We start from the raw sequence: 70761 nt of genomic DNA on the forward strand, positions 1-70761 counted from the left end.
AAGTAGATAGATGTTGAGAGATTCAGACAGATATAGGGATAGAGAAATAGAGTCAGAAATAGAAAGAGATAGAGATAGAAAAAAGAGTCAGAGAGAGAAAGATATAGGGGTAGATAAATATAGTCAGAGAGAGAAAGAGATAGGGATACATAAACAAAGAGAGCTTGATAGTAAGAGAGATAAGAGGGAGGGAAAGAGGAGAGAGAAAGGAGAGTGGGGGGATGGAGGAAGAGAGGAGAGCGAGAGAGGGGAGAAGGAGGAGAGGGAGAGAGGGGGAAGGAGGAGAGGGAGAGAGGGGGAGGAAGGAGAGAGAGAAAAGAAAGAGAGAGGGAGTGAGGGGAGGGTAGAGATCGGGGATTCGGACAGATCGTTGGAATGTTTGATCGGATCGGGCATTCGAACGAACGAATCCGAACATCGATCTGTCCAGTTCAGATCCGATCTGAACACGATCTGTGCGTCTTTCCGGATCGGATTGTTCGAACAAGATGGCTGCTCAGATCGAATGTTCGAATAAGATATGATTCGAATGCTCGAATCCGATGGCACCAGCGGCGGCCAACGCCGCCCAGCGCTGGGCAACAGCCGCCAGCGCCTGCCAGCGACCACCCATCGCCAGCCAACGACCGCCCAGCGGCCGCCCAACGGCCGCCTAGTGCCAGCCAGCAACCGCCCAACGGCCGCCAGCGTCCAACGTCAACCAGTGGCGCCCAGCAGTCGGCCAGTGGCCGCCAATGCAGGCCAGCGGCCGCCAACACAGGCCAATGGACGCCCAGCTCTGGCCAGTGGCAGCCAGTGCCGCCCAGCAGACGCCTAGTGCCAGCTAGTGGGCGCCAACTCCGGCCAGCGCCACCCAGCGTCGCCAGCGGCCCCCAGCCCTAGCTAGCGGATGCCAGCGCCGCCAGCGCCGCCAGGACTGACCGTTGACACCCAGCCCCGACCAGTGGACGCCAGCACCGCCAGCACCGCCTAGCACTGCCAGCGACGGCCAGCGGCCCCCAGCCCTCGTCAGCGACTGCCAGCGGGGGCCAGCCATTGATCCCCAGTGGCACTAGCGGCCGCCATCTACCGCTAGTGGCCGCCAGAGAGAAGGTCGTTGGTGTCGCTGCCCATTTCTTCGAAATTGTTCGAACTTGTTCGTACAAGGTCAAACAAATGGTAATCGAATACGAACAAACGAAATTGTTCATTCGAAACTTTCGATCGAACACGAACAAGGGGTCTGTTTGATCGAAAGATTCGAATTGGCATTTGTTCGTTCGAATCGGTTGATCAAGATTCAAACGATCTGATCCGTGATGCCTAGGGGAGGGAGGAGAGAGGAGAGAGAGAGAGAAGAGGGAGTGAGGGGAGGGAAGAGCGGGAAGAGAGAGAGGAGAGGGAGAGAGAGGGGAGGGAGAAGAGAGGAGAGAGAGAGAGAAGAGGGAGGGAGGGGAGGGAAGAGCGGGAAGAGAGAGAGGAGAGGGAGAGAGAGGGGAGGGAGAAGAGAGAGAGGAGAAGGAGAGAGGGGGGGAGGGAGAAGAGAGGGGGAGGAGAGAGGGGAGAGAGAGGGGAGGGAGAAGAGAGAAAGGAGAAGGAGAGAGGGGGGGGAGGGAGAAGAGAGAGGAGAGGGAGAGAGAGGGGGGAGGGAGGAGAGAGAGAGAAAGGGGAGAGGGAGGAGAGAGAGGAGAAGGAGAGAGGGAGAGGAAAGAAGAGAGAGAGAGGAGAGAGAGGGGAGAGGGAGGAGAGAGCGGAGTAGCATCGGGGATTTGATCGGATCGTTCGAATCTTGATCAACAAATTCGAATGAAGAAAAGCCGATTCGAACGATTTGTTCCAATCTTTTGATCGAACAGACCCTTTGTTCGTGTTCGATCAAAAGTTTCGAAGGAACAATTTGGTCCGTTGGTGTTCGATTGCCATTTGTTCGAACTTGTTCGAACAAGTTCGAACAATTTCGAACAATTTCGAGCAAATGGCCAGCGGCGCCAGCGACTCTCTGGCCGGCGCTAGCGGCCGCTAGATGATCATTTGCTGGTGGTGGGCGGCCGCTGGCAGGCGCTGGCGGCTGCTGGCCGGCGCTGGCGGCAGCTGGATGGTTGCTGGCTGGTGCTGGGCAGCCGCTGGCCGGCGCTCGCGGCAGCTGGATGGTCGCTGACTGGTGCTGGGCGGCCGCTGGCCGGCGCTAGGCGCAGCTGGGCGGCACTGGCCGCCGCTGGCAGCCGCTTGCGCCGACGGATTTGAACATTCGATTCGATTCGAACAACGTGTTCGAATTGGATCTTATTCAAACATTCGATCTGAACAGCCACATTGTTCAAACAATCCGACCCGAACAGATGCTCAGTTCGGGTTTGGATCAGATTCAAACGGGGCAGATTGGAGTTCGGGTTCGATCGTTTGAATGCCCGATCCGATCTAACATTCGAACGATCTGTTAGGAGAAGAGAGAGAGAGAGAGAAAGGGGAGAGAGAGGGGGAGGGAGGAGAGAGAAGAGAGAGACAGGGAAGAGAGAGGGGGGGAGGAGAGAGAGAGAGAGAGAGAGAGAGAGAGAGAGAGAGAGAGAAGGAGAAGAAGAAGAAGAGAGGGGGGGGAGAGAGGGAGGAGAGAAGAGAGGGAGAGAGAGGAGAGAGAGTTAGATAGAGAGAGATATATTCAGGAGAGAGAGAGAGAGATAGATAGATTGATACAGAGGAGAGAGATATAGATAGAGAGGAGAGTGATAGATAGAGAGGAGAGAGAGAGAGCATGATTATCCATAACCCCAAAGCCCCACAACCAAATTCCCCAAAATGGCTTCCCAAGACAGAGGAATCACATTTATCTCTTCTCCCAAAGTCCCAATCTTACAAAAATCCCAAAACATTTCCTCCCGCTAATCCTCCACTAATGCCCCACTAATCCCTTCATAACCATCACCCAAAACCATACTTAAAATCCCCTCAACCTTCCCCTTATATATATAACACAAAATCTCATCAAATTCCCAACTATCAACGACTCCAACGAGCCAAGCTCGCCAGATTTTCGAAGTTTCTTCCACCCGTCGAGCTCGCAAATCCGCCATGGGAGGAAGCTCCGCGTGCTCCATCCTCTCCGCAACGACTGCGGTCGCCACGACGAGCTCCGCGCCATTGCACAGTCGCCGGAACCTTCATCCATGCCGCTTCCGTCTCCCAATTCTCGCTCCTTGGAGGCTGCGGGCGAGGGTTTGTTGCCGGATTCTCAAGGAAGATCTTGGATTGGAGCGATCCTTGGAGGCGGAGGAACTCGTTACCGAGGTAGATGATGAATTTTCTGACGGCGATGAGCTCGGAATTGTTGGTGACGGTGGTGGAATTGCGTCGGAGAAGGAAGAGGTTGAGGACGATGATCGGTACCGGGTTCGGAATGGGAAGGAGGTTGGTTGATCGATCGGGTTACTTCTTTTAGCCTGTGATTGAAGCTTCCGATTATAAAACAATCTATTGCCGTCTCCGATTTATTTTCTGTTTGATTTGTGATATCCGTGTCTTCAAATGGATGATTTCGACCGTGCGAATAATTTGTTGCCCTTTTCGATGTTTGTTCTGTATCATGTATGCCATTGGCGTCTTCGCATGGATTACTGATACTATCGAAATTATCTATTGGCATTAGAGTCTTCATATGGATAACTGGAACTATCTACTCAAATCTAGGTATCAAAGAAATGGGCAATTTTTGAAAATAATCGTCTTAATTGAAACTTCATTGCGTACAGCTTAGGATCTCATATTCAGCTTTGGATCACTTTCCGAGTGATCGTCGACTCTCCTCATCGTGTGTTAATATTTTTGTAGAAAAATTCATGGCGTGGATGCTTTGAATTGAAACTTCATTTACGATTAGTTATTTTCTAGATTAGAATGCGAATTTTTCTTTGGATTCCATTGCGGAGGGCAGAGTCCAACTATAAACTTGTAGTCTAAGTCAAATTGGATCTTAATTTTCCTTTTTTTTTTCCCTTTCCTCCATTTTATCTCCAAGGATTATATTCATGGCGTAAAATTTGGATTTAAATCTAAAGGTGTTTGCTGAGAAAGCATACTTGGTGGGCGTCGAGTGTAAAAGTGGCGGGGAAAATTTGTTTAGCATTGAAGAGTCTCTCAAGGAGCTTACCCAGCTGGCAGATACTGCGGGACTTAGTGTCGTCGGCTCCACATATCAGAAGTACGTTGTTATTTTTTCTAGTGAATTGATTTTTTTCTACCTCCATATTTTCATATTTTACTTCCATATTTTCAAATTTTCCGTCGGGTTTACCTCCATATTTTCTACCTTCACTTGAAAGTAGATTTTCTGTTTCAAATATGTATTTATCTTCATCGAGGTGTTTGTAAAGGTTTAAGTTGAGTTATCTGACCAAAAGGCATGTCCTATTATTGGGAGTTCATCTACATGATATGTGAAGTATTAATTTCTGCGTAAATACCCTTTTATATTTGTATCATATTATTTGGTTTTCATTTTTCTTTTCATCTTTCATGGGCTAATTTTTATTTTTCCATGTCATTCAGGCTTTCAAATCCGAATCCGAGGACCTACATCGGATCAGGAAAGGTCACAGAAATCAGAAGTGCAATCCATGCTCTTGATGTGGAGACTGTAATATTTGATGATGAGCTTTCTCCAGGGTAGACTTTCTTTGGTACCTTTCATTTTTTATTTATTCAATCTTATTGAATTACTATTTATTGTCTGTCAGCTGACTATATGCGTTCAAGCTTGACTTCAATCCATCTAGCTCACTATTATTGTTTCTATATCCTTCATCTTTCCTGTTATTGGGCTGGGCCAAATAACACAGCTAATATATATTTTTCTGCATCGCCGCAGCAATGACAACGGCAAGTAATCATCGTAGTCACTTTTCATGACTAAAATGATGATGGAAAAATTGTCATCTTTGCAGCTGATGATGATGATGATGATGATTGTAATCCACTTTGCCTCCAGCTGCCTCCTCCCACCATCATTGGTCTGCCATGGACACTGTGCTCCTGGCCGCTGCAAGCTTCTCGTTACAGCTGCTTCCATTCTTACTGCTATGTGTCACTGTCTTCTTGGTGCGCCCTGCTGCCACAACAGCATTTCCGCAGTATCTGCTGCACGATGGCCTTACTGTGATTGCTACAACACAAATCATCAGCTTCATCATCATTATATTGCACCATCATGACGATGACTAAGTCATCATAGTGATCATCAGTTGCCCGCAATATTATGATGATGATTATGACGATGATGATGGTTTTTGTTTGGTACTGAGCAAGTCCTAGAACATTGAACCCCAGAATGTACAAATTATCTGGTTTTGAGTTAATTTTGATCTGTTTCACCTTTCTTTTTTTTTTTTTGAAAAGTGATTTAAGGTGGTCACCCCACAAAGCGGTAACCACTCGGAGTTACATGGGGAGATAGTTAAACTCTCCTCACCACCTGGCCAACCTCTCTTCTAACTGATTACCCCTCTAGCGAACCAGGATGCCATGAGGCCCTCGACCTCGTGGGCTAACCCGTCCTTGGACACCTTGCCCCCCCTAAATACTGCATCATTTCGGTGGAGCCATATCGTCCAGAGCACTGTCAACGCTCGACCTCCCTCTTCCCTTCTCCTAGGGCCCCCTTGCCTTATGAACTCCCAAAAAACCTCCTCTAACGTCACATTGGGTAGCCCAGATCAAACGGGCGACTGGGCACACAAAGAATAAATGGTTGCAGTCTTCGTCACCATTTGTGCATATAGTGCACGTCGCAGAGGTATTAGGATACATCCTCCAACGGAAGACGTGTGTCACTAGCCTCTTGCGTAGTAAGAGCCAACCAAAGATCTTAACCTTTAATGGAATCTTGAGGCGTCAAATGGCCCAACATGTCTTGATTGTTGATTGATCCTCTGTTCCTTAGCATAGCTTCATGTAGGCCTTCCGAACAGAAAAGGGAGTGTCTGTCCAAGTCCATCCATCTTGTTCGCCCTGTCTTGGCCAGCACTGAGACAAAGCTTGTTGCATGCCTAAGAAGTCTGCCATCCTATGATCTAAGAGAGCGCCTTCTACCGTTGGATTCCATATGTTGTCCCTACATTCTGCCATTGTGGCATCGGGGCATCTGGCCAGCGCATAGATCTGAGGAAATGCCTCCTTCAAAGGGACGTCCGAAGACCATGCGTCTCTCCAGAAGCAAAATAAAGAGACATCGCCAAGTTGGGCAGTGAAAAAGTCTTTAACTTGGGGGAAAATCTGTCTAAGGCCTTGTGTTAGGCCCCTAACTAGGCGGCATTCCCTGCCTAGAGGCCTGCGTGCCTATTGGGAGGACGTGTCCGCGTTTTAGGCTCATGAAATTAAAGGACTGAGTCATTATGGGTAGCGATGTCCAAACACCTGATCTTTCAGGCCATTGCCCCTGTACGTGGTGATACACTACAGACGGTGCACGTGCCTGTCCACACCCTAGGCGGGACAGATCAGGTACGGTCCGCGTGTGCTGGATGCGCGGGCTGATAGGTGTGTGCACGCGCGCCAAGTGCCAAGCGCCACGCGCGGGCGCCAACGCGACGCGCGTGCGCCAAGCGCCGCGCGGGAGCTTGAAGTGCTGCGCGCTAGTGCGGGACGCGCAAGCCGGGCGGCGTGCCGCGGGTGTGGCGTGTGGAGTTGTGCGAGGTGCCGCGCAGCGGCCGCGCGGGCAGCGTGCGCATTGCGTGTGTGGGGCGCGGGGCTAGAAGACATCCTGCCAAGAGACCAAGGCATGTAGCGCACTGAGAGCACCGAGACGACACAGGAGGGCGTAGTGCTCCTGCGGGTAGTGCCCAGCTTGGGAGCGTTGGATGCGGCGGCGTCGCGCAGACTGCGCGCGAGGGTGTTGACTTGGGTGCTGGTGGCGTGTGTGATCGTCAAGGCAGTGGTGGCGTGTGTGATCGCCACGCCCGTGGGCGCACGGCGCCCGGCTCGGCGCACTTGTGTAGGGGCTGAGCGGGCGCGCGCGCGCGAAGCGGCGGCCTCGAGGCGGTGTGGCGACACTACCCTAGCGCACGGCGCCTCGTCTTGTTCGTTGTATCAACCCTCGTCTTCCCCCATGTAATGGTCCCAACGATGATATACTCTTTTATGATATTAATGCAATGACCCTATTCCCTGACGGGGCTGCATCTCCACCATCTCCTCTAACCCCTTCTATGCAATCTTAAGCATTTGCAAAGACTTTCGCTGCAAGGCTGGCACACGCCAGATTCGAGCACTGAGGCCTAGCTTGGGATTTGACCGTGTGACACCCTGCCAGAGAGGCGACATTTCTCTGACTGGGGCTGCTTTCTCATACCAGTTTAAACTTCGACTATAGACGTCGCCCAAAATTTGGATGACTTGGTCTTCCCGAGTGTGCGTAAGTCGTGTCACCCACTTCGTTAGTAATGCTGTGTTCATGCGTTTTAGGTGGAGAACACCCAGCCCTCCTTGTTTGGTAGGTCTGCAGACAATATCCCATGCCACCATGACCAACCCTCGGCCCTCGTTAAGCTCAGCGCCTTTCCACAGAAAATGACGCATCGGGCCTTCGAGCCTCTGAGCGATTCCTACTGGCATCTTGAACTCCGAGTGGTAGAAGATGGGAATTGATGACAGGACCGACCTCACTTGCACTAGTCGACCTCCTCTAGACAGCAGCCTGGCTTGCGAACCTTCTAGTCATCTCTCGACCTTCTAGTCAGTGGTAGGCCCAAATATCTCATAGGTAGGCTTACAAGTGGTGTACCAAGTGCCTCTGTGCATTGTGACGCCTCCTCCTGAGAGAGGCCGCTACCCATAAAAGCTGATTTATCCCGATTGATCTATAAGCGAGAGAAGTCTGCAAATAGATCTAGTTAGGTGGACAAGTTTTTTGCCTCCTCCATCGAGCCTCCTATAAGAAAAATGGTGTCATCTGCATATTGCAGTAGCGGAATACCCTCAGGGTGGCTTTCTGGCTGATATCCCTTTAAGAGATCGTGGGAGCTTGCTAGGTTGGTGCAAGTGGCGAGTGCGTCTGCTGCTAGGACGAAAAGTAAGAGGGCAAGCGGGCAACATTACCTTACCCCCGTTTGCTGTTGTATACTCCCTCCTTCTGACCTCCCATTCACCAACACAGAATGAGTGTGAAGTTATGCATCTCTTTACCCATGTGATCCATTCGTTCGGGAAGCCTCGTCTCTTCATTGATGCCCAAAGAAAACGCCAATCTATTGAGTCGTATGCTTTGGCAAGGTCAATTTTCCACATGAACCCCATGGTCCCGTGCCTTTTCCATGAAGCTACTATCTCTTCCGCTGCGACTGCGCTATCCACTAGTAAGCGGCCCAGTATGAATGCTGATTGGAAGAGCCCGACAAGCTCTCCTATCACTACTCTCAGCCTGTTCGCCAAGACCTTTGGAATAATTAGGTAGATGTAGTTAGATAGCGAGATTGGTCTGTAATCTTCGATTTTATCTGCGCCGTGTATCTTTGAAAGGAGGACAAGGTATGCCTGGTTGATTCTCTCCATACTGTCCGTCCCTTGGCGAAATTCTTCAAGCGTGGCCATCACACTCGATCTCACCAAATCCCAAAAATCTTTGTAAAAGAAAGCAGGCAAACCATCTGGGCCTAGCGCTCCTTTGCCATTGAGTCCTTTAATTGCCTCCTTGACCTCCTCCTCTAAGAAAGGGCAGATAAAATCTACCTTGTGAGCCGGGTTCAACATTCGTGCACCCTTACCACACGCAACGGTTACGCCGTCCTTTTTTGTAGAACGAGCGGATGTGTTCGGTAGTGGCACAACCCACCAGTTCTAGTCCGACATGTTCCTGGCCTCCCACCTTCAGCTTTTGATTGTTGTTTATCTTTCTCCCGTTAGCAGCTAGATGGAATAATCTTGTGTTTGTATCCCCTGCCTTAAGCCAAAGTTGTCTAGACCTTTGTCTTTAGTCCATCTCCAGCTTCTTGTCTTCTTCGGCAACCACACCCCTACATTTTCTTCGCTCATGGGCTTCCTCTTCTTCCAGAAATCGAGAATCCTCCAGGTCATCCAAAACTTTGATCCTATACAAGGCTTCTTTTCTGGATTGCCTTTTGTTCTCGTGGATGCTCTTATAGACCTCCACAAGGTGGTGCCTCAGCCCATGAATTCTTGCTGCAAGTGTTTCCATTTTGGATCTGAGTTGGGTCTGTGCTGACCACTTTTCCGCTATCTCGTCTTTGAAGCCAGCCTCTTGTAGCCACGACTTGTCGAGCTTGAAATAGGGGGGCCTTCTGTTTGCAACCGATACAATGGGTGACGTAGGACAACTAAGGAAAAGGTGACTGAGGGGATGGATGGGTTGACGACAGGTATGGGTAATAGGCGGATTATAGGTAGGGATAAAACAGTCCACAGAAATTCACGATCGAATTCGGATTTAAAAACCGATGAAAATCTGGTGGTGCAGCTCCGACCCTTTACGAGGGCGGGAGTACTGTCTTCCCCCACCGCGACGATGCCTAAGCACCGAAATCAATACCCAAATTCACGTCGCAAGGGAATACTCGAGAAGAGGAGAGAAGAGATAGAATCTCAAACCAAATCTAAATCTGACGGCGGTGGAAACTTCTCGGGAAAACACTGAACGAGGAACACTTCGACACCAAAGAGTTCAGGCGTACCTCGGCACTGTAGTGCGTGAAGAGGTTGTGGGCAATTCTGATCGTGACGAAGCTGGGCGAATTCGGGCGTTGAGCGGCCCACTGGACGAGGACGAGGCTGGACGTTCCGGGCGCTGAACGGCCCTGGTTGAGTGCAGTTGTCGTGGGCGCAACGTCAAGCGTGGGCGAACACCCGCGCGCGCGAGGACAGGGGCAGCCGGAATGCGGCCTCGGGCGGCCCTGGCGAAGGCTGCCTGGGTGGCGCACGGTCGGTGTGCGGGCGCCGCGGGCGGCGCGCGGGCGGCCTGGGTGGCCCCTTGGCGGGCTACCTAGGCAGCCTTGGGCGAGAGAGAGAGGGTGAGAGGGAGAAAAATAGAGAGAGAGAATGGAGAGGAGACAGGAGGCCGACGTCGCGAGGCGGCGGCGGCGGTGGCAGCGGCGACGAAGGCTAGGGTTAAGAGGGACAGGGGAGGCTGGGCAGTCCTCCAAGAAGAGTTAATAAAACTCAATTCTTGAAATAATGACTGCCTAATGTTTCTTGAAAACAATGGCCTATATATAGGCCTTGGAGGAAAGAGAAAATGACGAGAAAATAATGACGTGCGTCGTGTCACGCCAAAGGGCAGTTGTGGATCTGCCTCTGGTGTCGTGTCATGACGCGCGTAGAGATGTGCATGGGTGGAGACGTGCTTGTCGACAGTTGCGGCATGTTGACTTCGGTTGAGTCTGGTTGACCGTGGTCCATAGCGGGCGTGTTGATTCCGGTTGACCGTGGTGACGCGTTCGATGCTGAAGTGTTGGCGTCCTCGCCATCAATGGGAGTGTGATCTAATAATGGCCTTGGGATAGATCTTACGTCTGCTAGTGGGAAACGTTCTGCCAGCTCCACTGAGCATAAAAATCGGTCTACTCTCGACATCCTGTTATGGCCCATTGAGCTTCTCCATGTATATGTGCAATCGGTCGGTCCCATTTCGTGGAGTAATGATTCCGAAATGAAAGCCCAAAATGTCTCTGAATCGACATCTCTCCCTCCTGCTCCGTTCGGTCAGTCCTGCGCTTCCAATGTCAAATTAAAGTCACCTCCTTTCAGTAAGGGGCACCCGTAGAAGGTGCCCACTAGATCGGCCAACTCTCTCCATAGGTCGTTTCTCCGTGAGGCACTGGTTGGACCGTAGGCCGAAGCTACGACCATTTCAAAATTGTCATTCATGTGTTTTAATTTGATGCCACAGCAAACTGACCGGTCCACGTGTCTATTTTTGAAAATATTCGCTCGTTCCATGCCACCACGACACCCCCTGACCTTCCTATGGCATTGACCACCAAAAAACCTTCAAGAAAGCCCCTCCCCAGTGTATTCCACTCCTTGTGATGGGGGACCATACTGCCTTAAGGACATTTTTTCTGTTTTTTTTGTTTGTTTGGTTCATCTTCCCTAACTAACTTTGGCCCCCGTCTTCCCTATAAGAGGAAGGTTGCCCCTTGTAAGAAACGAAGAGCCAATTGAAAGATTTGAGAAAATGTAGCCTTTTGAGTTATTAGGTATTTTTCATGTGTTTTTTTGAGAGATTTGATTTTAGTTTTGGAGTTGGAGAAATTTACGAAACTGCCCTCAAGAAAGGCTGTTAGGGCATCTCCGATTCCGTCGCCGGAGCTCCAGCGCCGACTTCGCCGGCGCCGCCATCTCCGCTGCCTCGGCCTCTAAGGGACCTCCTCGGCTGTCCTCCTCGATGTTTTTGGTGGCTTCGGTCGCAGTCGGCCCCTCCTCCAGTCACCACAGATCCTCCGCCACCGCGGAATTCCCTCGATGGCCTTTGGCCACCGTGGCCAATTCAAGTCCCCACGGTCGCTTCCTGCCGCCCAGCCGCCAGAGCCACTTCTGGCCACTTCTGGCTGCCTCAAGCTTCCCACTGGTCGGCCACAACCATTCCAGGGCCATCCCGGCCGCATTCCGACTGCCATGGGTCGCCTCGCTTGTGTCGGGTCGCCGCGGCCGCCTCGTCCGCACCCGGTCGCCTCGGTCGCCGCCGGCTGCCCGGTCGCCTCGGTCGCCGCCGGCTGCCCGTTCGCCTCCGGCTGGTCTGTCCGCCACAGGCAGGCCTTTGGCCACGTCGGGCCACTCCGGCCGCCCCGGGCTGCTCCGCCGGCCTCAGGTCACCGCGGCCACTTCAGGCGCCCCTGGCCGCGTGGTCCGCCTCCGGCCGAATCTGGCCGCCCTCTGGCCGTCTTCTGGCCGCCCACCGACCGTCTCGGCCCGCTTCGGCTGCGACAATCATCTCCGGCCACATCAGGCGCTGCCGGTGGCCTCCGGTATTAATCAGTGGTCTCTGGTAGGCTTTGGATGCCGTCCGGCCACGTTGGTCCCCACCGGCGGACCAGTCTGCCTCCGACCCTCCGACGGCCTCCGGCCCCTCCGACGATCTTTCGCCCCTCCGGCCTCCTCCGGCCAACTACGCCTGCTTTGGCCGCCCTCGGCCGCCCCGGCTGCCCTCGGCCGCCTCGGCCGCCTCGACATCCTCCGGCCGACCCGGGTCACCTCAGACCACCCTCAGCCGTTTCGACAGCTGTTGGTCACCACCACGGCCCTCGGCCGCTTCGGCCGCCTTCCGCCTCATCGGCCGCCTCGGTTGTCCTCGGCCACCTCGGCCATCTTCGACCGCCTCAGCTGCCCTCATCTGCCCTCGTCCACCCATGTCCTGCCCGCGATCAACAATGCCGCTGCCATTCTCCATACCGCGCTCACTTCCGAACCCCGTAACTGCGCCTACCTGCGCCATCGTAGCTGCCAGCGCCATATGCGCACCTAGAATCCGTCAGAGTAGTTTCAAGAAGAGTAGTCGCCGCACGACCCGTTGCCGCCACTTCACTGCCGCGAAGTACATGCCGCCGCAAGATGAATTGCCGCCGTCGTCGCCGCCAACGCTCACATCTATCCGTTCATAGCTAGCTACAGCCCTCTTAGATACAGCCTTCGTAGTTAGTTACAACCTTCTTAGCCCGCCGATAGAATGTAGAATCAGCCGCCTTATGCCGCTGCGCCGTTCCGTCGTCACATACCCGCCACTCCGATCTCCTAGAGAAGCTCCAGGGAAGACGATCGGGATGACATGCCGCTGCTAGTTTACCGCTGCGAAGTACATGCTGCAGTAGGATATACAGCCGCCGCTCCGCACCGCAGACGCCTATCTTTGTCGCTCGATAGCAGAACGAAGCCGGGCCCACTCCGCCAACACTGCCGAAGCGTCCGCCCCGTGCTGCCACTCCGCCGCTCTGCCCTCCACTCCTTGTGGTGTAAACACGAGCCACTCGATCCCAGCAGGTCGTGTTACATCACCTTGACTCACACTTTTCAAGCATGGTTTCTTGTAGGCATGCCACGGTGGCCCCCCATTCTCTCAGATACCTTCCACTACTCCGCGCCTATTTTCGTCGCGGAGTCCACGAACATTCCATGAGATACACTTCATGGAGAACGATCTTCACCCCCCTCACTGCCCTGTGCCATTTAGTCCGACCTTCAGTGCTACGGCTTTAGCCCTGTGGTTTATCACAGGGTCCTCCATCACTCTTTGTTCTCCAACAAGCTCTGTGGAGTCACCATTGGGAGGGTCCTCCGTGATTGTTTGATTGCCCACCGACTCTGCTGCAGCACAGTTGGGAGGGGCCTCCGTGGTCTTTTGGTCCACCGCCGGCTCTAAAGCGGTGTGGTTGGGAGAGTTCACCGCGTTTATTGATTCGTCAGCTGACTCTGCTGTTATCTGTTATTTGTTTCACCTTTTTAAAACTAAATCGATGGGTCTTTACAATTCTAAAGTCTAATCTGCAATCTTTCTATAATCTTCTGCTTGTCCCTTTCTAAAATCTAGGCAACTCCGCAACTTAGAGAAGGCCTTTGGTGGGGCTGTACGGGTTTGTGACCGGACTGCTCTTATCCTTGACATTTTTAACCAAAGGGCCGCTACTCACGAAGCATCACTGCAGGTAATTAACAGACCCCAAATTGTTTGTCCTCTCTCAGAAGTTCAACTTGGCGCAATAAGCAATAACGTTCAACTTGAGATTTTCCCTGTTGATATGCAATAGTTCAAGGTATGAAGGGCCAATAGCTTTTGTCAGGTTAAGAGCTTTTCGCTTAGGGTTTAGATTTTGTCTTAGGGTTCTTCTTTAGGGCTCAGTATTTACTATTTGCAGTTTAGGGTTCAGCACGTGTAATTCAGTCTTTATTAAATGGGGTTTAAAATTTTAGATTTTTGGTTTAAGAGTTAATGGTTAAAGGTTTTTGTATTCAGGGTTTAGGGTTCATGATTTTCATTAGCCGTCTGTGCCATTTGATCCTGTATAATTTTATTCTCTTTCCTTTTTGGTCATCAAAGGGCTGGCGAAGAATCTAGTGAATCAATATTTAACTTGAGCCTATATTTTTCACCGTTCTAAGATTTATTTTTATTTTTTATCATTTCCATTAGTCATCTTGCTGCCAGTAAAATACTTTTCTGTAAGCGATGGTTATTGTGTTGAGTCTGCTCATTCTTTAGGTATCTTTGGCTCAAATGGAATACCAACTCCCACGATTGACGAGGATGTGGACTCATCTTGAACGTCAAGCTGGTGGTCAGGTCAAGGGAATGGGTGAGAAACAAATTGAAGTGGATAAGCGTATTTTGCGCACTCAGGCAAGTCTTCCGTTCTTCAAGATGTTCCATGATTTACTAATCATCCGTCAATTTTTTAACAAATCTTTCTATCATTCTCTGAATTTCACGATAATAACATGATTAGAAAACTTCATTTTTGCTCAAATTCTGAGTAACAGATCGCTGCTTTGAAAAAAGAGCTCGAATCAGTTCGGCTGCATCGCCGGCAATATCGCACTCGCAGGCTATCGGTCCCACTTCCTGTGGTATCTCTGGTAATTTCCGGTGCTAGTTTCTCATTTCTCCCCTAAATTTTAATCTTTTTCAAATTGACCAAAATTTTCTGCCATTTTAGGTTGGATACACAAATGCTGGGAAGAGTACTCTCTTGAATCATTTAACTGGGGCCAATGTTTTAGCGGAGGATCAATTATTTGCCACACTTGATCCAACCACAAGAAGAGTGCATGTCAGTAGTTTCTTTTTAATGCGTTTTTAATCTCTAAACACTTTTTGGTCAGAATAGAGGGCTTAGAGGTTAAAACGGGAAAATCCACTTGTTTTTTTAAAATTTTGTATGCTGTATTTAAACTTGCCCATAATATTAGAAAGAAAGCTATAAATTGTGGATTGTCCAGATTCCTGAATCTACGACTTGTCTGTCTTTTGCAGAACAAGACTGGGAAGGAATTTCTTCTGACAGACACCGTGGGGTTCATTCAGAAACTACCAACTACGCTGGTAAAATTGAAATTTTTTATTTTATTTTCTTGATTTTCGTCATTATAATTTTACTTTATGAATTTCGTCATTTTCTTGAATACATTAATTTTTATGAATGTCAGACGATTATTTTTCTTTTATTCTGACGAGGTGACTATCAGGTCGCTGCATTTAGGGCCACGTTGGAAGAAATCTCTGAATCTTCAGTTTTAGTGCACGTTGTTGATATAAGGTATTATTTCTCCAACCTCATATTTTCGCCACCTTATCAGTTCTGAAACTATCTTTATTATGTACTTCAATGGGAATTTCTTCCTCAGCCACCCGTTAGCTCAGCAACAAATAGAATCAGTCGACAAAGTTCTGTCTGAGTTAGATGTGGCTTCAATCCCAATGATGGTGGTGTGGAACAAGGTAAATACATCATTTTTTAAGGGTTATAGTTAAAAAAAATTCATTTTTTTAGGGTTCCAGATACATACGCATTGACTTCATCTTGACTTGTGCAGGTTGACAGAGTTTCTGATCCGCAAAAAATCAGAAAAGAGGCAGAAAAACTGGGAATTGTGTGTGTATCTGCCTTGCACGGCGATGGCCTAGAAAACTTCTGCAATGCCATTCAAGAAAAGCTTAAGGTATAATTAATAATAATTCCTAGATTAGTTCCCTTCAGTAAGGAACCTGCAATCTAATCGGATAGACCAGATCGAGATCAAATCAACAGAGTAGTCAATTGAATGTCCTTGATTGATGATCAGATCGAGTTAATCGGAGTTGGCCAATCCGACGAGGAAGATCTCTTTGATCATATTGGGTGATCAATCCAATCAGCTGGTTAAGTGGATCAACCTTAATCAGAGAGTTCTACAGAATCGAAACCCTGATTGATCTAATAAATGGATCAATGACCATTCGATCGATAAATCCGAGCAAACCTATTAGACTCATGAACCAAACTCTTCCTCAAGTTTTAAGCGATTACACTTATGTTTGCAGGATTCTCTGGTCCGCGTGGAGGCTCTTGTTCCATACGACAAAGGGGAATTGCTCAACACCATCCATCAAGTCGGCATCGTCGAGGATGCTGTAAGAATCACCATCTTATCCATCACCATATCATTCAAATGATTCCATCATAATCTTACATATGGTTTTCTACATTATTAAATGACTACGCTGATGAGGTTTCTACCCATGGTTTAGCAATACATGGAGGCAGGGACTTTGATCAAGGCCCACGTTCCTCTTCCCTTGGCGAGGCAGCTGACACCATTGAGGCAACAAGTGGCCATGACCCAATAGAGAAAGGTAAGCTTCAAACCTCCTCTTACACCATTATCATTTGTACAGTAATCCATATCTTAATGATATTTAAGCCACAAATTTATCCACTTTCTCGAAGCTAAGCGTAATTAGTTTCAAAACTGTGATTTATGATGTTGTTTTATCATGTATTTACATCCCCAAAAGAGGCGGTAAGAAGCAACTCAGTATACAGATGCATGAGAAAAAAAATTTACACCTGAAAGCCGCAGCAAAGTTCCCACAAAGACGAGTCTTTTATAAAAAAGAACAAATCACGGGCCGGGTCGGGGTCGATTAACCTGGAATTCGGGCCGGCTACTGAACGGCAATCCCGGGGCTCGACTCAGAGTTGTTCTGAGAGAAGGCGGGGACCTCCTCGTTGACATTCTGGGCTGCGGGCTTCGGGCTTTCGTCCACGGGCTTCGTCAACGGTCCTTTTTCTTTGACTTGGCTGACGGGGCTGTGGGTTCCTTTTTTGGCTCCTTTTGGTGCGGTCTTGCCGTTAACTTCTTTACGGGTTTCCAAGCTGTGCCGGCTTAGTTGACTGCAGAGAGTCCCTTGGGTCTTGTCCAGGTTGGCTTGGTTTGCCGCGTCGCCACAGCTTTTCCGTCTCCCGAGCTTGGGGGACTTGGCCCGCGTGGTGGGCAGCTTCATTGGGAGAAGAAGCTTCATTAAAGAAAATATTCCAATACGACAAAGATGGGCGACAGTCTTTTCTTGATAAAAAAAAAATCAGGAAAATATGGAGACGAAGCGGTTTGGATCTTGTACGGGACGAGATCCCCGAGCTCGTATGCTTCTTCTTCAAGAGTGTCTCAGGAGCAGTTGAAATAATTGGATTTGGATTTTTATAATGGATGGGTCGATTGTGGGGCACCCGGAAAATAATAGAAGAATGAGTGATGAAAATAGATGTCTTATGATTCTGGCCCTTTTTGATTCAGAAAATTACTGAAATGAAATCTTTATAGTTTCTGGACAATGGAAAATTGACGACTTGTGAATGATGGTAATTTTTTCTTCAGAATATAAGTTTTATAATGGTGAAGATCATATAATGCTCAGAAAATTTCAGGGCACCCAGGAAAAAAATAAGTGATGAAGATTAACTTGCTCATGAATTTTACCTAGACAGAAAAATAATTACAGCCTAATCATAGGCATAGTTTATTTGTCGTGTTTTTCCGGGGGCTCCAGACTATAGAGTGATAACATTTCTAGGTTATGGTAATACCTTCTTGAGCTCAACCTTTGGCGGAGGACCCTCGTTGTAAAAGCTAGGCATTGGGTTTGCTCTGAACACCATGGTCTTCCTTAATTCTTTCAAAGCAGCTTCTTTCTCTTCCTATAAATAATAATTAGAAATCAACATCAGATTATTCCCTAAAACGCCAAGTAACCTTGCATTTATAGCGCAGGGACGTGGACGGAACGTTTTGGTCCCGGGACGAAAAAATTGTCCCGTCCAAAGGTATGGACGAAATTCAGGACGAAAATTTGTCCCGGAGACCACCGGACAAGACGGTTTTCATCCCGTAGGACGAAAAAACCGTCCGTCCCGAGGTCTCGGACGATGGACAGACTAATCTGGACGAAAAACCGCCGGATTCACATCCGACGATTGAGATGTAGCCACGTGGCCTCGCTATGATAATTTGCATCAAAGGCCCTGTATTTTTCGTGCGTGCAAACTGACGCCGCTCAGAAATAATTGTACATATGTCCCTTTGCATTCTCTCTCCTCCGTATTTCCCTAAAAACTTAGAAAAATCTATATTAATATATTAAAATATAAAACGGGTTTTTTTTCATCTGGGACGAGGGACTGGACAGTTTTCTCCCTGGACAGGACGAAATTCGTCCCAAGAGGATTGGACGGGACGGTTTTCATCCCGTCCAAGGAGAAATTTGTCCTTTCCTTCGTCCCTCCATGTCCGCGATGATCCAGAACTATACTTGCATTTCTAATCAACCTTAAAAATTAAAACAAAGAAACTAAACTGAGTAGAGCATACTCGATTTCGTGCTGCCTGCTGACTCTTTTCCGCCTCCAACGCTTGGTGTTTTTCTTCTAATTTTGAATAAAACTGGGGCAAAGAAAAGGAAAATAATGTCGTAATTATTGCCCAAAAAGAACAAGCTTTAGAAGAAAGAGAAGCAATAAAGGATGGGCACCTCCTTCCGTTTCTCTGCACGTTGGGAGCATCTAAAAGTAGGGGCAGTGGCCACCGTGGGCTTGAATTTTGATGCTTTTACCGAGGTTGTCGCTCTACGAAGATGCGAAAAATGCTCATTAATAGTTATAAAAACATATGGAAAAAGAGAATTGACGGGCAATTCAACTTACGACGACGCCACAGAACAAGTGTCTTCGTCTTCGGGGTTCTTTCCATTTTCAGTTTGTGAAGGGGACGTTGACATCAGTCTTGGCTTGGCCTGCTGTCACTTGTTCTGATCAAGAACAATCACAAGGTTTCATAAGAAATCCTATAATTAGGATTTTGAAATGTCCTAGAATTGAATTTAAATATAAAAAAATAATGTGTTAAAGCCGAAGCCCACCAATAGATGTTCTAACAACTTCTGTATGAACTAATCACTATGCAGAAGTTTTTAGCATATTTATATTCACCAAGAACATTTCTCCAAATATGATACAGTTAGATGTCTTTTTAATGGGCTTTAAATTATCTAGAAAATGTGATAAAACAAAAAATTAAGCAAATTTATGATTTTTTGGGATGCAACGAGAAAGATAATTGGTTTTAAGGATTAGCTAAGGTGCGCATGCTTTAGAAGAAGGAAAAATAACCAACTCGGCCAAAATAGCCCCGCAATCAACAGAACTACTCAATACAAGCTAATGACAGAGTTAATGAAAGTTATGTTTCCAGGAAGTTGGACTATGATTTACGCATGTTTATACTTGAGAAACAATAAATATGAAATACGAAAAAAAATCAATTAAAAACAATACTCCACATTCGTCAAATGCACATTTATGAAGCGCTATCAGTGACCACTTTCGGCATCTCTGATTTCTTCTTCAAAATTATGCAAGAAATATTAAATTAAATCCAGGAAAATAATTGACACACGCATCGTTGACTTTTAATTGTAAGTACAGTTGAATTTTACTTCTCAAATGAATATGACGACTTGATGATAAGCTTAGACAAAAATCCTAAATGGAGGAAACTTCGTTTTAAAAGCAGTCAACGGAGAAAAATTTGCAATCTCTCTCATCTCAGAAAGTTCATGTCGTATCGATGAATAATCAGGAATCATAAAAATGCAATTACAATCAATCAGTGGAGTGTTATCTAATTACACAAACATGAGAATGAGAAGGCAAAAATATTTCAATTCCGGTCGAAAATGGACTCCATGTGTTTCCAAAAAAACATAAAGATTTTTTTAAAACGTCTTAACCGTAAGGTTAAGGCTTTTCCAATCCAGATCGTCTCAATTCTCGATACACCAATTCCAGAACAATCGCAAAAAATTGAAATGACTCTAAACAATAAGCCAAAAAAAATAACCCAAATCCCGACATGCCACGAAAAAATTCAAAAAACTGAAGCAGAATAACCCACATTGAGCGCCGGCACACAAAGAGATCCCAATTTCCCAAAACCCCGGTGCCAGTAACCGCCTAAAAGATCCAAACCAGAGAAGTCACATCGCATCAACCAACACAGCAAATAAATACCGCCAGCGAAAAAAAAACTGAATCTTTTCTCTATAATCCGCATAAAGGCGAAACCCACAGCTCAATCACCCACCAGGCGACCAAATCAAACCAAATCGACCGCAGCATACAATCTTCTTCCGCTGGAAACGCCGACGAGCCAAAGAAAGAAGGTATTCAACGATAGAACACTACATTACACTACAAGAACGTAGCATACAATCAGATCTCGAAATCAAACCCGACCTTGGCCTTGAGATGATCCTCGCTTCGTCCTCCGCGCCTTCTCCCTCTTCTTCCTCCCCGCTCCCTTTGTCTTCTTCCTTTCCAGCGATCTCGGTTATAAAGGGCCTCCCTAACGCCGTCAACTCACGGAGAATCCTACCGTCTCCGCCGTTATTGCGGAAAAGACGTGTTTGCCCCTCGGGTTCTTATCCTGAACCCGCGGGACTCGGGGGTTAAACGGAGGGATTGACGTGGAATTTTGTGAGCCGTTAGAGAGGGATGGGTGGGGGAGATCGGAGCCGTTGGAACGGGTATCGGAGAGGATGGGAGGGAGTAGGGGACCGGGTCTGGGTTCTTCTTCTTTTTTTCAAATTTAGAAAGGTCAATGTTAGGACCGCAGTCCCGCCAGTCTAACGGTGGGGCCCGCATCTCGACCACTCCTATGAAACCGACGCTCTCCCCATCATCCCTCTCTCTCTCTCTCTCTCTTGAAGCCTTTTCTCTGTCCCTCTCTGGAAGCTCTATCTCTCTTGCAGCGCTCTCTCTCTGGACGCCAGATCTCTCTCTCTAGAACTCCTCGATCTCTGAAGCCTTTTCTCTCTCTCTAGAAGCCCTCTATCTCTGAAGCCTGCTCTCTCTCTCTAGAAGCCCTCTATCTCTGAAGCCTGCTCTCTCTCTCTAGAAGCCCTCTATCTCTGAAGCCTGCTCTCTCTCTCTAGAAGCCCTCTATCTCTGAAGCCTGCTCTCTCTCTCTAGGAGCCCTCTATTTCTGAAGTCTTTTCTCTCTCTAGAAGCCCTCTCTCTCTGGACGTCTTTTTCTCTATCTCTCTAGAAGCACTCTATCTTTGAAGCCTTTTCTCTCTCTCTCTAGAAGCCCTCTATCTCTATAGTAGGGATCATGGATTCGGACAGATCATTCTAATGTTCGATCGGATCAGGCATTTGAACAAACGAATCGGAACACCGATCTGTCCAATTCAGATCCAACACGATCTGTGCGTCTGTTCGGACCGGTTTGTTCTAAAAAGATGGCTGTTCGGATCGAATGTTTGAATCCGGTGTTGCCAGTGGCGGCCAGCACTGGCCAGCGCCAGCCAGTGACCGCCAGCAGCCGCCAGTGGGCAGCGCCGGCCAGTGGCCGCCAACGCAGGCCTGCGGCCACCAGCGCCGGCCAGCGGACGCCTAGCGCTGGCCAGCGGCCGCCAGCTCCGGCCAGCGGCCGCAAGCTCCGGCCAGTGGCCGCCAGCGCCGCCCAACGCCGCCAGCGCCGCTCAATGGCCCCTAGCCCCGGCCAACGGACACCAGCGACCGCCAGCGGCGACTGGCCAATGACCCCAGTAGCGCCAGTGGTGGCCAGCAGACGCCAACGGACGCCAGCGGCCGCAAGAGAGAAAGTCGATGGCGACCGCTGGCACCGCTGGCCATTTGTTCGAAATTGTTTGAACAAGGTCGAACAAATGGCAATCGAACACGAACGAACCAAATTGTTCGTTTGAAACTTTCGACCGAACACAAACAAAGGGTCTGTTCAATCGAAAGATTCGAACAGATTGTTCGAATCGGCATTTGTTCGTTCGAATCTGTCAATCAAGATTCAAACGATGCAATCTGATCTGATCCCCGATGCCTACTCTGCAGCCTTTTCTCTCTCTAAAGGCCCTCTATCTCTGCAGCCTTTTCTCTCTCACTAAAGGCCCTCTATCTCTGCAGCCTTTTCTCTCTCTCTAGAAGCCCTCTATTTCTGCAGCCCTATCTCTCTCTCTAGAAGCCATCTATCTCTAAAGCTTGTTCTCTCTCTGTAGAAGCCCTCTCTCTAGACGTCTTTTTTCTCTCTCTAAAGCCCTCTAGCTTTGAAGCATTTTCTCTCTCTCTCTCTAGAATCCCAAATCTCTGAAGCCTTTTCTCTTCCTCCCTAGAATCCCTCTATCTCTCAAGCCTTTTCTCTCTCTCTAGAAGCCCTCTATCTCTAAAGCCTTCTCTCTCTCTCTAGAAGCCCTCTATCTCTAAAACCTTTTCTCTCTCTCTAGAAGCCCTCTATCTCTAAAACCTTTTCTCTCTCTCTAGAAGCCCTCTATCTTTGAAGCATTTTCTCTCTCTATGGAATCCCTCTCTGGATGCTCTTTCTCTCTCTAGAAGCTCTCTCTCTTGAAGCCCTCTCTCCCTGGACATCCTTTTTTCTCTCTCTCTCTAGAAGCCCTCTCTCTATGAAGTCTTTTCTCTCTCTAGAGAATCTCTTTCTGTAGAATCTCTCTTGTTAGAAGCCCTCTCTCTCTGTGGACGCCTTTATCTCTCTCTAGAAGCTCTCTTGAGCCTTTACTCTCTCCCTCTAGAAGTTCTTTCTCTCTCTGAAATCTCTCTCTCTCTTTGGAAGCTCTCTCTCTTAGGAAGCCTTTTTCTCTTTCAATCTAGAAGCTCTAGCTCTCTCTAGAAGCCCTCTTTCTCTCTCTAGAAACTCTATCTCTCTAGAAGCTCTCTCCCTCTTTGGAAGTATTTTATTTCTCTCTCTGGAAACTGTCTCCCTCTCTAGAAGCTCTCTCCCTCTCTAGAAGTATTTTTCTCTCTCTGGAAACTACATCTCTCTAAAAGCTCTTTCCTCTCTGGAAGTATTTTCTCTCTCTATCTAGAAACTCTATCTCTCTAGAAGCTCTCTCCCTCTCTAGAAGTCTTTTATTTCTTTCTCTAGAAGCCTTCAATCTGAAAGCCTTCTCTCTCTCTCTCTCTCTCTCTCTCTCTCTCTCTCTCTCTCTCTCTCTCTCTCTCTCTCTCTCTCTCTCTCTCTCTCTCTCTCTCTCTTTGGGAGCCCTCTGGGAGCCCTCTCTCCCTCTCTAGAAACCCTCTCTCTCTCTGTGGGAGCCCTCTCTCCCTGTCTAGAAACCCTCTCTCTGTGTGTGTGGAAGCCCTCTCTCCCTCTCTGGAAACCCTCCCTCTCTCTATGGAAGCCCTCTCTCCCTCTCTGGAAACCCTCTCTCTCTGTGGAAGCCCTCTCTCCTTCTCTCGAAACTTTCTCTCTCTCCCCTCTTCTCTCCTTTCTCTTTCTCTCTGTGGAAGCCCTCTCTATCTCTCTCTCTAGAAACCCTTCCTCTCCCTCTCTCTCTTAACGTGATGGTTGTCTTGGACTCCTGGGAAGATCATGTCAAGTGATATAGAGGGAATGGGTGCGAGAGCGTACTGCATAGTTGGCAAACCCATTTGATTCCCCTCTCTCAATTGGTAGTGAATGTTGGTGAGGTGCGTGATGTCTAGCCATACACCCTAGAGATACCACTAGTAAGTCTGCTCTGGTAATGTGTAGATAGAAGCTTAGTTTAAAGCGTATTGACGAGATAAAGATCTTGTCAAAAGACTCTAGCAGTGTCAATGTAGTATCAAAATGAAAAGTCAAATGCCAATGGTGAGTGAATTGGCACCAACATTTTGGAGCAATCTCACTATGGAATAAGAGGTGTTCCATAGTGTCAACCTGAGGAGATATGGGACACTAGTATATTACCATAGAAGTAGTGATTTACACGATATGGCTATATCTATGTTATTTATTCTAATTGTAGGGATCTATGACTTTGACTGACCATCAGAATCTCATCCTAAACAGCAAAAGGAAGAAACCAAATATAAATTTATATATGAAACCTTAGATGATCACATCGCCTTGGGTCGAACTGATGTCAGACTCAATTTGGTCTTAGGAAGAGTTCCTTCAAGCTGTTTATGTGGATGTAGGAGATGCGCGAGGAGGTAGATGGAAAAAGATAGTGGTTTAGGGTTTATGCTTTAAATGGAGAAGAGACATGGTATGAGATTGTGATGACATAGATGGTTTGTGACGTAGGTGATGAATGGTGATGAGAAAGATGATCTGTATCTAACTAACGTACGTGAGGGAGAAAGGCAATGCAAGGCATACTAACCTGTGATTCCAACATCTGCTGGGATAAGGAAAATTTTTTGATGCAGATCAGCCTCTCCTTTTCTCAATTGACATTCTCCAAGCACTAAGGCCCCCAAAGAAAACTATTTATGCACCTTAAAAACATCACTCTTTTTCAATCTACTTCTCTACAATGAAGTGAGTTCAAAGATATTCTTTAAAAAATTAGGCGTAAATTTATAGATCCTATTGTACAAAGGGATAGAAGAGCGAAAGGTGATTCACCCTTAAATTCTTAGATTAATTAGCCTTTTAGATTTTTAAATACAGAACCCTAAAGTTGGAGAATTCATGGCCATTGCTTTAGTTAGGTGCCAATTAGATTTTGACACATCAGCAACATGTGTGATGGCGGACCATCTAGCCTCGAAGACTTGGTTTCTCTGTGTTTGTTTGCACATGTTTGGACCCCGGTATGGACCTTCATTTTTTTGTGCGTGTGAGCCCGCGTATGGGCATGAATGTGGAGCTCTCTCCTATTACAGGCCTCTTGAACACTTACTTGGGCCTTCTTCCCTTTATTTCTAAGCGGAAGACCCATACTTGTCCCTATAAGAAGGAGGTGCCCATCGCTATAGATCAGGGATGCGCACGGGACGATTTGTTCGTCCTGGGATGAAAAAATCGTCCCGTCCGAGGATAAGGACAAATTTTGGGATGAGATTTGTCCGGGAACCACCGGACAGGACGTTTTTCGTCCCTTGGGACGAAAAAATCGTCCGTATAGAGGTCTCTGGACGATGGACGGATAAATCTGGACGAAAAACTGCTCGATTAACATCCGACGGTTGAGATGTCACCACGTGGCTTGCAAATACAATTTATAATATATTATAATATATTAAAAATATAAAATGTGTTTTTTCGTCCTAGGACAAATTTCGGGATGAAAATTCATCCCGGGAGGACTGGACGGGATGAAAAATCATCCCGAGATTATTGGACGGGACGGATTTTTTGTCGGTGGACGAAAAACCATCCCGTCCTTCATCCCTGAGCTTATGTGGGACTTAGGACGGGATGAAATTCATCCCGTCCCCTCCTTCATCCACGTCCGGGAAGATCTGGATCTATACCCATCGCAAGAGAGAGGAGAAGAAAAGACATGAGATAATGTAGCCCTTGAGGTTTTCAGGGTTTTTTAGTTGTTTTTTAACCTAGTTTGTTTGGGGTTTGAAATAATTATGAAAATGCCCCTCATATAGGGAGAATTAGGTCACTTCGCCTCGCCATCGCTGCCCGCAGGTCTTCCAAACTGTCACCAGCCACAGCAGAACCCGCCGCCGAGGGCCAGGGCCTGAGCTATGGCTGCCACCGTGGTCGTTAGCCGTGGCCGCAGCTCCCCGACCGCCAACCACGGCGACTTCACTACCGCCTGTCGCTGCCACGCCGTTGTGCCCTGCCACCACCGCACCCGCTGCCACGTTTGCCACCACCATTTGTCGCCACACCTGCCGACGCGCCTACCTGCACCTACTTGCACTCGTCACCGCCCTCCCCACCATGCCCACAACTGAGCCCGTCACCACGCCAACCCTCGCCTCTGCACCTACCTATGCCCCCGCGCTTACCAGCGTCGCCGCGCCTACCCGCGCCACAGTCGCGCCTACTGTTCTCTAGAGTAGCATCGAGGGAGACGTTCGCCAGATGACCTACCGCCGCCAGTTCACTGCTGCGAAGTACATTATGCCATAAGGAGAACAGTCGCCATTGTCGTCATCATCGTCGATGCCTATCTCCATTCGCCTATATATAGTCTTAGTCGTCACTCACAACCGACGTTGATGCAGCAACGCCTGACATCGTCATCGTTGTAGTTTGATACATCGCCGACACAATCACCCTGCGCCCGCTTTCACGGCCACCCTATGCTTGTCGAGTATTGTGTAACCCCCATGCTCCACCGCTACTATTTGCTAGAGTAGCTTCAAGGGAGACATCTGCTGGACAACCCGCCGCCACCAGTTCACCACCGCGAAGTACATTCTGCCGTAGGGAGAACAGCCATCGCCATCACCATCACTGCCAATGCCTATCTCCATTCGCCTATAGATAGCCTTAGTTGTCACTCACAACCGACGTCACCGCAACGACGCTTGACATCGTCATCTCTGTAGTTCGATGCATCACCAATACAGTCACCCGAAGCCTGTTATCCAGTCGTCCTATGCTTGTCGAGCTTTGTGCCATCCCCATGCTCCACTGCTACTATTTGCTAGAGTAACTTCAAGGGAAACGTTTGCCAGACAACCCGTCGCCGCTAGTTCACCCTCGCGAAGTACGTTTTGCCGCAGGAAGAAGAGCCGCCACAGACACCGCCCAACACCTATATGTGTTTGCCTATAGCAAGCTACAACCGGCGCTCACATGTCACCGTTGCAAACGCGGCCACCTGACGCCTGCCATTCTGCAGAATAGCTGCCCTCCCTTGTGGTGTAACATGAGCTGCTCAATCCCGACACGACATGTTACATCAATGTGTACATGTGAGAGCCTCATGCACACACGATGTCATGTCTATCGTGACACATCATCAGCCCCCCACTTTTTCCCCAATCGAAAAGGATAAATGGCAATTAAATAAGAGATCTTTAATTCCAAATTTCTTGGTCTCTCCATCACATTTATTAGGATTTAAATCTCTCATTTTTTATTGGGACACATTATTATATTAAACAATAAGTATCAAAAAGTAATGGCATTATGTCATCGCTAATTGTGATACCATAACAATATCATATTAATGACTGCCTAACACTGATCATTAACAAGATTCAATGATTTGTTGACACCAATAATTAACATTAATAATTTATTGGTTGTCGTTCGATGAATAGAATGGTGACTAGTGGCACAACAGAAATTACACCTATAATACATAAATAAATGTGGCACAACAGAAATAATTTATTGTAAAATGGTATTTTGGGCCTTCAAATCCGGCGTCGACGGACACCAACGACCACTAGGCTACGGTAAATGCAACCTAGGATTACCACTAGGCTCTCGATGACCCGGACGTCGCTTTGAGGGCAGACGGTGCGAGAACGACTATTGTCGCTTATGCATGCACCATTCAAAGCGCCAACTAAGGTTGTACCGATAGAAACCTATTCCCACTTACATATCACTAATCTAACCCTAACAATGGAGAAAACATTTTTGGAAGCACTGACAAAAATAGTATAATCCTGACAGGGAGTTTACGAGCGTACTAGTAGTGGTTGACGCATGCAACGCCTGATTCGGTAGCAGTAGAAGGCGAGCAGCATGTACGCACGATGATGGCACGGGTAGGTGCAGTTGCGCAATAAAGGATGGCGATGGGCGTGACGGTGGTTGCAATAGTGGGCACAGCAAAGGGCACAACAACAACAGGTCGCGGCGATGATAGAGTGCAGGTGGCACGGCGGTGCGGCAGCGGCAAGGCACGGTTGCAGCAAGGCACGGCAGAGTAGCGGCGGTGAGGCACGGCGGCACGGGCGGCACAAGGTAGCTGCGATCGCGGACATGAAGGCCTGGGAATGGCAGCGGCCGGAACTCTAGTGGTAGCGACGGCGGGATGCGGCGCCTACTAGGGCTGTAGTGTCCGCAGCGGTCTACGGTGGTCTGCGGCGCCCGCTAGGGCTGCGGCGGCTGTAGCAGCCGCTAAAGCTGCGGCGTCCGCGAGGGCTACGGTGGCTGCAGGTTGGTGCAGCGACCGCAGGCGAGTACGGCAGCCACCGGTGGTTGCGGCGGCCGTAGGCTGCAGCGGCGTGTGTGGGCTGTTGTTGCATCCGCTGACTGTTGCGGCGGCCAACGCGCGCATGCGCGATTGTAACGGCCGCAGGTGGCTTCGGCGGATGCAGCTATTGCGGTGACCGCGGGCGGCTTTGACAGCCGCAGGTTGCTTCGGCGGCCACAACTGCTGGCGGCCGTGGGCAGCTTCGGCGACTGCGCGCGGCTTTGGCGGATGCGGCTGCTGGGGTGGCCGCGTGTGGCTTTGGCGGCTGCTGGGGTGGTCGCGCACGGCTTCGGCGGTAGCGACTGGTGGCAAGAAGGGTGCGATGGTGGCGCGGCTAGCTGCGGGCGGCGTTGGGTAGTCACGAGAGGCAGCGGCCGGAACTCCAACGAAGGCGGCGATGGTTTTCGGCGAAGTCAGCTGCGGTTTTCGGCAAACTCTAGGGTTTTTTCTCCCTCTTAACTTGAAGTGCCACTTTTGTAAATACAACAAAACCTAGGAACACTAAAAACTCAAGAAAAATCCTTAAAAATCACATTTTCTTCTACCTTTCCTTCTCTTCTCTTCCTATGGGCAGGGCCCACCTTTTATAGGGGCAAATATGGGGCTTCCCCTTTAGAAGTAATGGGGAGAAGGCCCAATTAAAAGTAATTACAGCCCTCTAATAGGAGAGAGAGACACATTAACACGCCCACACATGCTTTAACACGCGCAAATGTGTAGGTCTGTACATCGGTCCAAACACGTGTAAATAAACAAAAACAAACACATACGTGGCCGACGTACATGGCCTACTAAACAAGGAAAAAGCAAGGAAAGATAACATCAAACCTTTGTGGCCCGTTGATGAGGCCAGGTACTTTGAAGGCTGGGTCTCGCGCGTGAACCTTCGCTCGACGAACTGGTTCAGCGGGGTCTTCAAAGCTGGATGGTCCCCCATTAGTATTTTAGTGGAAAATTTTCATAAATATTCTTGGTTAAGTCTGAATCAAAACATAGACATAAAACACCTAAAATTAGACTTATGAAACAAAAATATATATGTAGCCAAATTAATGCTACTAAACTTGTAAATATTTTCATATTAACATATTAAGAATGTGTGTTATCATTGTCATTTATATATAATCCTTCCTCCATGCTAGACTCCCAAATGACTTGGGACATAGATGGCCTTCAAACCCTAATCCATCTTTTATGTTTTTACTAATGTTTAACAGAGACCATTGGAGAACATCTTCATGGATTAATTCATACCCGGCCAGGGATTTAATGTGTCTTCTTCCTTGAGTCATTCTTCTCTTATATGAAGGGCGAGTGGCCTCATGTTGACAACTCAATCACCTTTGTGTGATTATTTCTATATTCAAGCTAAGACTAACATGAACCATGTGATTATGGACACATAAGTCATAGTAAAAAATCTTGCAATGCCATAATGTTTTATTTGATGCTTAAAAAGTTAAAAATGCGGTGCACTTACTTGCCATCACTTCATTTGTAGAGATTGAGAAATCACATAGATGTGGGGCCGCAAACCATGTCGCCACATCATGACTTTAATTTTTAATCATTTCATGAATTTCTTTAGATAGAAATAAATATATTTCATGTCTTTGGATGAGATAAACCAATATGCAGATGTGGAGCATGGTGATGTGTCACCACATCGCACGTTAATAATTAATATTTACTCAATTATTTCTTGTCTTTTTCAGTGAGAGGATACATGGCGATACTTGAATGGTAGATAAATAATGGAGGAAGAATCGGAGCCAATCATTGGCATATTTTTCTGAGAAACTAACGAAAACCCTAGGTGTAACACATTGATGAGGAGAGAATATTTGAAGTAAACAATGGCAAGGATTTATACAACTTCAAACCTTGATTTCTGATGATCCAAAAGGCTGATCAAGCTGAGCTTTTTGTGGGCAGTTCATCTTGCTCCCCTATTTCTTTAGATAGAAATAAATCTATACGTTGAGATGCTGATCACAATAAAAATCATCTTTGAACTCATTTCCCACATCGTTGGCTGGTTCAAATAGAGTGAGGTTAGATACTCATCAAGTGCGTTCTTGGTAAGTTGAGAACAGATAAGTTGAGAACCTTGCATGCATTTTTAAATGGCTGTGCTCCTTGCAGAAAATAAGGTCATATGGTAAGTCTTGGTGCATTAGCATGTATCATTTTTGTCATCATTATTGGGTTAGATATATTGTCTCCTATCTTCACATCACATTCCTTTTCCATCATCACCTCTTAATCTCTCATCATTTTATCACTCCAACTCGTCATCTCATTATCACTAGATTTTAATAAACATTCACATCCATTTATCTATTTACCCTTACCTGTCTCTATCTATCAATCTTCTCATCACATCATTATCCTTCACTGCCTCTAGTATAGTACTGTCCCTTTCTGTCTCACACATCACAATCTACTAGCTTCTATCATTATCATCTATACATATTATCTCTTATCCTTGTGTCTATCCATTTCACTTGTACAATACCTTGTATCCCCTCTGATTATAGTGCAGGGACGCGGACGGGATGGGACGTGGACGGTTCGGGACGAAATTCGTCCCGTCCTACGTCACATGGTAGAGTATGGACGAAGGACGGGACGGTTTTTCGTGTGCGGTCAAAAAAACCGTCCGGTCCAATAATCCTGGGACGAAAATTCGTCCCGTCCAGTCCTCCCGGGATGAATTTTCGTCCCAAAATTCGTCCCTGACAAAAAAATACATTATATATTTATAATATATTATAATAATATTATAAATTGTCCTCGTGAGGGCACGTGTCAACATCTCAACCGTCGGATGTGAATCCGACGGTTTCCCGTCCAGATTCGTCCGTCCGTCGTCTGGGGACCTCCGGACGGACGATTTTTTCGTCCCAGAGGACGAAAACCGTCCCGTTTGGCGGTCCCCAGGATGAATTTTCGTCCCAGAATTCGTCCTTGCCCCCGGACGGGACGATTTTTTTGTCCAGGGACGAAAAAACCGTCCCGTCCGCGTCCCTGCACTATACCTCTGATATTGTTAAGCACCAGTTCCTCTCTTATTCTCCCAGTTTAAATTCATAATTACTGTTCCCAGCGGAGATGATCCTTATTCATTACTAGCTAGCTGTATTTTCTTTGAATAAAATTTTTAATTAATCTATTGATTGAACTCCAAAGCCAACAACAATAATAAGATGCACATCGAGTGATGAGCTTATCATAAGACAATAAGAAACTCACAGATTCAATCCAAGAAATTTAGGGAATTTGATTTCATAAGCTTTATGTATCCACCTAGCCCAAACACAGAAATTTGTATGGGGAGAGTTCCAATAAAACATTTTTCCTTTTTCTTGTCAACCCTAATATAATTCTCTGAATGGATTAAAAGAAGGGGAAGAGATGAACCTATTCCTTCAATTTTGAAATCTGACGGTGGGATTGGTGGATATGCCATCTTGAAATTCTGCCAATTACGAGCGCTAGATATTCTTTCTCCACACCATCGCTGCCAGTTGGCAAAAAAGTTCCACTCTTCCATTAGTCTCCTTGGCATGAATGCATGCATACACATGTCCCTCCGTAATCAGGTAAACATTAAATAGCTGTTAGATAACTGACTGAATTTACCTTCTCATCCAAACGCAGTACACTGTGCGATCCCATGGTTGGAACATGTAGTAACATACTGAATGCCATTTAAATTTGATTATTGTGAAAGAAATGGGGCATTTTTTCATATGACAAGGTCATCAATGATATGTATGCATTTATTCCAAAAAAATGTGCTTTTTTTCATTAGACCACATCAGGAGGTTGGTAATCACATTAAATGCGATGTAAACTTCTTGATTTTCTTCAGTTGACACATGTCCGGGACACTAAGAGAGCCATATGTAGTCCTTGATTTATTTTTTGACTTGTCAAGATCCGAGATCAAAATGAAGTCTTATAATGAATGCTAAAACCAACTAATCTAATCATGATATGTTTGAGAGAAAGAATAAATAAAATAGAAATCGAACAAAAAATCATAAAATGACTTAAAATTTTCAACAAAATCATTTCAACATGAATCCAATGTCAAAAAAAGTCAAATAAAAATAACAATAATATTGAACATGACAGAATCATCATGATATATTTAATCAATTTTCACCTTGCTAACCGGCAAATATTGTATTTTATTTGCGTTATTTCAAGTAATATCCATGCAATTACTTGCATCTTATAAGAGGGCGTCAAGGGAAAGCCAGTTCTCTAACATTTGTTTGGAGTTGCTGAGCAAGAGTCGTCTTGGAAAACTAGAGCAGCATTTGGCCGGAGGACTAGAAGAAACGCGTCATGATCACATTCCTGACCTATCAGAGGGGGCTCAGTGACCAAAATTTACTAGGTCCTGAGGATACCTTTTGTGTATTTTCCAAGATGTCTTTTTTCAATTTTCCAGAGCCATAGCAAATTCCTGAATTCCATAAAGTTGGACAGTATGTGTGACTGAACTCTGCAAAAATATAAGATCAACAAACGACAACATCTTGAATCAGATAATGGTAGCATGAAAAAATATCCAAAATGATACTGATGAGAAAATGAGTCCCGCTGGCTCAGTGGTTTCATGATTTCCAGAAGTGAGCCTTTTCGTTCCCTTCTCTGCTATTTAAATCCCATTGACATGTCTTCGTCAGCTACAATCTAGTGCTTGTGTAGCTTTCCTCTGTCACCTCCTTTGATAAGTACTAGTAAAGAACTTTTTTCTTCATATTTCCTTCATTATATTGTTAACATTTGAGGAAGAAGCTGAGATATGCCATCCCTTCAAGAGCATAGAAATTTTCTCCTTACAAGTGAAATCCTACATATCCTCATCCGCAAATTCCCTCTACAGTCTTAGCAATCATACAAACCATGGATTGACAAAATCGCTGCTTTCAATAAATCTTAATTGCACATTCATAGACAAGTTTGCATTAGATAAATGAAAGGACTACAAAAAAAATACCATACGGGACACTGAATGCTTCTGTACAAATCCTCCAATTCGGAGGAAAATCCTGCCTTTGATAAAAACAGTTTTATTTAGAAAACTACAAAAGGGAAGATACTGCAAGATAAATGATGGTGAAATTTCCACCTTTTTTTAAGAACTAACTTTGGGAAAAGCACATTGCTCCTCAAGCTGAAGAATAATCTTGGAGGTCGCAGATCCTACAGACACAAATGAAACTTTATTCTTGCTCTCATTCTGAAAACAGGCCTCTGATTTGGAGAGAAGCACAACTTTCTCATCAGAAACTGCATCTAACAAGTGATTCCAAAATGGGTAGTCCTCATTCACATCAGATATCCTCAATATTTCCAATACTTTATCCTTGCCGGCAACATTGCGCCCAGCTCCACAGCCAGTGGCAGTGGCTGCACCCACAGCGTTCGCCAAAGCCAGCATCTCAATCTTGGGCATCTTCTGAAGATAACCAAATGCAATGGCAGCTGTAAAGCTGTCTCCACATCCAACCGTGTCGAGTACATCAACCTGAAGAATTAATTTTCTTCCATTCTTCCATTTTGTTTTAAAATAGAGAAAGTAATGGGGAATAAAAAATCATACTTGAAATGCAGGTGCACAAAATATGCTTGACTCGGTCAACAAAACAGACCCTTTTGAGCCTATCTTGATAATGACCCATTGAGTACGGGTTCCCTGAGAGATCAATAATCGTCCAGCCAAAATCGGATTAGAAAGTCCCGTCAGCTCCTCGGCCTGTCATTCTAAAATTATGAGAACTCCCAATGTCAACGAAGAAAAGCTACAACTTGTTGATAAAACATTGATCTTTAGTGTGGTATGGATCACTTTGAACGTAATTTAATTGTCGTTTAGAAGAAAACTGTGAGTATTGATATCCAAATCTGACGAAATTACAAAATGTTTTGCTTCTTGGATGCATGATTCAGACGCAAGGACCTCAAATTATTAGACCTTTTTCAAATCGAACTATCAATAAAATAAGATTGATATCACACAAATTGGTTGTAAAATTATCATCCACAAGGATTCTGGTCTTTTGAGATTCCAACTCACGCCCACAAGAGAAGAAGAGACTTGTACTTAGATCATACAAAATAGCTCACTCAGAACGTTCACATTAATCAAGGGAATGGGGTTTCTGCAGAATACAATGATCTGGATAGAAATTGTATCACTTTTTATCTATAAATGATATCACACGTTTCTGCAGAATACTACGATCAGAATCAACTGTACACAGCCCCTTTGAAAAACAGAGATTCACCTAAATACCATGTACTTAATTGCATCCTGTAGAGATTAAAAAGAATTAGGGTTTCGACTCTGATGCTTGCCTTATATTTTGCAAAGATTTTTTTTTTGTTTGAAAAAGCAAGGATAAAAACCTAAGGTCCAGAATAAGAAAGATATCCATAAATAACCTGAACAATCCCCCCTCAAGCTGGAGCTTATAGATTATATGGTCCACGCTATAAGCTGGAGCTTATAGATTATATGGTTTAAATAGCTTAATCCTAGGGCCTTGTGGGCCTGGGTGTCACAGGACTGGGTTTAGCAGGCCTGAACCGAGATAAGTAAACATTTCTGAGAAAGTTCTGGTGGTTAATTTTTTATCTTGTCCAAAAATAAAATATTGGAACAACAAAAGAGAAGCATGGAAAAAGTCTTGCGGCAAAAAAAATCAACTATATGAAGTGAACACAAAAAAGGTCTACGAAAATTAACATGAAAATTCATAATTCAATTGTTTTTGCACCACAAACCTCGTCTGATGTCATGAGAAGAACATCACTCGATTTTAGAAACAATTCCAGCGTTTTCCTCTCTTCTGGTGAACCAGTCGACAGACTGCCTCCCTTTGGACCAGGATCAAAAAACACTGTTGTCTGAGCATCTATTGCACAATTAAGGGCAGCGATGATCACTTCTGTGTGAAGTTCATCAAAAACATAACCATTGCAGAAAAAAATCTTGGATTGCTGGATAGCAGTCATCACTGGTCTTGAAAGTTGCTTAATCCAACTGAATGCAGGCTCTTTGCTAAAGTCAGCACTACTGTTGAAAAAAGATTTATGTCTGAGCAGCAATTCATTTTCTTCAAAAAAATGAGAAAAGAAGTGTATCATAATCAAAAAGAGAAAAGAAGTCTATCATTTTTCCAAAAAAATTATCCAAATTATCCAAGAATGCTTCGTAGATATCTTAATTAGAGGGTGACAAAGCACAAATATGAGACAAGTCTTTATTAAGAGAATATGGTGAGGGAGAGAGAGATTTTAAAGGCCTATTCTTCTTGCTCTCTCGACTTGAATCAATCTCATGACTATCAATGCAGATCCTCTTGGATTTCGACCCATTTAATTCTGACAGAACTTTCAAATAACACCGTGCTAGTTCATGAATGACAGGTGGTGTTCATAAATGACAGCTTATGTTCAAAAGTAAAGAAAATGTTTCCAACTCTTGGCACTAAACTTTAATCTAATTATCAGTTAGGCTTAATGAGATACATTCCCCTACTAGTATGTACCATGATCAAGGATGACACACTCTCAAAATTAAGAAACAATTAAAGAGTTTAATTAAATTCAGATCCTTTCCAGGTATTTTCACAAAATCTATCCGAAAGTAATCAAATTCCAACTCAGTTAAAAATTTATAATTAAATTCAAATCCTTTATTGGTACTTTCCAAGAATCAAACCCAAAGTAATCAAATTTCCAACTCATTTAAAGAGTTATAATTAAATTCAAATCCTTTCCAGGTATTTTCCCCAAATCAAACCCAAAGTAATAAAATTTCCAACTCATTTAAAGAGTTATAATTAAATTCAAATCCTTTCCAGGTACTTTCCCCGAACCAAACCCAGAGTAATAAAATTTCCAACTCAGTAAAAGAAAAAGGAGAAACCTGCAAAACCCATGTCTTTGAAGCGGATCCACCAAAACCCAACAAAGAAGAGTTTGGTACGAAGAACTGCCCTTCCCAGCAGAACCGGGGTCATCACTAATTTCAACCACACGAATACCCTCTTCCTGAAGCACTTTCAAGAGAAAAATTCCATAAATTTCGCTTCCTATATGACCCATAACAGAGCATTGAAGACCTAATCTCGCCGCAGCAATTGAAAGGTTCGAATTCCCACCAGCTTCCCAGAATTTCTAAAAAAATTCCGATTAATTTACTCCAATAATCAAACAAAACTGCAAAAAAATATCAAACCTTATCAGGATGAGAAGCAGAGAGTCTGTCGAAGTAACGCTGTCGATCCTCTCTCGAAGGAGGGGGCAGGCTGGGCACGTTAAGAACAATATCAACGCAGAGATTACCCAGAGTGACAACGTCGGTGTTCTTGAGGGGAGCATTATCCTTTCCGTAGCATGCCTCGACCCTTGTATGGCGAATGAACAATTTTTTAGGAAATTTACAACATGGGTAGGAGGTTTTGACAGAGATCGGAAGAGTTAGCTTCGGTGAAGTGGGTCGGATTGGAAGAAATGGGTTCTTCGGGTGAGACGACAAGACTGGTCTCAGGCTCTGCATCGAGAAAATGGCCCGGAAGAAACTAGGAGGAGGATTGGTCGGAGGAAGAACATGCAAGGCCTGCCAAGATCTCTGGAGAAAACTAGAAGTGAAACCGCGCTGATTGGCTACCCAATTGACCGTTTCCCATTGCCGATTAGCGCTTTGGTTATATACCCGGTTCTTAAGCTCTAAGATCAGAGAAGGTGTTCTTCTTTATTTGGAGGAATAGTAGATAGTGATGGAGACTTCCATCATAATTATTCATCTCTCTCTCTCTCTTCTTCCAGATGCTGAATCATTCATCCCCATGCCTTAGTTTGTTGCAAAAAATTAAATATCACCCTGTTATTACTGTTTTGTGCCTTGTTTTGCGTGAAAGGCAGCATTATAATGGATACTTCCATCATAATCATTCATCTCTCTCTCCTCTTCCAGATGCTGAATCATTCATCCCCATGCCTTAGTTTGTAGCACAATTAAATATCACCCTGTTATCATTGTTTTGTGCCCTGGTTTGAGTGAAAGGCACAAAACAATGATAACAGGGTGATATTTAATTTTGCTAGAAACTAAGGCATGGGGATGAATGATTCCATCATTATGATGGATACTTCCATCATAATCATTCATCTCTCTCTCCTCTTCCAGATGCTGAATCATTCATCCCCGTGCCTTAGTTTGTAGCACAATTAAATATCACCCTGTTATCATTGTTTTGTGCCTTGGTTCGAGTGAAAGGCACAAATCAATGATAAGAGGGTGATATTTAATTTTACTAGAAATGGGGATGAATGATTCCAGCATTATGATTGATACTTCCATCATTATCATTCATCTCTCAATCTTCTTCCAGATGCTGAATCAATCTTCCCCATGCCTTTATAAAAAAATTGAGTGAAAGGCACAATATCACTCACAAGTATATGGCAAAATTCAGAAATAGGGAGTCTATAAGTTTGTCTTCTGGCAACATACTGAGACTGATGATGGTTTGTATTTTTAGATAGGGATTTGAGAACAGCTTTGAAAGCCTTGCCTTAGTTTGTAGCAACTTAAATATCACCCTGTTATCATAGTTCTGTGCCTTGGTTTGAGGAAAGTAAACGATCACCATGTTATCGTAGTTTTCTGGTGTAGTTTGAGCAATGACACAATAGCATACAGAACAAAATGGCTAAATTTAGAAATAGGAAGTCTAGAAGTTCCAACCACACCAGTTTTACTTGATTTAGAGGTTATTTTAGGGGTAAAAATGCAGGTCAAAATTGACCAAGTTTTAGTTCAATGCCCAATATCCTTCACTTCAAGGCATATTGAAGCAAGGGTTTGGCAGAGATTCAAAGTCACTTTTTTATAGGCATGTCATTCGTAAGTCCTTGTGGATTGATCTGGCAAACATATATAAGAAAAAGTCCAAGTTGCCAAAGACAAAATTTCTCAATCCATAATTTTTTTTATTTAGAACATCTTACAACAACGAAGTCTTACCTGGACAACTGCTCATTGTTGCAACCAATATTCAAGTTCCAGAATACCTAAACTACATAAATCATTTAAGGTCTAGTATATTTAAGTATGCCTTATTAGGATACTAAATAATATTTTTGATGATGTTCAAGTATATCAAATATTCTCAAGGAAGTGAATATGATATTTGAATGTGCTCTCTTATTTCATTGATGTTATCAAAGTCATTTCTATTGGTTTGTGTAACTAGGTTAAATCTTAGACGGATGAAGCATGTAAGTAAAAAAACTGAATTATTTAGTAAGAATTAAGTGCTAGGTTAAAATTAAACATATGTTGGGAACATAGATATAAAAGGCATATGAGACATAATTATACAGATTGGGGTCAATCCCTTATATTGTCCCCATGTACTCAATTTTCCCAAAAAACTTACACTGATTGTGACTGATCAATAATTTTGGGCATATAAGGGAAAATATTTTAATGAGGATGATACCGGTTATTAAAAAGGATGATAAAATGTTGTATTAAGTGAAATGTTGTAAAATAGAGTTCAACACATGATCTATCTTAGTGAATTATAATTATGTCATAGTTCTAAGATCACCAGTCCTTAAGCATGTGTTTTGAATATTTATATTCACATTAAAGTATTTGGATTAGATAACATTATCTAGTCCCGTTGATTTGATGAGTATGGCCGATCCTTGAGCCATTAGTATTGAGACACTAAGGGCAGTTAGTGGGTGCTCTATAATGGAAATAGTTCACTGGATCAATATGCATAAATCCCTAAATGATATGGTATGAAAACATCAATAAGGGTTATTCATGTCATGATTGTGTGTGCAGTCCTTAGACATAAGACACATTATATGTCTTGTGGATAGATGGTTGTGTTGACTATTATATACGAGTTCCTAACCATGGAGTTTCAAACAGTCTTAGCTCGGGTGCAACAAGAAAGATGATGGGAGGAAGTCTGTGGCCAAAGTATTGGAATAGCTGAGAAGAGTTGTGTGATGATTTTTGAACGCATCTGTAATAATTCAAATGATCAATTAGGGTTTGAGATTTGATCTTGCCCTTAGTCATCGTAGGAGTGTTCGTGGACGAGAGACTAAATGTGCATTATAACAAATAACATGAAGGTTCCATGAGCGAGTCAATACAATCATCGGTATATTATAGAGAATGAGCCATAGCTTGGCATCCCATAGGCTAAAAACTCAACATATTGATTAGTTAAACTAATCTTTGTGTTGATATGATGATACATATAATTAATTTGGAAGATCAATAAAGGTTATTGTCTTACTAGATTCATTAAATAGACTGATATATATATATGCCTAGAGGGTTACACATAAATTAACTTTTTGACACTGTAAGATAAACTCAAAGTTGAGGAGTCCTTATGAAAAATTCTCACAGCATAAATAGGGGAAGACCTTGAAAAAAATTCACCCATGCCATAAATTTTCAAGTGCTCACCCCTTCTTCTTTCTTCTTCCTTCTCCCCTTGGCTCTTATCCATTACCGACGCGATCAAAATGATGGAACAATGTTGATAGTGTAATAAGCGGGCTTGTCAAGATGAAGGAGAAGATTCAACATGTTTGGGGATCACTTGGTTAAATCCAGAGCCTGGACACATGAACAGCTTAATAAGTCTCACTCAAGGAACTAAGAAATCATGGATCTAATCTGTGCAGATGTGATTTGATGATCTGTTTTGTAATGTTATGATTCTATTATCCTTCCTATGTATGAATTATTTATGTTTTGAGTGAATCAAGGCCCTAAAACCGTACATGTGGAGTGGTCTCAAGTTATTACGAATATAAAATGTGAGGGTGAAATTGGAGAGAGAGAGAGAGAAATGAACATCATTATTTATAATGCTAAATATACCAAAATCTTCTACCAATCAATGTGTGATATTTAAAAAAACTGGCGGAGAGCTATCAAACATTGGCTATTTGATCAAGGAGTGATATCAATCAGGATTGTGGGATCATATAATCCTTTATATTGGTTTAATTGTCATGATTGCCTTCTAGTATATTTCTCAAGGTGAGTTCTTCTCAAACATTATACAAAACCTTGATAAGCCTCATTAAACTATGTAATTAAAGTTGATTGATCCTGAAACTCGACTCTATCAAAATTTCATAATCATAATTTCATAATCATGTGCAAAAATACATAATTTTTCACATTATTTATCAAGAAATAAAACTTTCCCCATTCTATTCTATTATCTTGAAAACATTTCCATGATTTTGCCAAAATGTATTTGACATATAGATGGGCATTGACCTTATCATTTACTCAGTATTAACTTTCAAAACAGGTCTGATTGTCAAAAAATTAGATAGATCACAGGAAATAATGATTTTCATGTCCTTCAAGTTTAAGGTTTAAATTCAAATGTTTATCTATTTTTGCAGCCGCTGGTCAACTTTATTCATGACCACGGAGATATTACATTCTAATATGCATTTTGTAGCAAATGATTTCTTTGTTTGCTGTCTGAATTTCCTGAGATGGTCAAGACGTAAATTTGGATTGGGCAAGGGTTGACCTCTTAATAGAAATTCACACATTTTAAGCGTTCATCAAAACACCTGACATTAAAGACCCATAACTTGGTTGAATAAAATGTTAAATCCATTAATGTATTAGAATATCATTATCCTGCATTTAATTCAACGTTCTCTTAATTATCCTAGAAAAATAAGATTTTCTGTACTAGAAAAAGCTAATGTTTCCATTTAAACTTGGTGCTCAACCATGATGTCACTTCTACAAGATCGATTCTTATATTTGTATAAACAACCAATATCTATAGAAACAATTCAAACATATATTAATGTATTTAGTTCTCATTACCTCCAGTTCCTTCGATGTTCTCTTAATAATCATATAAAATGACAATTTCCAATAGTTACATATATCAAAACAAATGAACTAACCATGATTTCACTCCAAAAGACCCATTTTTCATACTCATTGAATAAAACCAACATCGCAACAAAATAATAAAAATGTAATAATGCATTAAATGCTGGTTTTCCTCAATTTCATCAAGTGTTGTCTTGATTACCCTAAAAACTGGTGATTCCCATGACCATGAAAATAAAAACAAATGAACTTATGTTCCCCAATAAACTAATTTTTCAACCATGGTTTTTCACTCCCATAATAAAAATGTAATAATGCATTAAATGCTGGTTATCCTTAGTTTAATCAAGTGCTCTCTTGATTACCCTAAAAACTGGTGATCTCCCATTATCACACAAATGAAAACAAATGAACTTATGTTCTCCAATAAACTACTTGTTCAACCATGGTTTTATTCCCATAATAAAAAATGTAACAATGCAATAAATGCTGGTTATCCTCTATTTCATCAAATGTTGTCTTAATTTCCCATTACCACACAAATATAAACAAATGAACTTATGTTCCCCAATAAACTACTTGTTCAACCATGATTTCACTTCCACAATACTGCTTTTTCACACATGTATAAAAATCAACCATGATTTCACTTCCACAATACTGCTTTTTCACACATGTATAAAAATTCAATACTGCTGCAAAAAAACAGTAAAAATGAGTAGTGCACTAAATTCCCACTTTCTTGTAAATTTCAATTAGTACCAAAGAGAAAACAAATTGTACCAATATCCCCATAGGATAAGAGAAATCCAGTATAACATGCAAAATACTACCATTTGTCCGAGAGTTCTTCCCACGCAAGCTGCTCCAGCCATGGCGCTCTGTCTCCGTTCTTCCTTCTTCTGCCATATAACATCTCCCAAAGTCAATTGGGCACTACCAGGGAAGGCCTCAGGAGCTCTCTACTCTTCCTACAACACCAATTCTTCGAAGAATTTCAGTCCAGTGAGCTCAATCGGTGAAGGTGGTGGCGACAGTGGCAGGAAGAAGGTACCCGGAAAAGGACCCAGGAAGAGAAGGCCCTATGGAACTTCCAGAAGATCAGTCATCAAAAAATCCTTCTCGCAAGAGCAGGTTGTGTTTACAACCCCCGTTGGGGACGACCCAGTTGTGGGAATCATCGGCGGAGGCATATCGGGGTTGATTTGCGCGCTAACCCTAGAGAAAAGGGGCATTCGGTCAACTGTCTTCGATACGGTTTGTGGGTTTAATCCTTCTTCTTACCTGATATTCTGCTGTGGTAGTATGGGTTTTTTGCTTGCGGATTGACAGATTCCTCGGTAGAACAAGTCTGATTTGCTCGAATCTCGGAGAATTCGAAATCATGCAAAAAAAAATTCATAATAAATGTTCTTTTTTTTTCTAAGCGACTACTAGTGTATGTATTTCGGTCTTCATACGTTAAACCACATCAACACCTCTATAGAATTCTACAATGATACTCTTTTGCGGTTGAAAGTTCGAAAATGGGCTTTGACTAAAGATAGTCTTTATTTATTTTTATCAAGGAGCAATTGACTCCATAGTGGACTCGTACTGCTTTTCTATGTCATTAATGCCTTGGTATTTACAGTGTTTTGGTTTCCTAATGCTGAATTTTATTCACTTTCTTTATCTTGGTAATCATTAAACGTATTTTTCTTTCAGCATGCTGATTTTTCATTCATTCATTCTTTAACTTGGTATCATGATTTGGTGATCTATGGATTGGAGGGTCGTATGGGGGCGTGAATAATCTTTATTTTTAGCCACGGAACACTTGATTCCAACGCTGACTCTGACAACTTTACTATTTCAGAGTGCATAGAATAATGTTATTTTTCATGTATGCCTTGATATTTACCGTACTCTGGTTGCAGCATGCTGAATTTTAGTTTTTATCCTTTATCTTGGTATATTATGATAAGATCCGCGAACCAAATCAAATTGGATAAATGCTATTCGTTCCAAGATAGCCAAATATGGAAATGTCGAATCGAGAAAACCAATGGAATGGAATAGTGTTTCACCAGAAGTGGGAATCGTCTGATACAATTGAAGAAATGAGAAGATAGCAAACCGGGATCTCTCGATCCGAAATCTGTACGCAGGCCTTTCCTGCTCTCCAGCCCCTCCTGCGTGCTGACGGGCCTTCAAATTCTTGAATCTCCTTGCCCCTTATCATAGCTTCCATTTTTATTTATAGGGTCGTTGACCCCTTTAATATCTTGATACGACCCGAACATATCTGGTGTCATTTTCATCATTTAGCCCAATAGGGGCACTTAGGTCATTTGGATCTCTTTGTAGTTCCTTTAAATAGAGCAGCCTTCCCTTGAGGAGGGCAGCCAAGGAGTATCACAAGAATGTGTCTGGCTCCCTCCGGCGACGTCCATTTCGCCAGACCCCTCTCGTAGGCGACGTTCACTCTGCCTGCCCCCCCCTGCCGTAGTCCATCCCGGCACGCCGACGACCATCCCCGCGCCTTCTCCCTCCCTTCTCGTCTTCTCACCAATACGAACCAGCGGGTTCGTATCATATCTTTGGACTGATGTGATGTGGCTGGAGCGATTGCTCCTCATCCTTTTATAAGTTCTTGAAAAGAACCTATCACATTATCAAACTTATCTTGGTTTCAGCATGCTTAGTTTATATTATTTATTCTTTATCCTGGTATTGCCATTAGGGTGTCCATGGATTGGGCGGTCGGATGGGGACAAGAGTGGTGGACCCGGATCCTCTGGTGTTTGACCATGCTGCTCAGTTCTTCACTGTCACTGATCCTCGATTTCAAGTGTTCGTTGACAAGTGGATCGAGGAGGGTCTTGTTCGGGAGTGGAAGGGCCTTCTGGGAAACCTTGAAGTTGGTGGTGAATTTATACCTTTACCCCCGTCTCCTGCAAGATATGTTGGCACCAAAGGAATGAGACCCCTTGCAGATTCAATTCTACGTGATGTAAGCCCACTTCTTTTTTTGTGTAATTTTCGTATCTCACTTTTTTACCTTTTTTACTGTTTTTAGGCATCCACATTTATTTCTGCGGCTCTGTCTACTTAGTTAATGCTTTGAATTTTAAAGGGTGTCTTTTTATTAGTTTATCTCTGCTAATGATGATGGTTGATTTTCTGGTCTTTACTTTGTAATGCAGAGTCGCATGGTTAACGTTGTAAGACCTTGCTGGATTAGCAAAATTGAGCCCTTCAATGGCTCTTGGCATCTGACCGAGAACGGGAAACCTCATGGGCATTTTGATTCTATTGTTATTTCACACAATGGTGAATATCTTTTCACTTTTTTTGTGAAAATATGAAGTGTAAATGGTATTAAATTCTCTTTGGATATATATTATCAGTTTTTCTACTTTTGCATTTTGGTGTTCAGCTCGATGGGTTTAAATATATTTGCTCGAACTAGTGCTTTTCTTGTCAGTTGCTCGTTTAGTTTCCCTTGTCATTTCTTGTAATTTCTTGTAGAGTTTACGGTTATTATGATTCCTCTTGTCGCCGTGCTGTCTGCTATCCCTCTCTCTATCCCTCTATTGCTTTTGTACTCCATCTTCTCCACAAGGTTCTACAATTTGTTTCCTTTCTCCGGCGTCAAATCTGAAATATGAGCTACTTTGGACTCATTGAAGTATATTTAACTTTCTGCTACATTTTGATTGGGAATCAGGGAAATGCGCAAATCGCTTACTTTCTACATCTGGGCTGCCACTGCTTGCAAGTCAAATGAAAGTGAGCTCTGTGGAAACGGCTTACTAAAGTAGATTTATTTAGTTTGGATCTCACCCTCCACTTTCTTTTACTCCACAGTAGAGGCTGGAACTTAGTTCAATTTGGGCCCTCCTTGCAGCATTCAAAGAGCCCCTGATTCGGCCCAACAGCAATGGGGCACTCGCATTTGAAGGAGCCTTTGTTAAAGGCATTGATTCAGTTTCATGGATGGGAAATAACAGCAGAAAACTCTTCCCTTCCAAGAATGACATCCCTCACTGTTGGACCTTCTTCAGCACGGGTTCTTATGGCCGAAAAAATAAAGTTCCTCAGGTTGGTGTTTTCTTTGCTCCTTGTCTTTTTATAATTCAAAAGAAGGATTATGTCTTCAGTATTATACCCATGTGTTAGATTAGGGGTATTGTTGTCAATCCCTTTTTTGAGTTTCCTATCCCTACTTAAGGGTAGGGAACGCTCAAGTTAATTGAGTTAATTGTCAAATGGTCCCTAAGGCGCCGGACGAGAGGTAATGATGTACAAAAGACAATAATTTTCTTATTGATCTGGATGAAGTATAAATAGGAAAATGTATGCCTCCCATAGGAAAAAGTTATGATGCCTATTTTTAGGGGAAACACACGTGTTCCATTATAACAAATGCAACTCCCTTGAGATTCCGATCCCTACTTAAGGGTATTGAACACTCTTGTTGATTTATCTTAATAGACTGCCTTAATAGACTGCCCACTTTCCTGCTTTCTGCCCTGGTTTTTTCCCCTCTATGCTCTCATCTCAATCTTTCTTCGCACCTCTGACCCTTGGAGTTCAAGACAAAGAAATTATAGGGAACTGGGATAATTGTTAAAATGTGAAACTTTGTTGGCTTGGTGCTAAGGAAATTTCCTTCACACTTTTTATAGGAAAATGTTCCAAAAGTTACAGCTGACAAAGTGACGAGAGAGATGCTCTCAGGCGCTGAAGTAGCCCTCGGGTTATCAGAGGGGTCTCTAAAGCCATTTTATACTCGTGTCCAGCTCTGGTCAGTGGCTTTTACTCTCTGGTACTATTTGTTCTGAAAAATCAAGTATTTTTCTGGCTTTTGGAGGTACTGCTTTATATTCTTCATCATCTTCAGGGGTGCAGCGCTTCCCACAAATACACCAGATGTTCCCTGCATTTATGACCCCTGTGGACGTGCGGGGATCTGTGGGGACTGGTTGCTTGGTTCAAGCATAGAAGCCGCCGTTTTAAGTGGCATTTCACTCGGCGAGCATGTGAGTTACAATTTCTTTTGGCTGTTAGAAATAATTTAAAAAGTCGATAGCTGTAACAAGGTTGCTATCCAATCCTCACCAAAAGATAATTACTTGTATTTGAAACTTCGTTTGGACTATGGTTCACCATCTACAATGACAATGACAAGGGACAATGATTTTATTATTTTTATCATCATTGTCATTCATCTGGATAGCGATTTTGTGGTTGGCATTGTCATTAGTCCGAGCCATAAATAGATGAAGAGGATGATGATGAAATTTAGGGATGACAATGATGCTGGCCAATTTGTTGTCGTGTGCCAGCCCTTGATAGGAGGCCATATAAAACTAAAATTATTTTAATAGAAAATAGAAGATATAAACTAACTGGGTCAGCATTATTGCTCTCCAATTAACAAAATTTGAGTCAGAGTACTCTAATTTTGCTAATTTGGAACAAAGAGTGTTTCTCTAATGGGAATTGAGGATCATGCTTTGAATGCTAGTTCCATCTGGTTTATGTATTGGTTTATGCTGCAGATTGCAAATTTCTTCAGCAGTGGTGGATCACAGGCAGAGGAGTTTTCCATCGGACTTCACAACTCATTTCGGCCTCTTGATGGACATGACATCGGCCAATTCCCTGGTTTATCGTCACTGTGGAGCACAGAGAAAATTAGAACTATGGTTTGATGAGTAATAAGTTTCCGGCTAGAACCCACTTATTTATATACCCATTCTTGGAATTAATATTCTCATATACTTATTTGGGTTACTTTTGACCAATAAAACTTGATCTTATAAGGACTCGACCTAAGCATCTTTATTTTTTGAGTGGCAAATTTATTTATCAGTTTTGAAGGTGTGGGACCTATAAAATTTTTACTGATCTTGTAGCTGCTCCTGTTTTCACTTTGCATTGCCTACATATATGGATTCTGTTGATAAATTGTGGACAAATGTTTATTTATTTTTTTAGGATCCAAGTTGAAAAGAAACAACAATGTAAAACGTTTGATATGAATATCACATCCCGAATTTTGTGAAAGTTGAATCTTTAATCTACACAGGCATCCTACTAACTATCGGCCTATGAAAAGTGTCTTTTGGGTCGCTAGATGTCAACATAATTGAAATGCCAGTTAGTGATAGAGACTCCATTTCTTTGTGGGCCCAAGGCTATGCTTGGGTTTTGGCTTTTATAGTGATGGATAACTTTCTTAGGTTCCTACAAAAAGTTTATTAATAATGAACATTTTTGTGTCATATGAAATACATCCTTTAAGATTTCAGAAGCTATACCAACACTTCATGTTTTATCTAGCGGACTTGGGCCTAGAACTATGACATTTTATTTCTTTTTGATGGACCTTAATGAGCCAAAGAAGCAAGTGGCCCACTCTAGAATGGCTTGTCATGCACTCTCTATTGTGCCAGATGTTTAATTACTATTTCTTTGTCCATCTTGGCCCAACTTTCTAAGTAGTTGTTAAACTTGTTTTTAATTTTTTTTGAAAGGATATACTTATTTTAATGAAGAGAAGATATCCATTTTGCGAGCTGTAGTTGCATTAGAAGTGGAGTGGATGATGCTGGAGGAGGCCAAGCTACAATGGCATCAGATATGGGCGGACTTAGTAAAAGGTTATTGTTCTGCCCTCTTCACTAGGAAGCCTCTTGTCGTCCCTAATATGCTCTTCTCTGAGTCAACCTGGATTGTCTAGAGAAGTGCCAGGAAGTGAAGCATATGGCATTTTCAGATACTAATCGCAAGTTAAAAAAGGCTAGCTTTTTCAATGCAGATAGCTAATTGAACTGTCCATGGTGGAGGATTACGGAGTCATATGATGGGGAATGCTATCATTTCCAAAAGCTGACCATTACGTGTTACAAGCTGAAAAAGCTTTCATTTGTCTTATGATCCTTGGAACCGTGACTCAAGAGATTGATGGAAATATATGTGGCCGGCAAGCCAACTTCACATTTCATATATTACCCATATTCATTAATAGAATGTATTCATTAAAGTGTATGTATGATGCTTATAATGAAGTCCACAAATACATGATTGAACTTAGTGAATTATGATGAGACCTTAATACTGAGATTACCAGTCTTTAAACATGTGTTCAAAGTATTCTTATTTGTAGGATACACGAGAAGGACATCGAAGTATCCGGATAGAATAATACTATCTTGCCTCACTCATATGATGAATATGGCCGTTCTCGTAGCAATTAGTGTGGAGGCACTAAGGATAGATAATGGGTGCTCTTTAGTGGAAAGAGTTCACTGAATTGATCCGTATGAATCCCTAAATAGTATTAAACTGAACTATCAATCAGGTTGATTCACATCACGATTGTATAAGTGGTCCTTATACTTGAGACATCAAAGATGTCTTGTGGACAGAAATGTGTACTTCAATTATGACATACATGTCCCTAATCATGGCATCCTAAATAGTCTTAATTTGGGTGCATCAAGAAGTTCACGAAGATGATTGAGTGGCCAAGATGGGATTGTCCACCCTCAGTATAAGAGATATAAACTCAAGGAAGACGATGCGATGAAGTCTTTTGCCAAGGTAGTGATATATTGGAGAAGAGTTCTCCGATGATTTTCAAATGCAATAGTACTAACTAGGATGACCGAATAGGGTTCGATAGTTGACCATACGCTAAGTCGTCCTAGGAGCGTCAAGTGAATGAGAGATTATAAGTACATGATACCCAATGACGAAGAGGTTTCATGAGTGAATCGATACACAATCCTTTGTATCTTCTAGAGTACGAGGTGTGGCTTGGATCCCTACTTGTTGGAGACTCAACTTATCGATTGGGTTAAATCGACCAGACGTTAATTAATCTATATGGTGATATAGTTAATTATTTTAGAAGACCAATAAATGTTATTGGGCCGCTTGAGTTGTTAACTAGACTGATACATGGGCCTTGAGAATCACACGCAAAAAATCTTTTGGATGCCATAAGATATACTTAAGTTTTGGGGTTTCGTTTTATTTAATAAAACCTAAATCAGTTTAAGAGGGCTTTTCATTTATGTTTTTATTGAGCTGGATAATGCGATGATGAATTTTAAGAGAAAAATAGTAAACATTTCATTGAATTCATAATATTCTGAAAAATTTAATCACGAAGGAGATCTATTTCATGTTCAGAATATATTATCTGGAATTCCTCGAGCCAAAGATCACTACAATTAATGCTCCGATAAAATTGGCATAAGTTTTCATTGAAAGGTTTTAGTAGGGTTGCATTAACCAAATGACATCCTACTAAAGGCATGCATGCCAAATGGGCATGCAAATGTCATCTTCTCCCAATATTGGGGTGAGATAACAGTCTGGTCATGCCCTGAGTATTTGTCAATAAAGTATTGGTGTTTGGCTAATTCTTTAAGCAGAATTCAGCTTCTAGCAAATCACACTACATTTCCACTTAAAACATAGTCAAATTTGGATTTCTTCTCATTTTTCATTGATATGATCCCTGAATTCATGGGTAATAAAGTAATTGCGCTTATCCAAGGACTGTTGTATATAGTTAAGATGCTCGCACATAGCCAGTTTATTTTATCCTCTTTAATGGTATCTAATAATAACAGACTGAGCCTGCTTTGAGATTCTCTTACTTGTTTGGCATTTTTTTCTAGGTAGATCGTATGCATACATGTGGATGGATCTAATCATCTCAATTAATAAGATACCAAGAAATAACCTCTCTTTCTTCTCAAATATAATTGATAATTTAATTTCTTGATTGTAAATGATCCCTGCTGATCTACTAACGCATAATTAAAGATCCTTGGAAGATATTTCAAATCTAAATTTTATTTCTTACATATATGTCTCACCAAATTTTCTTTTGAGTTACTGAGTTACTGCCATGGTTTCATAAACCAAATTCTCAAAGGAACTATCAGTCAGTTCCTCTACATCAACATTGGTAAAAGCTCAAGATGGTACTTCAACCTTGAGATGCTCAGGTTCACCCATTCCTCTTCACCTTAGTTTTAAGTTTACAGTTTTTTAGACGGTGTGGGCCTAACTAATATGGCAAAATCTTGGCCAATCTCCTTCTGCCATATTGTTTCAAGACAATATTCAGGGTCATCTGACTTGTACCTATCAGGGGTTTGCGTATTTGCTTCTTGTTTCCTTGATTTCTTAGAGGACTGGAAGGTTTGTTGCAATGAGCCATATATAAGAATAAGGAAGCATCTAGGGTTTTGATTCCTATTGAATCCAGTGGTGAGCATAGTGGGAGATCTATAGTATTTTTATTCCTATTGAATCCATGTCTAAGGTTTGATGGGCTAAAATTTCATACATGGAGAAACAGGTAAAGGTATCCTTGGAAAGTAAAAAAACTGCAAAATTAATTGACAGATGAGCAAATTTCAATAGGAGACCCTCAACAGAAGATCTGGAAAGCAAAAAAGGACCTAATATGGAAATGGATACTAGGCACTATCATTTTTGATATGAGGAAGGATTTATTATATGTTGATAATGTTAAGGAGTTATGGGATGAGTTTCATAAGAATAATCCAAAATAAGATCATCTATGCTATGTAGATAAGTTCAATACAAAAGCTGCATATTGGTCAAAGGGCATATGGAGAGAAATAGACTATCTTTGTCCATGTTAACAATGGAAAGTGAGTATATACTCAAGGAGAAGCTCATAATATATCTCATGGGTCTTAATCCTTGATATGAAAACGTCAGAAGCCAGTTTCTCCATTGAGAGGACCCACCTTTGGAAGAGAAGGATCATCTTACGCTGACGCTCGAAGTACCTACTGATGGATATTATGTGGCCGTCAAGCCAATCACACTACCATGTTTATTTAAGTTCATTGAATAAAATATTTACGTTTATTATTATTCCGCGTGATGTTTATAATGAAGTCCATGAATATGTGCAATGACTTAGTGAATTATGATGAGAGCATAATACATTGATCACTAGTCTTTAAACATGTATTCTAAATATTCCTATTCGATGGATAGTCAAGACGGATATCAAATTATACTTATAGAATAGCACTAGCTGTTCCTACTTATACGATAAGTATAGCTGTTCCTATGGCTATTAGTGTGGCGATACTAAGGATATATAGTGGGTGCTCTTTGGAAAAAGAGTTCATTGAATTGATCCGTACGAATCCCTGAATACCTACTTAAATGTCAATCAGGTTGATTCAAGTCATGGTTGGTGAAGTGATCCACTGACCTGAGACACCAAGGTCATCTCGTGAATGGACGACTATATTTTTACTACGACTTACGAGCCTCTTATCATGGGATTCAAACAAGTCATAGCTCGGATGTAGTAAGAAGCTCACGGAGATGATTGAGTGGTCAAGACAAGATCATTTGCCCTCGGTATAGGAGGATATCGACTCAAGGAAGACGATATAGAAAAATCCCTAGCCAGGGTAGTGAAGATATTGGAGAAGGCATTCTCCAATGATCCCCATTACGCATCAGTACTAATCAAATGAAGGATTAGGGTTTGACGATAAACTATACCCTAAGTCATTCGAGAGTCTCGCGCAGATGATGTATTATATGTATATGGTAACCGATGACGGTAAAGGTTCCATGAGAGAGTTTGAGACTACTTGGTATCTTCTAGAGCACAAGGTGTAGCTTGGCACCCCACGGGCTGGAAACATAACCTATCGATTGGGTTAAATCGATCCTTATTTAATTAATCTATATGTTGATATAGTTAATTCATAAGGTAGGTCAATAAATGTTATTGGGACACTAAAGTTATTAAGTCATAAGAGCATTATGGATATATTTTACTTTGTAGGGTTTTGAGAAAAACCTTAAGTGAAATATAAAGAGGGAAATGGGCCTCATTTTAAGCACCCATGCAAGCCTGATTTGAGAGCCCCTCCCTTTCTTCATTCTCTACAACCAAGGACAGAGTCTCCAAGGAGAGTTGACGAAGAAGAGGTGGAGATCCAAGCGCCGAGTGATCACGTGGATACTTCTAGAAGCTGGACGTGTGAACGGCTTTGAAACGATCTCAAAGTGAGCATGTTAAGGGTGGAATAAGTTCCCCAAAAGGTGCACTCAATGTTATAATTTTAAAGATCAATTATGAATCGATCAACACGCTTCCGCATCTATGGAAACGTGTTTCTGATGGACATGCCAAGGCACCAAACCCAACACCTACAAGTGATTCTGCTGTATTTGGGAAAAAAATAAGTACGATGTGGACTTCTTAAAGAGAAGCTTGATCAAGTAGATCAAATGCAAGATACTCACAGTCGAAGGGAATTCTTATACTATAAATAGAGAGGACATGAAGGGGACATGTTGGAAATTTGCATTCAAACACCAGAAGTAGCGGAAGAAATCATTTGCAGCTGCCTCCTAGAAATAGAACCACAATGAATCTTCCAGGCAAAAAATGGAAGAAGATAGCTGAGAAATCATTGATAGAGTCAGATGAATTGAGAAAGATAATGGAGCCCGTCAACCATCCTCAGGTTGCTGAGCTCTACATCACTAAAAAACCATGTGAGATTCAATATCCTTATGAATTCACTCATATTCAATGAAGTGCGGATGTTGCCTAACAATTTTTGCATCTTGAATTATGCACCCGCCACTAAGCATCACAAGGTAATAATAGATGGGGTAGGAGTTCTATCTGTTGCAAAAGTTGGTGAGGTGAATTTTGAAAAAAATGAGATATTCAAGGAGTTCGGAAAGTGCCACATTTGAGGAGATAAGTCTTTTCTGAAAATTTTTGATGGAGTTAATATTAGTTACTGATAGTATAAAGCCTGTCAATTGGTTATGCATATGCGTTTGTTCTTTTAATATTTGAATGAAAGGTATTTAAACCATATGGTTGCATACATAGTAATGCCTGGAGATCACGTACTATACCAAGTCTTTCGAGCTGAAAATGGTTTGTGATTTTTGTGAATGAGTGTACAAGGTTAACATGGTTATTGTTTTTGAAATTAAAGATGACCAAATCTCAGACTGGATTACAGTTTAGTTATATGATCAAAAATGAATTTGGAAGAAACACAAGTAATTTAGGTATGTGAATGCCAAGAAATTTTTTAGTTCATCAGTAAACTGATACTTCATAGCAAAGGGTATTGTTCATGAGTCTTCAGGAGTCATTATTCCTCAACATAATGGGTGGGTTGACAAGAGAATTGGGAATGTCGTGGGTGCTTTTGTTTCAGGCCCATGCAAAAAACTGTTACTGGGGAGATGGTGTTGTTCCAATAGCGCACTGTACAAATCAAAGTCCAATCAAGATGTTGGCTTTTCAAAGTCCGATTAACAAGTTGCAGTCAGGTTTCCTAGGGGCTACCAACGCTTTGGTTGGTATCCGAGGTCTTTTGAATGTATGACTTTTGGATGTATAACCTATGTGATGGGGGATCCATCGTATGATCCAGAAGTGCATAACAGTCAGTAGAATATAAGAATTTGGGATTCTTTCATACATGATGATCATCACATGATGGCGCACAAAGGGGAACAAACTACATATGAAGCTCAACTTAAGGGAGGTAAGTGATAACACCCTAAATTTGTTTTTTAATTCAAGTAATTAGCACAACTTTATCCATTTAAAGAGTTTAAAATAGGGTTCTTGTCATATTCCAAGTGAATTCTTATTTTTACACCAATTTTATGTTAATTTATGAATTTTACAAAATTTACTTATGCATGAAATGACTCTATTGAAACTGAAATGGCAGGTTTAAAAATTAAATTTAATGTTAATTATTTTGGGGATAAATTACTGAATTTTCTAGAATTTATAGAATTTATAGAATTTATTGAATTTATTGAATTTTGGGGAATTTATTCGATGAAGAAATGAGTTTTTAAAGAGAAAAATGATATAAATATAATGAAACTAGGAGTTATTATCAATTTCTAAAGATGGAGGGATTTTTCTGATAATTTGGTTGCAAATATAACCTTAAAACAGCTCTCGGTTGCGCATTAGAGGCGTAAAAATCAAATTAAAAATAATTATTGGATCTTATTGAATTAATCTGTATTTTTCTATGGTTTTTCCAGGGGAATATGGAGAAGTGAGAAAGTGGAGGGGCATATTTACAACTACTTTTGGGCAACGTCAGCTTGCACACGTGAATAAAAGCAGGGACTTTTGTGAAAAAAATCAAGAGCCCAAGTTTGCAGGACCACGTGGCAAAATCTCAACCGTCAGATGGGAATCCGACGGCTTTAATGCGGTGTGCACCAGCGCCTTTGGAGGGCGGTTAGTGCACCGCCCATGCTGTGTGTACAGCTATGCACACAGGGGGTGACATGGCAACACCTGAGTGGGTGTCATCGGTAAAAATGCACAAGTACATGAAATCGGTATGTATTTGGATTGATTTATTGTATTTTCTTATTTTCTCTCTGGGGGTACATGGCACGTCAAGAGAAAGTGCACCAAAATAGTAATAATCTTGCCAGCCAATCATAAATCGACACAAAGTCTAGGTTTTTTGAAAAGTTAAAATAAATAAATAAATATTGATCCAACTACTATGATTGGTCAATGTTTATTTATTAATAAATCTTAATCCCGAAGTCAGATTGAGCTCAAATTTAATGGGTTTTGCTCATCTCTTTCTATGTTTATGGTCGGACCATTCAGATCAAGCCTACATTGATGGATAAAACTTACTCAATTATTGGGGTTAAAATGGTAATTGAACCATTTAACTCAAGTATAAAAACAGAAATTTGTGTTGAGGAGGTTATTTTGGAAGGGGCTCTTTCACAGCTGCAAGACAAAGAGGATCTACAGCCTAGATTAACCCTACTTGGTAATTTTTTACTTCATTGTATTTGAACTTGAATTTTATTCTATTTGGGAATAGTTCTTACTGAAATTTGTGATTGTTCTTGTAGATCTTAGTCTAAAATTCTAATTTTCTTACTTTGCGCGGCATGCACAAGCTGATGGAGGACCATCTAGTAGAGCACGTCCAGACTCGTCATCAGCCACATCGCGGAGCCCAAGCCGACGTGAAGAACATGAGTTTTTGCTATCCGGTTTGATGACTTCTGAGTTTTTGCATTATCGCATTTATGCGTCGTTTTGGTAATTCTGGTTTTATGGAGGACTGATAAGCCAAAAATAGGGGTAAATTTTATGCAATTTTAAACCCTTGTCGTCATCAATTTTAGCTTATACAATAAAATTTATAAAAACTGTACTTAAGATGTGTAGTGATAAGTACGAGTGTCGTCCAAGGGAAGCTAGTAAGGAATTCAATTTGATGGTTTTCTTGGTAATTCAACCCTAATTAGAGTTAATTTGATCTTCAATGAAGATCAAACCACCCTAATTAGATGAGAAATTTAGAAAGGGGGGTAGAAGAGATGGGATGAATGGAAGAAATAGGGAGCTCTAAATTGGCTTCTTTGATCCAAAGAAAAGGGCCCAAGGGGTCAATTAGAGACGCTGAGAGGGAAATTTTGATTTGAGCTGGTTGGTTTTGTAGGTCTTATAATTCAGAAATAACTACACAACTAGATAATACAAAGGGAAATTTATTCTCCTAGAAATTGAAGTTTTTTATATTTTTTTAATGTGCACTTGGAATAGCTAGGTAAATCTCTCATTCTCTCCTCTCAATCTCAGTAAGGGCTTGTACCTTCCGCTCAAGCTCCGCGATTTAGAAGTTCAGACCAAGATCAAGAAGAATGAAGAAGAAATTTCACTAAAACATCATCCAAAATACACTAAAAGTTCAAATACAAAGAAGAAAAAGGTACCAGATAGGTTGATCCAAGCTAGGGCTCCCTCTGTCTTGCAGCTGTGATAGAGCACCATCAAGAATAAGCCTCTCCTCTCAAAATTCGGCTTTTATACCTAGGTAAAATGGAATAAATTACCATTTTACCCCTAATTAGTAATTAATTTATATCTATCAATACAGGCTTGATCCCAATGATCCAACCATACAGATAGAAAGAGGGGATCAATATGAGCAAATCCAAAAAAAAATCATCTCAATCGGACTTCTGGATCAAAAGTTATGAATAAATGAATTTAAACCAATATTAGCCATTGGATTAATTCATTTATTTATTTATTTCTTCTCCTAACCGCACGCTGAGGTGTCTCCATTTCATTGGCGGCGCCATTTCAACTTCGTCAGGCGGGTGCTTCCTCGTTGTGCCATGTACGCCCTGGCGAAAAAAATAAAATAGAAAGAGAGAGGTAAAACAAATAGGTGCGTAAACAAAGCACGCACGTGGCACCTGCGTTTCTCGCTGCGCAGACGAATATGCAGGCGCCACGTCACCGCCTGTGCGTGCGAGTTGTACGTGCTGCGCGGGCGGTTAACTTACCTCCCGTCACTGACGTCTCCTCAAGTACCGTCGGATTCTTATCCGACGGCCACCATTATGCCACGTCGACGCGCGAAAAGCTCTTAGTGGCGTTTTTGCGGAAAAACCCACTGAAAATTCGCAACTGCGAATGGACGCCGCCCAAAAATATTAGTGTATATGCCCTTTGCGCCTTCTCTTTCCTCCTGTTTTTTTTCTAAAACATTAAAACAATTAATAAACCATTTGTAATAAAACCCTGGAACATTTTAAATCACATCTTTACACCTGCAGTGACGATCGAGAGCTGTTTTGAGGGTCTTTTTGCAACAAAACTTTTCAAAAAGGCCCTTCAAAGTTCAAAAATGATGTCAATACTTTTTTTCTCTTATAAATATATCTTTTTTTCTTAGAATAAATGCATTTCCTCTTCAAATAAATCTCAGAAAAATCCTAAAAATTTGTAAAAAAATTCTAGAAAATTCTAGAAAATTCACTGATTCATCCCCATACTGATAAATTTTGAAATTAAATTTTAAACTTGCCATTTTCATTCAAAAATAGTTATTTCGAGCTCCAATAAATCCTTTAAAATTCATAGAATTAACAGAAAATTAGGGAAAAATCTGAAATCACTTGAAAACAATATTTTCATGTAAATATATGAGAACAAACCCATTTTAAGCTCTTTAAATGCATGAAATTGTGCTAATAACATGAAATAAAGACCGAATTTAGGGTGTTATCAAGGACCACCTGACTTTTCGATCATTTGGGTCTTACCTCTCTCGTCTCTTGGTTACTCTGGAGGCCCCTCCCCATCATCTCGGACCTCCTTCAACGTGTGTGTTTATTTTGTTTTGATTTGCTTTGTTTTGATCCTTAGGGGAGATGCCTTGTTGGACCGCTCCCCTAAGGTGGGCCATTAGGGCACCCATACCCCCCTCCCAGTTAAGGAGAAGGGAGGGGGGAGGTGAACGATATGTTTAGAGACCTCTTTGAAGAAAGTTGAGAATCGTTTTATTTACGTAGTATTCCGATTTTCTTTAAGTTTAGAAAGCAAGATGCTAATTTTTGCTTCCTAGTTTTAGGTCAAAACTCAGTAGAGAGTTCGTCGGTGCCTCCGCCGCCGAGAGGGTCACCACTGCCCCAGCATTTTGTTGGATCATCATCACCGCTGAAGGCTGGTCACACCGCTGTTTGACTATCAACCTTACCGTACCATAAGTTGAGTCTCGCCGCCCGATGCAAGTGCCGCAGATGAAAACGAGCACATGGTCGCACGTCGCGACAGCTGGTCTTGCTTCCAAGATAAAGATTGCCCCAACACACGACCTCTCATTGATACCCCAGGATTTTGCACTGGTCAAGAGGAGGATTGGAGTGACTTTCCCGTCTGATCCGGACCCATGCCGACTATTCTTGCATGAATCTACAGTAAAGATTCCTGGAGCTTCTGATCGGTCAAGAACAAGAATAGAGATAGAGGGAAAAAGGAGTAGAGAGAGAAAGAGGAAGAGATAAGAGTGAGAGGTGATTGTATTAGATCATTGAAAATCCACAAAACATTTGTCAAACATTGGTTGTTATTTATAATATCATATAATAGACGTTTTAATCCTAGCCTTTATAATTTTTATAACGGCTAGAGCAGATTCTATCCTAACCGTTAATTTGTTATCTATCTTGATGAATCCTATCCGTCCAAAGTTTAGTCCTATCTAGATTAAATCCTGTCCATCTAATTTCATCCTATCTAGATTGAATCCTACCGGTCTATATTTGAACCTATATTTAATCATATCCATCTATTTCTCTTAACGAGTATAGGGTACGTGTTAAATTCTTACTAGCTACTCTTTATTAAAAATCCTATTGGATCCTTCTCGGTGACGTGGCTGCCGAGTTGTTCACTCTTCTTCTTCGTCTTTGTCTTCTTCTTCCTTAACACCCCCCTTCAAGCGAAACGGCGTAGGAGCGACGTTGAGCTTGTCCCGAAGAATAGAAAAATGAGCTTTAGGGAGTGGCTTGGTAAGTGCATCAGCTATTTGTCCATTGTTTGGAATAAATCTGATATGTAAATTTTCCTCCGCAACTTGTTCTCGGACAAGATGGAAGTCGATCTCCACGTGTTTTGTCCTAGCATGAAAAACAGGGTTAGCAGCTTAATAAGTAGCTCCTATGTTATCACACCAAAGTATTGGGGCAGTTTTTGTGTTGATGTGGAGTTCCTTTTAGAGTGATTGAATCCACAAAACTTCCGCGGCCGCATTTGCCAAAGCCTTATACTCGGCTTCAGTGCTCGACCTCACAACTGTTGGTTGCTTTTTAGAGCTCCATGACACTAGTTTATTCCCAATGTAGACTAAGAATGCACCAGTAGATCGTCTGTCAAATTGGTCCCCAGCCCAATCTGCATCGCTAAAGACATTAATAGTTAAATCCAAATTTTTATGAAATACTAAACCATATAAAATTGTTCATTTTAAATATCTTAATAAATGTTTTAAAAACTTCCAATCTTCATTTGTTGGCAAATGCAGTTTCTGACTACCTTTACTTACAGCATAAGAAATATCAGGTCTAGTTAGTGTCATATATTGTAATGACCCTACTATTTTTTGATATAAAGTATGATCTATAGTGATTTCTTCTGTAAGTTTTGTTTTCGATAGACTACAAGGAGTACCAGATGATTTGCAATGTTGCATATTGGCATGATGTAAAATTTGAGAAATATATTTTGACTGAGAAAGCATATATCTGTTATCATTTTTGATAAATTCTATACCAAGAAAGTAACGTGCACAGCTAAGATCTTTAATTGCAAAGGCAGACTGTAATTGTGAGATTAAATGGGTAATATCAGATGACTGTGGAGAGATTATGAGAACATCATCAACATAAACTAGAAAACACATAGAATGGTTTAAAAGAGGTTTAAAGAAAAGGGAAGTATCAGTTTTCGATCCAGAGAAACCTTGAGCGTTAAGAAATACAACCAATTTTGTAAACCAAGCTCTTGGCGACTGCTTAAGACCATAAATAGAAATATTAAGTTTGCAAACATGATTAGGAAGATTAGGATTCCTGGCCATGCACTGTTGATCGCTTGTTTGCTACCTTCGTCATCCCTTGCCCCCAGTGACATTATTTGTCCACTTCACTGCCACCAGAACAAAATCCCCTTGAGCGTACCCCAGGATTGCAGGGTTCATCGGTTTGACAGCGCTCCCTGCTTGCACTGTCAGTTGCTCGCGGGAATTCAATGGGTCATCCGATCACTGATCGACATGCGATTGTTGTGTGGTTAACTGTTCAGCTATCAATTGTGGTAGGGAAGTTATCGCCAAACGACACTCATACTGGACTCCCGCGTGACCCTACCAGTCCGTTGTCATTCCAAAGGCCGCGCAAGACCATTACCAGAATATTCCCTTGCCACCACGGGCTGCTACGACGTGTCTGTGCTTGATCAACCCTCTTCGCTCGCCCACTTTGCATCAGATCATCACCCGTCATAGCTTTCGTTCGTCCCTACGCCTCGAGCGCTCAACTGAAGCTCACATTTCTCATTCCCCTTCCCTTATTACAGTATAATTACATCTTTCAGTGCTGATTTTTCTTTACTGCTCTTCTACCATGAGAGATTTTCTACGTGTCACAGGATTAGCCACCGCTCTTGTATTAGGACTTTCTTCGTTGGTGTCGGGTCAGCTTTGTTCACGGTGACGGACCTGGACGGTCACGGATGGTGACCGTCCCCCACCCTGTCAGCCTTTGAGCCGAACACTCGGGCCATTGGGAGCTCGTTCATGATCTGACCCCACGTGTCGTCTATTTGTCGTGTTGCCTCGGATCCGTTGATGTTCTGTCGTTATTCTCGTTGGATTTAAAACTGATGGAGCGCGCCAGCCCACTACATGGGACATGTCTTTGGAGCCTCCATCATTACCGTCAACAGCCCCGCTGGTTTGCGTCCAGCCCGACCGGCACGCCAAGGCGAAGGAGGAAACAACTGGGTTCAAATACCCCAGGGAAAGCACGTCCGTGTATCCGACCATTTTGATTTTCGTCGACACATACTTCTTATGTTCATTGTTTTACCGTGTCTTTCGTGTCCATGTTGATCATGTTGTGTTCATGTTTGTATTGTCGTGTGTCGTATTGTTTCCTGTTGTCTAATATGTGTCACACATATGTTTTTTTTGTGTTAAAGGGGGGTCCCTATGTATTAGACCCCCCCTAGTAAGGACACTTTGGCCCTTACCAAGGGATCATGCGCCCTTAATAAGGGCCATCGTGCCCCTATATAAGGGGGCACGATGGTGCCCTAGTTTCGTAGACCTAAGTTTTATTGTGTTTTGAATTATCACTCAAGGCTTCGGTCTCACGAGAGAGGGAAGAGGAAGGAGAGGAAAGGAATAACAAGAAATAGAGGAAGAAGAGGAAGAACGAAGAGAAGGAGGGAAAGAGAACTGCCACTCCACCGCTGGTTTTTGTCCGCGCGATGTCTACCCTCACGTTGTCTTTTTGGGGCATCTGGTCTCGCTGTGCACCAGATCGCCGGACTCGCGCTCCATCATCCTCGCCGGCCACCGCATGAGTCTCTTGTGCCGCCACCCATGACTCTTGCCGTTCGAGTGGCACGTTGCACCACCCAGAACCCCAGTGCCACTGCCCACCTCGACCCCGGAGCATCAACATCCCTTGACGCCACACCAAACGTGCCAGTAATCGCTGGTGATATCGTGCCATTCACCGAATTGACGGTGCCCTCGACTTGCATCTGTGTGCTTGTTCCGTTGGTCAACGTCTTCGTCGGTGCACCTGTGCGCCTGGCAGCTACCCCTGGTCAGCGCTTGCCAATGCCGTTGACCAGCATTGCACTATCGACCACGAGATGCTCGGTCGCGCGACCTTCATCTCTGAAGACAAGATTGATCCTTATGATCAGAAGTGAGAAAGATCACTGAGGAACAATGAACTTAACCGTTTTTGTTTTAGTTTGTTTTTCAGGAACAATAAGGACCGTTCGATGGAGATAAACGGTTGTGAAGGGCTCAACATGATAGAGTTATGTCAACTCTGACTGGGCCACATGTAGTGTCATTTTAACGATTGTTTATTTGTAACAAATATCGGGTCTTATAAATGCCCGTAAACTGTTTATTGAAATGTATGATTGAGTAAGTCGGAACGTCAAATGACATTTGTTCATTTTTCTCTTGTTCCTACTTCTACTTCTCAATCTTCTCTTCCTGAGTGATCTAAGGTTCTTCCAAAGAACATCCGTCGACTCTTCTGAGGCCAACAAGTGGTATCAGAGCGTTTTGATCTCTAAGGCCTGAAGAGATGCCGAGGAGAGGAGAGTCAACGGTAGCTATGGAGAAGCAAGGTGTTGTTGAAGCTGACACTCTGAAGATTTCATCAGGTCAGACACCTCTACTCATTTTGTCTAATACAAATTACAGAAAATGGGCTATGAGGATGGAAGTGCACCTTGAAGCTTGTGGACTTTGGGAAGTGATCACCGGCGAAGAGACACAGAGAAAGAAAGATCGCCAAGCTCTTTCCATCATTCTCTCAGCTGTTTCAGATGATGCAATGGATCAGTTGGATGTCAAGAAGACATCTAAAGAGAATTGGGAAATACTACGAGTAGCGAATTTTGGCGTGGAAAGAGTAATTCAATCCAGAGTACAGGGATTGAGGAGAGTGTTCGAGAACCTCTCAATGAAGGAGGAAAGTGTAGCAGAATTTTCCCTCAGATTTACAATGATTGTGGGAGAATTGAGGAGTCTTGGAGAAAGACTTCTTGATAGAGAAGAGGTGGGCAAGCTTCTCTGAGCTATACCATCACGGTATGATTCTTAGATGTTATATCTCAAGCAATTTGGTGATTTTAATACCGTGACCATGGAAGAGGTTATTGGGTTTCTCAAAGTTCATGAGATAAGGCTCAATGAACGTGAATCAAGAGAGGAGGAGCAAGCTCTTTTGATGCAGGCTAAGGCTAGGACGAAGAAAGATGATCCTGGTCAATCAACAGGAAGAGGAAGAGGAGGAGGCAGAGGCTCTGGAAGAGGAAGAGGAAGAGGAAGAGGAAGATGAGCTGGAAGAGGTCGAGGCAAAAATTCCTCTGATTCTTCCAATGAGGATGTCAAAAAGCCGTTTGACAAGTCGAAGATCAAGTGTTTCAACTGTCAAAAATTTGGTCATTTCAAGCCAGAATGTCGAAAAGACAAGAAGAAGGATTGGAATGAAGAGAAGATGAATCTAGCAGAAGAGGAAAAAGAGGATTCAGCTCTCCTCATGGCCATCTCTGATGAAGCTGAAGATGTCCTTCTTCAAGGACTATGTGGCAAATCTTCAGTCTCAGAATAATGGTACCTTGACACAGGTGCCACATCTCACATGACAGGTAACAAATTGTTTTTTGATTACCTTGATTCAGATAAAAGTGGCGTAGTGAGATTTGGAGATGGTTCAGTAATCGGGTATGAAGGAAAGGGAAAAGTTAAAGTAGAATGTGCAAATGGAGACACATTGAAGCTGGAGAATGGGCTGTATACTCCAACATTAAAGGTGAATATACTCAGTCTTGGTCAATTTGATGAAAATGGGTGTGAAGTGAGCATGAAGGATGGCGCACTTCTCATTCATAATGCCTTCGGAGTACTGCTTGCTAAGGTAAAGAAATCAGCAGGGAAACTTCATATGATCAAGTTGAATATTGTTGAATCATGCTATTTTACTGCTGAAACTGACAAGTTATCATGGCTATGGCACAAACGTTCCTTTCATCAGAGTTTTCACACTCTGAATTTGATGTTCAAAGATAACATGGTAGATGGATCACCTGTTATCAATATTTCTGACGAATCCTGCAAAAGTTGCATTATGGGAAAACAGGTCAGAAAAGCATTTCCAATTTCAGGCAATACCATCACAAGGAAACCTCTAGAGCTCGTCTATGCAGACATTTGTTGGCCAATATCTACATCACTTGGAGGTAACAAGTTTTTTCTGCTAATTGTTGATGATTTTTCAAAGTGCATGTGGGTTTCCATGTTAAAAGCCAAGTCAGATGCGTTTTATGCTTTCAAGAAATTTAAGTCGTTGGCAGAAAATGAGAAAGATTTGAAGATCAAATGTCTCAAAACGGACAGGGGAGGAAAAATTCTTATCTGAAGAATTCAAGAAGTTCTATGACGCATTTGGAATCAAGAGGCAGTTGACTGCTCCATATACTCCTCAGCACAATGGAGTAGTTGAAAGGAGAAACCGCACGGTTATGTCTTTGATGCGAAGCATGATCAAAGAGAAGAAGTTACCCTTGGAGCTATGGGCAGAAGCAGTAAGTACATGTGTTTATGTACTAAACAGATCGTCCACCAAAAGTCTGGAGAAGATGACTCCATATGAAAGATGGACAGGAAGAAAGCCCAACATAGAGAACCTAAGAGTGTTCGGAGCACTTGCATATATGAAGAACGTAAGTGGTGATTTGAAGAAACTAGAAGACAGAAGTCAGCCCACGGTTTTTATCAGTTATGAAATTGGAAGTAAAGCTTACAGATGTTATGATCCCATCACAAGGAAAATAATTGTGAGCAGGGATGTGATATTTGAAGAAGAAAGTACTTGGAGCGTAAAAATGAAGATGCATTAAGAAGAGGAGATGAGTTATTGTTGTCAAACTCATTAGAGCAGGGTGTTTTCAGAGAAGAATCTGAGATTTCTGAGACACCTGAAGTTTTGTCACAAAATTCTGCCAATGCAGATCTTGGTCAGGATTCTTCGGAGTCTATTCCCAACAGATTTGAAAGAATGAGGTCCCTCCAAGAAGTCTATGACAGAACAGCTCCCATAGAAGCACCAACTGAAGATTGTTTTGTGATATGTGAAGAACTTATCACGTACAGTGAAGCTCAAAGAGAAGAAGTCTGGGTGAATACTACGAAGGAAGAAATGGAAGCTATTATGAAGAATAATACATCGGAATTGGTCATCCCACCAAGACACTGCAAACATATCAGTTTAAAATGGGTTTTTAGAGTCAAGAGGAACAACAATGGAGATATTATCAGGCATAAAGCTCGATTAGTGGTGAAAGGTTATTCTCAGGAGCCTGGGATAGATTTTGATGGAATATTTGCTCTAGTTGCTCGACTAGAAACTATCAGATTAATGATTGCTCTAGATGCTGAAGAAAATTGGAGCATACATCATCTTGATGTAAAGTTTGCCATCTTAAATGGAGAGATCAAGGAGGAGATCTATGTAAAGGAACCTGAAGGTTTTGTGACACAAATAAAGGATGAATATGTTCTGAAGCTGAAGAAAGCTCTCTATGGTCTGAAACATGCACCTCGAGCCTGGTATTTCAGGTTAGATAAAACTTTACAGTCTTTTGGTTTTAAGAAAAGCAAGTTTGAACCTGCAGTATATCAGAAGCATGAGAACAAATTCTGTTTACTTGTGGGTGTATATGTGGGTGATTTGATCATTACAGGGTCAAGTCAAGATGAGATTTGTTTTTTTAATAAGGAAATGACGAAAGAATTTGAAATGAGTGATTTGGGATTATTGTCATCGTATCTTGGTATTGAAGTAAGTCAGGAACACCTGCGGATTACATTGAAGCAGAGCAATTATGCTTTAAAAATTCTTGAACTTTTCAATATGCAAGATTGTAATCCCTCAAAGACTCCAATGGAAGCTCATTTGACCTTCAAGAATGATCAAGAATCAAAGGAGAATGCCACTACTTTCAGAAGAATCATTGGAAGCTTGAGGTACTTAACTCTTCGTCATGATTTGATGTACAGTGTGGGATATCTTAGCAGATTTATGGAGAAGCCGACTACAAGTCAAATGATGGCAGTAAAAAGAATATTGAGGTATGTAAAAGGTACTATGCATTATGGTCTTGATTATGTTACAATAGAGAAGTCAGGAAAATTGGTTGGATACAGTGACTGTGATTTTGCTGGAGATATCAATGATCGAAAGAGTACATCAGGGCAAATTTTCTTTCTAGGTTCAAAAGCCATTAGCTGGGGAAGCAGTAAACAAAAAGTTGTTGCATTGTCCTCTGGTGAGGCTGGGTACATTGCTCTTACTTTAGCTACATGTCAAGGAATATGGCTAAGTAGATTGTTGGGAGAACACAAAGGAGAAAAGCCCAAGTCAGTAGATATCTGTGTTGATACATTAGCAATTGAGCTAAGTAAGAATGCAGTTTATCATAATCGCACAAAACACATTGACACAAGATATCACTTTATCAGAGAATGTTTAGAAGATGGCAGCGTAGTACTATAGCATGTTCGAACTGAGAAACAGATTGCAGATATTTTCACAAAAGCTCTTGGTAGACAAAAGTTTGTTGAGTTTTGTGAGAAGATGGGTCTAAATAATCTAGATCCGAATGACCAGGATCAAGGAGGAGATTGAGGACAAGATTAATCCTGATGATTGGAAGCGGGAAAGATCGCCGAGGAACAACGAACTTAACCGTTTTTGTTTTAGTTTTTTTTTTAGGAACAATAAGGACCGTTCGATCGAGATAAACGGCTGTGAATGGCTCAACAGGATAGAGTTATGTCAACTCTGACTGGGCCACATGGAGTGTCATTTAAACGATTGTTTCTTTGTAAAAAATATCGGGTCTTATAAATGCCCGTGAACTGTTTGTTAAAATGTATGATTGAGTAAGTCGGAACGTCAACTGACATTTGTTCATTTTTCTCTTGTTCCTACTTCTTCCACTTCTCAATCTTCTCTTCCTGAGTGATCTAAGGTTCTTCCAAAGAACATCCGTTGACTCTTCTGAAGCCAACAACCTCAACGCGCAGTGTTCCATGCCGTTGTACTTCTATTGCTGCTATTTGAAAGGACTAGATTATTGTTAGTTCAAGCATATATAAATGCTGATTGTGACAGCTGAATTGTAGATGGGAGATCCAAATCTGGATATTATACATTTTTTGGTGTTAGTTTAGTCACCTGGTGAAGAAAAAAATAGATGTGGGGCCAAGTCAAGTGTGGAGGCAGAGTTAAATCACTAGCTTAGGGCATATGTGAAGTCCTTGATCAAGTGTTCGGCCATCCTAAGCCGGATATCGGATGGTGGTAATGGGACAGATATAGTTCTGGATATCAGAAGGGACAAATCTCATATCCGGATACAAAATGATGATATTGGACATCAGTTGCTACAATTTTGATGTCTAATACTATTATCTGTCCCAATGTCAACATCCATCTCTGCAAGGGTTGGATAATGGTATATGATATCGGCCTTATATATCAGTTTATAGGATATCTGACATTATAAATTTGAATATAACTTAACTTATGTATCATAATATGAAACATTAGAATACATTAGTAAGTTCTTGGAATTATTCTTCTTGTTTGTTTGGATAATATTTACTACAGTTGAACTAATTATACATTTTTCAATGAAGTTGAACATGTTGGGATAATAGGAGAAATTTCAAATTTGAAATGGGTTATTACAACCCAGCCTAGTGTACAAAATAAGACTTACCAGGTCATAAGTCAATATTAAGTGAACTGCTTGTTCCAAGATATTCCTCAAGTGCAGTTGTTTCTGAAAAATTTGCTCCAAAGCATTTGTATTTTTTCTTAATTTTCTTCCATCATTAGAAAATTAAATATATTCTTATATCTTTGATATTGGTCCCCATTTATTGATTGTTGGTTCATATTGTGATATCATATATTCATCGTCAACACATCCCTTACAATCCCTAACAATACATAACCATACTTTATCCATTCCGATATCCAATATCTGGTGGATATTCCATATCCATAATGTATCTGATACCTGGTATTTGAAATTGTCTTGATTTTTAATATGTAAATGGATGTCAGATGGATATTGGACATGAAAAAACTACCTTTGGCTGGAGGCTATATTGGAGGACCTGATAATGGTTTAAAACAAAAATATCTGGTTCCACTATTAGAACCCATCTGCCCTCGCCATCACATACATTGTTGTGCCGCATGTGGGGCCATCTGTGCATGTGACGTATCTCCTCAAAGGGCCTGGGAAGTAAAACATTCCATTATTTAGTGTTCTAGTTGAGCATGACTGACATTCATACCCAATTCATAAGGGAGTATTATTCTTTGATATGATTTTTAAGTTAATTATAGGTGGATCAGAACTTAAAAGTTGCCCAAAACATATACAACATGTGGCTTGCAGCTGAAATTCTAATCCTCAATTAAATATTTCATTTGGACTCAACCTTCGTATTTGGTTTAGATTATATCTTTCAATATGACCCAATTTTGGATTGAATAATCAGATTTGATTTTATATGATCTATCTGGTTCAGTTTGGATAGGATAAAATGTTAAAAAACTTAAAAAATGCATTCATAATTTCAAAATCCTCTTTCTTCATACCCACAAGCCCCCGGCCACCGTTTCAGTTTCTTCATTCGTTCTAAGATGTTCTAGGCCTGCAATCTTCCTGAGCAGCTGCTACTGGTTGAAAGGCAAGGATATAGGCCTTTGTTGTGTCCGTTGTGTGAATAGTTTATGTTTCATTTGTTTCTGCCAAAATGGTATTCTGCACCCTCTGTTGTGTCTGTTGTATGAATCAGTAAATTTGTTGAGATTATTATGTGTTAACATTAAAAGAGGATACTCACATGCAAGACCATGAGTTTGGCATAAATCATGGCTCAAAATTGATCAGGTCTGAGGAATTATCATAGACACCTAAACAAATTACTCCATAATTAAGTATAGTTCTGTGGATGTTAGTAGTTTTGTGGATGTTAGTCTTGCCACCTGAACAATCAGATACAGTTCCAAGTAGGATAATTATTCATGAATAATGAGTTCATTGGTGAGTATACACTTTTAAATTGAGGGAATATACACTTTTATTGATACAATAAAAGGGTATAACCATCTTCGAGCAGTAATGGGACTCTATAAAACTACTGTGCTTCAGACTTTTTGGATGATTATGTATCTGGCTTGGACATTGGTAGTTTATGGATATAAATGCCGAATAAAAACTAACACAAGGAAATATATAAATTCTTGTTGTAGATAGAGACACTATCTTTGCAGAAGCATTTATCGCTTGATATATCTTTGCATACCATTAATGATCTCCCTCAAGGCTAAAATTGTTGCATAGTGAAAAACCCAAACGTACCACAGATCTTGAATTTCAGCCACATCTTAAGGGTGCAACATATCTTCAAGCTTCTGTTGATAATTTTTTGAATGGTTTGTTCAAGTACAGTAAATGCAACTTCTGCTTATATACATCACATAAAAGGGGCTACCTGACTGCTCTTCTTGGAGATTCAATTTTACTCCTTATGGATTGTTTTTTATGCAATAAGATAATTCCTTATTGTGATTAGCTGGGTTTCTTGATCAAGAATGTCTCATCTTTTGAATCTCCATTCATGTGCTATTCACACAACATACAAGTTCATTATCATTTTAAATAAATGGTGATTTTTAGAAAGATCCCGAGTCTGAGTGTTCAATGTGCAATCATCCCTGAATTTGGCAACCCTTGTCGGATCAGCAACCATTCTTACAACAGAGAAGCATTTTATGGCCTTTTCCACTGCCAAAAGGATTCAAAGTTCATGGAATGAAAAAAGACGCGGCATTTTCCATTAAAAATTTGGTTTCTGTAGTAACATAATCTTCCTTTAATGAGTTGAAGGGGAGAGTCCTCACCAACAAGTTAATTATTCAAATACCCAAGATGCCGGAACAACAAAAACCAAAGTCATAGACACAAGGCCTTAAATAATTTTCAACGTGTGATATTTCTGATACTGAAGATATTGATCTAGTTTTCTAAAAATTACCTATAATTTGTTGATTCCTGAAAAATTGAAGAGTTTCTACTTTCTACAACTATTTATTTTATCTCTTCTCCACCTTTTTTCTGATATCAATATTGATGTGTTTGGAGATCTCAATCGCTTTATTAAAATCTAGGTACTAATGATTACTTATCCTTTCATCTCTACTATCACTAATACTATCTCAATCAAGATGTCTATCCCAATCTCTATGCATATCTCATCCTCACCAAGGGGTAAGGATGGGAATTCTAATTGTTTGTTCGAGTACAACAAACATTCACAAATGAACACACAAATGACAGTTTTTTTACCATGAATTCATTTTTTGAACAAATGATTAATTTTTTTTTAAAATGGAATTTATGATATTATAAGGGGGAATCCTCACCGAATGTCCGTGTTCCCCATCGAGTCCAAAATTCTAAGGGTCTGTCCTAAAAAATATAATAAATTAATTAGATTTTTCCTGGTCCTAAGTGAGGATTCCTATCTGTCATGCCATCTTCTGATCATGTAATTTATCCTTTCTTACAAATTATACATTCTCCACTTAAACGTACTACCTATAACTGAGAAAGAATATGTTATTTCCATTATTCCTGGGTAATGGCATCTGAGTTTGTATCATAAGATAACTGAGTCAATGTATATATCATAAGAGATTGTATCTTATGTCATCCTATAATATGGACATTAAAATATGTTTTAAAATTGAAATGGGTAGTGAAGAAACAAAAATGAATATCTCGTTTCCTATGTTTCTTGTTTCCACTTGGATTAGGGTCCCATCTTGAGCAGAGCTGACTTCTCATCTGCATTTTGCTTTAATTTGAGTCCAACTATGAAATAGTTGAGTTATCATTAGAGTCGAAGTCTAGAATTCAACTATGATCAATATCCTAATCAGATCAGAGCTTACTTGTTATCAGATTTGGATTCTGGTGTAAGGCAAACTAAGATCATGTCAAATCTTAATCGGGGTCAAACATTTAACAAAATCATATTCTAATCACAATCTCACCCTAATCAGAGTTGACTACTTATCAGTGTTGGACTCTGCTCAAAGGTAAAGTCTATTAAGGCTAAATTCATCTAACATACAAACATTGACTGATTTTTGACTCTCTTCAGGGTCCCAACCTGGTCTGAGTTAGTTTTTTATCAAAGTTGGAATTTGATGAGAATCAAGCTCCAATCAAAACTCAACTTTGATCAGGTTGAGACCTTGATCTGATCTGAAGTATGATGATTGTTTGATTCTGATTAGAGTCCAACCCTTGAAAAGGCCAACCTTATAGGATTTTTATTCTTGATCAGAAGTCTGTTATGATATATCATCATTTTAATTAGATCCTGAATTAGAGCGGACTTGGCCTTTGTAGAAGCTTTGATCCGATCATGTTCACTATGAATTGAAATTCTGATCAGCTAATAATTTTGCATTTTGAATGATCCCATTTTTCTAGAATCATAATTTATTGTTATTTTTTGGTACCTTTTATAATTATTTTTTTGCTCACTAGATGCGAGGGATTTGATCGAGACACCTTTTCATAGACATTTGAACAAAGCTCTTGGAGATCCGTCTCTTGGCGATGAGGAGATATCTGAAAGCTTATTCCTTGATGGTATGCATCATGATATTGAACATATGGGTGATAAAAAAA

General features: G+C 42.1%; 4 protein-coding genes across 10 annotated transcripts; 2 read left to right on the plus strand and 2 right to left on the minus strand.

Moving 5' to 3' along the window:
• Nucleotides 1–2957: 2957 nt before the first annotated feature.
• LOC144701886 (GTP-binding protein, HflX) lies at nt 2958–17301 on the plus strand. 4 transcript variants are annotated; one of them, XR_013581136.1, is made up of 15 exons: nt 2958–3381; nt 4029–4171; nt 4519–4635; nt 13499–13613; nt 14168–14305; nt 14446–14541; nt 14622–14735; nt 14939–15007; nt 15151–15221; nt 15310–15403; nt 15499–15624; nt 15986–16075; nt 16193–16297; nt 16460–16782; nt 16868–17301. XR_013581136.1 is itself a non-coding variant. In XM_078573680.1 (14 exons), exons 1-13 carry the CDS (start codon nt 3046–3048, stop codon nt 16289–16291), a joined length of 1608 nt encoding a protein of 535 aa, XP_078429806.1. In that variant the 5' UTR covers nt 2958–3045; the 3' UTR covers nt 16292–16297; nt 16460–17301. The 4 variants fall into 4 exon arrangements, 3 of the variants coding, with proteins under 3 accessions (XP_078429806.1, XP_078429807.1, XP_078429805.1); XM_078573680.1 differs by having other exon boundaries at nt 16460–17301; XM_078573681.1 differs by lacking the exon at nt 16460–16782.
• Nucleotides 16489–20319, minus strand: LOC144701887 (protein WVD2-like 3). The gene is made up of 6 exons (XM_078573683.1): nt 20232–20319; nt 18642–18745; nt 18470–18563; nt 18310–18381; nt 17529–17639; nt 16489–16942 (listed from the first exon to the last, which is right to left on the minus strand). The coding sequence occupies exons 2-6, from the start codon at nt 18713–18715 to the stop codon at nt 16610–16612; spliced, it is 684 nt and encodes a 227-aa protein (XP_078429809.1). The 5' UTR covers nt 18716–18745; nt 20232–20319; the 3' UTR covers nt 16489–16609.
• An 11654-nt stretch (nt 20320–31973) lies between these two features.
• On the minus strand, nt 31974–36603 carry LOC144701888 (pfkB-like carbohydrate kinase family protein). The gene is made up of 6 exons (XM_078573684.1): nt 36129–36603; nt 35817–36067; nt 34670–34961; nt 33486–33638; nt 33012–33410; nt 31974–32381 (listed from the first exon to the last, which is right to left on the minus strand). The coding sequence occupies exons 1-5, from the start codon at nt 36447–36449 to the stop codon at nt 33018–33020; spliced, it is 1410 nt and encodes a 469-aa protein (XP_078429810.1). The 5' UTR covers nt 36450–36603; the 3' UTR covers nt 31974–32381; nt 33012–33017.
• A 5051-nt stretch (nt 36604–41654) lies between these two features.
• Nucleotides 41655–47849, plus strand: LOC144701889 (FAD/NAD(P)-binding oxidoreductase family protein). Of its 4 annotated transcripts, none has more exons than XR_013581138.1 (10): nt 41655–42065; nt 43534–43803; nt 43997–44123; nt 44521–44582; nt 44664–44894; nt 45482–45621; nt 45697–45835; nt 46358–46513; nt 47336–47461; nt 47620–47849. XR_013581138.1 is itself a non-coding variant. In XM_078573685.1 (8 exons), the coding sequence occupies exons 1-8, from the start codon at nt 41682–41684 to the stop codon at nt 46508–46510; spliced, it is 1506 nt and encodes a 501-aa protein (XP_078429811.1). In that variant the 5' UTR covers nt 41655–41681; the 3' UTR covers nt 46511–46626. The 4 variants fall into 4 exon arrangements, 2 of the variants coding, with proteins under 2 accessions (XP_078429811.1, XP_078429812.1); XR_013581137.1 differs by having other exon boundaries at nt 47384–47461; XM_078573685.1 differs by lacking the exons at nt 47336–47461; nt 47620–47849 and having other exon boundaries at nt 46358–46626.
• Nucleotides 47850–70761: the final 22912 nt, after the last annotated feature.

Source organism: Wolffia australiana, chromosome 4 (assembly GCF_029677425.1).
Source record: "Wolffia australiana isolate 7733 chromosome 4, ASM2967742v1".
In the NCBI taxonomy this organism is placed as follows: Eukaryota; Viridiplantae; Streptophyta; class Magnoliopsida; order Alismatales; family Araceae; genus Wolffia; species Wolffia australiana.

Coding starts and splice junctions, on each gene's coding strand:
- LOC144701886 (XM_078573680.1), top strand. CDS start 3,046: ATGGGAGGAAGCTCCGCGTGCTCCATCCTCTCCGCAACGACTGCGGTC. Junction 4,636..13,498: donor GATGATGAGCTTTCTCCAGG/GTAGACTTTCTT, acceptor TCTAAAATCTAG/GCAACTCCGCAACTTAGAGA. Junction 14,542..14,621: donor CACTTCCTGTGGTATCTCTG/GTAATTTCCGGT, acceptor CTGCCATTTTAG/GTTGGATACACAAATGCTGG.
- LOC144701887 (XM_078573683.1), bottom strand. CDS start 18,715: ATGTCAACGTCCCCTTCACAAACTGAAAATGGAAAGAACCCCGAAGAC. Junction 18,564..18,641: donor ACTTGTTCTGTGGCGTCGTC/GTAAGTTGAATT, acceptor GCATCTTCGTAG/AGCGACAACCTCGGTAAAAG. Junction 17,640..18,309: donor AGCAGGCAGCACGAAATCGA/GTATGCTCTACT, acceptor TATTATTTATAG/GAAGAGAAAGAAGCTGCTTT.
- LOC144701888 (XM_078573684.1), bottom strand. CDS start 36,449: ATGCAGAGCCTGAGACCAGTCTTGTCGTCTCACCCGAAGAACCCATTT. Junction 34,962..35,816: donor CAAAGACATGGGTTTTGCAG/GTTTCTCCTTTT, acceptor TTTTTTCAACAG/TAGTGCTGACTTTAGCAAAG. Junction 33,639..34,669: donor TTCTCATGACATCAGACGAG/GTTTGTGGTGCA, acceptor TTAGAATGACAG/GCCGAGGAGCTGACGGGACT.
- LOC144701889 (XM_078573685.1), top strand. CDS start 41,682: ATGGCGCTCTGTCTCCGTTCTTCCTTCTTCTGCCATATAACATCTCCC. Junction 44,583..44,663: donor TGCTTGCAAGTCAAATGAAA/GTGAGCTCTGTG, acceptor ACTCCACAGTAG/AGGCTGGAACTTAGTTCAAT. Junction 44,895..45,481: donor GAAAAAATAAAGTTCCTCAG/GTTGGTGTTTTC, acceptor CACTTTTTATAG/GAAAATGTTCCAAAAGTTAC.